Below are 57,908 nucleotides of genomic sequence, written 5' to 3' on the forward strand. Positions count from 1 at the left end.
CAAAATTTCTGACTCGATTGGAATTGATGTTGGGAGGTTAAAAGTGTCTTTTCAAGAAGGTAAAAATTAATTTTGTCATTTGGTAATTTTTTTTTTTTAAATCACTTCATCCTAGGGCAATGAATTTCTTCTTAATGATCAATTTTATATAACAAAATAGAAGAAATAAGAATAATAAAGTACATATATTATTATTTTTAATTACTAATTATATAAGTTAGCGATCAACATTACATTTGTTGTAGTCATTTATATTATCACATTACAGTTATTTAAAATTAAGATATACCAAACACATATAATGACTTTTTAAGCTCACATCAGTTTTAAAAATAAAATTATTAGATACGTAATTGATTCTCTTCGCATCTGATTATTTTTACAAAACAACTAACAATTATTTGAAAAACTTAACGCATTACCAAAAATAACCCTAGCTTGTTTGCATATGTTTTCGTTCTGAAGTTGGAACCTCCTCAAAGTTTTCAGGTATCTTCTCGCTTGAGATTTGAGATTGCAACAGGCCATGAGGCCTCTATGCTAGTCTGTTTATACAAGATAAAACACACCATCATCAAGATTCATAACTAATCCAAATGCATACATTCCATCCCTCCTGAATTCTACTTTTGTGTACATCTGAACAGAATGAGTAAATACATGTATGACGAGAGCAAGAATTGAATGGATGATGCGTTAATGAAACAAGTCAAAAATTGGAAAGGACAATAACCACCGTTCCGGTAACAAGAATGGTGAGGGAAAGCAGATTAGTGATGGAAAATTATTGTTTTACTTTCCTAGCAAATAGACATTTATCTTATTTTAATACAATTAGGACTAGAACATACTTTCCTCTAACTTAAAAAGGAAGCATGAAGCTTAGAGTATTATGGTAGAACGCTAACAAACTCTTTCCTTAATCTCTCTTGCTGTTGTTTGATTGAGAGAAATTGACTTGGCAACAATGAACCACCATAGGAGGACAACTAAGAGAATCTTAGAGGTCATAATCAATTCAAGTGATGATAAGCCAATTCTCACCAACTTTATTTCAGAGCAGACCATTTTTTTTTTCCTTTTTTAACCCCTTCAGGGACTAGAGTCACTAATTGTACATCTTTCCCTTCCACACATTCAAAAAAAAACAAATTATGTCTCTCTTACCTTTACAAATATACTACTAATCAACCAATTTCTTGATATATTACAACCGTGTTTTATGTCTCCCTACTCAGAAGACTACAAATTCTTGTTTTGCCAATCACAATCAAGATCAATTTCAGATTTTAATCCATGCATATATGCCAATGAACCACTTTTCAAGCTACGAAATCATGTAACAAATGGGAAGAACTGAACCTGGGTTGCCGGTTCCCATTATTAATACAATCATAATCTACTGTGTCGGTCCCTACAGAAGATGCTGCAGCATGATACATTTCGTCATCTCTCATGGCAACAAAGCTCTGATGGGTTGCACCAGCCATAGGAAGGCTACCACCTTCGCAGTTCTGTAACCCCAATGTGAGAGACACCCCACTTCCACTCCCAAACCTCCCCAACTCTGACATGTGGTGGTAAGCTGCAGCTGCTGCCATAAATCTGTCGTTGCCACCACTGGAAGGAACCATTGCATCAGGAAAGAGGTTACAGTCATCAACACCGGGCCTCTGCTCTTCCCTTAGCTTTAACAACCCATACTCAGTTTCAGCTTCTCCACTTGTCTCGTTCTGGAAACTGGCCCCTGCCATTTCTATATCAGGAATACGATTGGACTTAGACTCAGTCAATTGTCCAGTACTGCACCTCTCAGCAGCTGTTGAACTCCCACTTTGTTGCAAGTCTTCCTCTCTATCCTCTGAAGCCCTCAAATCACCTCTAGTTGCTTTGGCCGCATTCTCAGACGAAGAATTAGAGTCCATCTCTGCATCGGCGAATTCTTCTTTGTACATCTCTTCGACCATTGGCTTCCAGAGGCGGACTCTGGCATTTATAAACCAATTTGAAACCTGATCAAAGCAACAACAATCATGTTATGTGGAACATAAAAACAGATGCATGTACATTTTGTGATATTGTCTGACGATACGCATGGCACCATCTGCATCAATAATGATAAAAATACAAGGGGACTTCAGGGAATTATCATAACAATTTGCCATTACCTTCCTTAAATCCATGAGATGTTTTATCATAATTAGACAGATTTCAATGTAATTAACATAAAAAAACAACTAAACAAATATAACATAAAATGGCTTCACAATACTTGCCATGACACTGACTTCTCAACATTCTCCCAAGTAAATCCAGTATAATCTTTCTTAACACTATTCATTTGCTATACTGTGATTCTGAGATGATGGCCGACAAATACAAGATACAAATCAGAACTCTACCAATTGAAGAAAAGCATGATCAGCATTGCACTGAGACAACCTCATATCTGCCTAGCGAATCGATAATAAGGTGATTTAAGTAATTTTACCTGACTTCTAGTCAAGCCAGTCTGTCTTGCCAGCATAATTTTATCAGTATCCTTTGGGTAACTAGCAGACAAAAAAAAAAAAAATTAACAATCAATATAACAAGAAGAAAACAACAGGATCCTTTGATGGCACATAAATATTTTTGCAGGAATAAGCAAATCATCAGAAAAATAATAAAAACAAGAGGAAAAAAACAGTTTAAGGTCAGGGATTTACGGATGAAGGAAATGCTCAAATAGCCAGGCACGAAGAATTGAGACAGAGCTCTCAGGCAGCCCCCTTTGTGGCCTCCAGGCATGTTGTTGCATCATACCGAGGTGCTGAAGTGCCCGCTGTTGCCTGAGCTGCTGATCCACATATCTGAGGCGAGTTATTCCAACACCTTTACTGTTTTCAGAATTCTCTTGCTCTCCAAGGCTTTTGCGGGTTGCTCGAATTTGGCCGCAGATAGCATCACGCAAACACCTGAAGTGACGGGAGATGGTCTGCAGAGCTAATGCTGTGTATGGTTTAGCTGCCCCACATCCAGCTATCACATCAAATGATGACACTACTATTTGCATCTGATGATAATACTGTTTATACCTTCTATCAACCTGTGAGAACAGAGAATTTGTTAGGATCTAACAATTGCGATGTAATATATAACTAGACTAAGCATGCATTCATAATGCATAGTTTTGTGTGAAATATTTCAGAGGTAGACTCAAATAAAGTACAGAAAATGAATATTTCTGAATTTTGGAGTTCTGGTATCATTAATAACCTTAGGACAACTGAATGGTCTTGGCTCAAATGAGTAGTGATTTCTCCTCTCTCACTTGGACTAGTAATCAACAGAAAGTATACACAGACAAATTGGACTTTATGTTTCTTTCTTCTTCAAACAGGATGCTCATGAACACTTAGATCTGACTCCTTCAATTTAAGAGTTCAGTCATTTGAGATTGCAAAACAAATAAAAAGATTTTGCTTTTTTCTAAAATGACTTGGTTAACAAGTTTCTCCGTACAGAGAAAGACTTACACTAGCAACAAAAATCATCCATTTTGCATTCAAGGTGCCAGAAACTGGAAGAGAATAACTGGATATGATTGCCTCAGAAAGATGTTAGGAAAACTGTAATGATTTGACGTTACCTCATCTAACATGGATAAAAGCTTTGTCAACTTGTTCTGCAATTCTTGTCTTTCAGCATGTGAAAGCTCATTCGGTGAATTACTGGGAGATTCTTGAGTATTTGAAGTAACATCTTTTGATCCTCCATCACCATCCTTGGAATTGTTCATCCGTTGCTCATGCGTGCTTTGGCTTTTCTCACCATCAGGCTGCCTCAGAGCTTTCCGAACATTAACAACTTCGTCTAGCAATTGTTGGGCTGCCTTGAGGTATTTGGAACTAGGAATGGCTCTTGCAATGCTCGGCATTCCATATGGAGACAAATCCCCTTTACCATCCTGATTACCTCCAGAAGTACCGGCTGGTAGATAATCAGCATTTCTTGATTGTTCATCTGTAGAAGGTCCATTCCTGCCATTGTCAGCAGAAATTGATGAATTAGAACCCAAGAATGAAACAAAGCCTGCACTGGGATTCCGATAGGGGATGGAGGGCATTTGAATTCCTGGTGGAATTTGTGTCCCCAGGCTGAGAGATAATCCCTGACCCTGCAAGTTCTGTCCACCGTGAAGCATGCCGGTAGAACCACCCATTGGGTGCATAACTAACATCTCATTTCTACTGTCCCTCCATGCATTGAACTGATGCTCCACAATTCGAGTTCCACCAAGATTTGAGAACATTTCTTGTTGCTGCGGGGTTGAATGCGAAGCTTCCACAGACTGGATGTCAATGCAGTTATTTTGCTGCTGAGAACTTCCGGCCAATGCATCAGAGTATGACCCCGAATTCATATACATCATTACATTACCAGGAAGAACAGGTGCCTCTGGATAAGAACTAGGCAAAGATTCCCTTAAGTATATCATTGGCGTGCCTTCTCTTTGATTACTTGAACTAGTGAAATAAGTGGCCATATTTGTGTTATCACTAGAGCATCCTGCAACATTATGAAGATTAGATTATAAAATCATCTTCTCAGCTGAAAAATTGACAGTAGAAATCATTTCCAGTTATCAACAGCTTTGAGAATGTTCTAAAATCAAATTAACAATTTTTTTAGATCTGATTCTGAATAATAACTTCATGCCATGAACAAACCTTAATAGAACCATTGCAAAAATTTCAACATGAGGTAACTACTCCAATTTCATTGCAAATTACAAGCAGAAGGAGCAATTCACAGAAATAGATCACATAAGCCTGTATAACAAACAAAGCCAAAGATTCTACTAGTGGGATAAGGAGTTCCAATTTGCAACCGCAACAAATAGGCAATACTCATAAGCTCAATAACAAAAAATCAATCTCTGTATGCATGATAGCAAAATATCCATACATCATACATAAATTTCATAGGCTTTGAAAAGGAAAAAAAAAAACAGCATGCAAGCATCAAGCCAGAAGAAATCTTAAATTAGCTCTATAAAAAAACTTAAAATGGAAAAAAAAAATAACACTTTCAGCCATATGGACATACAAAATTAAGTTAACCTTCACCAAATAAAACGAAATTTCAACAGAAAACAAAAATTACAAAAATCCCAGAAAAGGTTCGAAATTTCCCCAAAAAATAAAAAAATAAAGAAGGTAACAAAGGTAAAGAGTGAACAAGACAAACCCACAAGCCGTAAACAATTTTCAAGAAAGAATATAGTTTACTTTCTTATGATCATCATCATCCAGGCAAAGAGAGAGTTGATAAAAAAATAAAAATCGATAGACTTCTTATATATGATAAGGAAAGATAATGAAGAAAAAGTCAATACAACAAGAATAAAAAAATACCTGGAAACAAGCAATAGTTGTGGGTGCTGTGGGGAACAGAAAAGCTTGAAGACACCACCAGATCCACTGTTAACAAAATCTTCAGAAAACAAAACACTTTCTGATCCCAAGAACCCAGAAGTACAACAACAACAACAACACAACGCTTCACTTTTCATGAAAATATTGCTCATAATACCGCAAGAAAAATAAACAAACCCAGAAGAGAAAAACAAAATAAAAACTAACAAATCTTCTTCTTCTTTTTTGCCCCAACCCTCTAAGGTAGTAACAGTTATATTTCAAGGAGCAATAAAAAATTTCACTTTTTGCTCTCCCTCTCTCTTTCTCTTACCAATCACTCTCTTTTCATCATTTCACCAATCCCCACGTGAAAGATTCAAGACACATACTCATGTACTTGTACATACATACATGAAGCAAAAGCAATTCTTGATTTCTTTTTCTTTTTCTTCTTCGTCCCTCTAAAAGTCTCTCAAAAAGAGAAATATAATGAACTCGTCTTTTTTCCTTTTAGGTTCTTGCTTCAAACCCAGTTGTAGCAACAGAAGTAGTTGGTGCTTGACCTGCTTTTGCTTTTAGCTTTAGCTTCTGCTTCTTCTGCTTCTGCTTGTTGCTGTTGCTGTTGTTGTTGTTGTTTGTTGTTTCATTGGCTGTTAAGGAGTGTCAATCTCTAACAACCAGTTGGTAGACCTAAAACCCCTTCGTTAAACCTCCTCTTCTTCTTCTTCTTCTACTTCAATGGCTGTCTCTCTCATAATCCTTGCGCTTAAGCATGGAAGGTCTGGTTTTTTTAGCTGCAATATCCACCTTTTATCTATTTTCTTTTGCTTTTTGTTAAGTTGTTTTATTTTCTAATTTCCAGTTTATTTATTTAAATTTATTTTTGTATTTTTAATATAAAAGGCGCACCATTAGGTGCCCATATCACTGCATTTGTCTTTTTGTTCTAACAAATATCCAACTTTTGCACATAGGCTCCTGTTTTTCTTTGTATTTATAATCATGTCCCTGTAGCTTTTGTTTTTGTATAATTATCCACTTTTAGGATACAGACCGTGGTCGGACCCAATATTTATACATTGAAAAGAAACACAAAAAGATGGAATGAGTTTTTCGTCAGATTACAGTATCGTATCCTAAAAGTGGATGTATAAATTATATAAAAACGAAAAACAAAAATAAAAAAGATAAAATGAGTTTTATTGAATGCTTCGAGATATAATTCTTATACGCTATTTTAATTGTCAATTTGAATTTCAAAAGAGTATTCCAAAGGATAGTCGAGTGTGTCCACTTTTATTTTTAGTAAAAGTAAGAGAAAGACAGAAATTGGGAACAGAATATTGTTCACACTAAATTTGAGGAGAATTAATTTAATTTCTATATTTATGTTTGGTTTATCATTAGTTACCTTTACCTTATAATTTGGACATTGTTAGATTTTCTTAATTTTTATTGATCTTCTTGACTATTTTTCAACGTCCAAACTGTGGCATACGATCCACCCATAATTGGTTGGAAAATGAGAGGAGAGGAGGGGAATAAAAAAAAAATGAGAAAAAAATAAGATTAATCTCAATTTTATTATTTAGTTTTTATATAGAATTCATGTTCTTTTCTTTTATTTCTTTCTTTTCCCCTCCTTTTTTGCTTCCCTCGTTTCCTTTCATTTCTTCATACCAAATACGTAAGAACGCCTTAATTGGACCTCTTTGAGCTTGGGGGGAAACAAGATGAGAGGCATGAACAAATTTAAAAATAAAAAATAAAAATTCGTTCTCTTTGTTTAAATTGGAAATTATATTCTAGAAACTTATTGTTATTTTAGGGAATTTTTTTTCCCAATACCCATCCTTTAACCACTTAATAGGTTCGACTTGATTTGGTCATACTCATTACCCACCTTAGATGCTTGAATTATATACTATGTAATAGATCTAATTGAAGTGAAGGTAGTCTTCTCCATTACCCATGAGTGAGGAGTAGACATCCCTCGAATATTTGTGAGGGTTAAAATCTGGGCAGAGCTCCATTAGCATTGATGTCAGTTGGTCCCAGTAATAGTCTGATTTGTAAATATCAGTAATAATCTCATGTATATGAGTTGTAATCTGAGCAATAGTCTCATGTAATCAAAAAAAAAAAAATTGAAGTGATTCAGAAGGGGTCTCCATAATTCCTTCACTCAATGTAATATTAGCATTTCTCATTAATTAGAGAATGAGGTTTAGAATTTCTTAGTTAGAAAATTAACGATGTCAGTAAAATTCATTTTTTTTCTCAATAAAACTAATTAATTTTACATGAAGAAAAAAAATTTCCTTTCACAAAATCGCAATATAGTGAAGGGCAAAAAAAAAAAAAAAGTTCCATAAGAAGTGTAAGATTCGAACCTATCGTTTGCCTAACCCACTAAAATACAATTCCAATACTTTTGTTTGTTTGTTTGTTTTTTCCTCCTCTTTTTGATTTTGAAATTTATGTACTTACAAATTACAATTTAAACGGCATGCCCTCAAGTGGCAAAATGAGCGAGGATTAAGATAGGAATGAATGGGAATATGGCATGGCCTTTTCAAAGTAGTATAACTTTTAGGCATGTTAAAAAGATTTAACAAAAAAATGTTCAAAAATATAACAAAAAGAAAGTTAGTTTCGTACAAAATGTATTTTTTTAAAAAAATCTTTGTAGCTTTAATTAGAATGAAAGGCTAAAACATCATGGTTTTCATGATCCATTTTAATTTATTTAAAATTTGAATATAAATTATGAGAAATGAATTTATTAGTGTAATTGTTGTCTAGTGACAGATAGTTATTTACTTATTTTTAAATTTGTACATTTTCGATGAATTTGAAGTTCAATATTCAAACGACACAAAAATAAGTGAAAAGGAAAAGACACTTACACTTCAACGTTTAGAAAAAATGATCACAGAGACCCTCAAAATTTTAATAAGAAATACCAAGACTCCATTTTGATTATAATATTCTTTGGCTCTATTAACTCAAAAATTAACTCCAATATTAATAAATAGAAAATATAATATTAAAATAAAGGTAACAATATATGCATTTTGAAATAATTTCAATATTTAAAAAAATTTAATACTTTATATCTTATGTTATTTAAATTAAATTTTATAATAAATAGAAACATAATATTAAAATAAATATATAAAAAATTAGATTATTTTCAATATTATATAAAATAATTTTAATATTATTAATACACTAGACATATTTAATTAATTGTAAAATCTATTTAACCTAAAAATTTATTTTAATTTTTATAATAAATTCAAATATATTACGAAAATAAACATATTAATTTACATTCCAAAAGTCATTATTTCTATTAGACAAATTAAACTATTTAAATTATATTTTTGTTTGATAAAAAATCTAAAATTAATTTTTTAGATATTATCTATAAAATATTATAATTAAAAGTACGTCTCGATGTCTCCTGTTAAAAATTTTGAGAATTTACATAAATATTTCCTTAAAGTTTAAGAGTGTATGTGTCCTTTTCATTATAAATAAATAAAATTGTATACATTTATTGAAAGCTATGGAAGAACAAAAGTTGTTGGCAGAGTCGTAATAGAAACAGCTATAATTATGGGGATTAAGTTCAATAATTACTTAATAAAAACAATCCAAACAGTAATTATATTACATGCATGCTTTATGGGGAAGCTGCAGCTTCAAAATGTGCTATTATTAGTAAGACACGAAGACGTTTGGACATTTTTACATCACAATCAACTTTTGGACTAATCAACTGGCATAATTTGATCTAAATTTTTAAAAATGAATAGTAACAATAATGTCCATTGATTTAAGTAACCCAAGCTCCATTTGATATAATTTTTTAAATAGAACTTATTGAAATAGAGTTCTTATTAATAAATCTTTTATAAGTATAGCTTATATTAAAAAAAATTAATTATTTGGTTGTTAATGTAAGATTTTATTAAACACCATAAAACTATTTTAATAGATAAGTTTTTGAGTTGATGATATAAAAAGAATGAAATAAGAATATAAAATGAATAATAGATATTTTAAACTATTAAACTTTAAAAAAGAAAAAAAGCTCTCCAACCTCTCAAATTTTAATTTTTTATTAGTAAAAGCTTAATATCTTATCTAAACTCCAAAAACTCTTAACAAAGATGAAAAATTTTGAACAGAACTTATAAGATCAAATAATTATTTATAATCATTAGATAAACCTTATAAAACAGATACTAACACTAAAACATATCGTTATATTAATAAATGTATAGAGCATTATTTATTTACTCTTCAGATGTGAATTTTTTTTATTTTTTTTATTGTAGTTAAACTATTTATACATGTTGATAAAATACTCTTTTATAAATTTAAAAAATGGCAAAGTGTCTTTTCTTCTAACTTTTTAATACATAAATAAAATCAAATTTAACATGGAAGCAAATTCTTCGAAATATTGAATCTAAATATTTGAAAAAAAAAGAAGTTTGAATCATTGAATAAATAAAATAAGAGTAATAAACACTGCTCTCATATTGCATGCATTTGTCCTTTTATGGAAGATCGTCCAAATAGGATGTACCCACATGCTTAGATTTTCATGGAAAGTCTCCAAAAAAATCCTCACAACTTTTCAATTTTTTGACTAACATGAAGCATCAATGCATCATCACCTTCTCTCTCTGATCATCATCGTATCAATGGGGTCATTTTCTCTCTGATAGTATAAGAAGTGGCAGAAAAGATCAATTGTTTGGCAATTGGACTAAAAGTACATAAAATATTATGCAAATTGAACGATCATGATTATGGGTCCTATGAATTATGAATTTGTATGACAATAGTAGGTTTTGCAAAAATTGGTTTTGTGGACCCCTTATCTCTGCAATTTATATTATAATGTATGATGAGAATATTTTTTAAGACAAAAAAAAAAAGAAAAATCAATGGAAGTAGATGACATAAACCATGACATGTATTTGGTTGTCTCCATCATATTGTTATTGGGTAGTGATTAAGAGTTTGTGGGTCCATTTTGAGGTCACTTTGTAAATATGTTTATAAAGATTAGTTGAGATTACAATGCAATAATGAAGATTAGTAACAGCAATTGCACATATTTTATCAAAAGAAAAGTATGCAATTCAATATTAGGTTGAATTCCAATTCATAATTAACTTAACTGGAGTATGATTTAGTTTCAAGTGGGTAAGCATGATCTTATCTAAAATCAATAAGATGATTTCAACTCCATCACATATTATGAAAGTTTAATTGATTTTAATCATATAAATTAAAGTCCATCAAAATCGATGATCAATTTATGTTGAATTGACCAACTTATAAGTTATAACAAAAGTCTCTTACAGTATTTATAACTGACCCTACTATTATTTAATATATTTGAAAAGAAGTACTAAAAGACTAATTCAATAAAATAACTTGAAGCATGACACACTACCATTTTTTTTAATGGTACCAAGTTGAACATTTTAGCAAAACTTTAATAAAACATAATTAATTAATAAGGTTAGTTGTTGAATTGTTGCCACACACAACTAAAAATTATAATACCAAATATTTGAAAAATATGGCAAAAGATTTATGAAATTTTGTTGCTCCAAACAAACAAAAATGATATAATATATATAACTCACATTGTTTAGCTTGCAAGATAAAGCAAAATGCAATAATTAATTAATGAGATCCGTTACCGACCCTCTATTAGCTGAAAATTGAAGGAACTGGGCAGACTAGTAATTAAGTAGAAGTGGAGGGGCAACAAGAGAAACGAGGAAGTAAAAGCTGCCTGGGATCGGAACTTTGACGTAGTAAGTAGGGGCTTGATGAATGGATACGATAGCAGGGTGAGAGGAGGACACGTGTCATTGGATTCCGTGAAAAGTGAAGATGAAATCTAAGGTAAATAATAATAAATTAAAAAGAAGAGATGTGATTGGCTGACAAGGCGTGATATCCCAAGATTCACTCTCATCCCTACGTATGATTTCGTAAGTGGGTTTCTGATTTCCTGACACAAAGCTTCGGCCTTAGTCTTCCGATGAGAAAATGAGCGAAACCCCTTCCCCCAACCTTTGTCTTTTAAATTAACAAAATGGATCGAATCCTAAAACCTTCCAAGTACAGATTTTAATAAAATATGAAAATATTAATAACTAATAACAAAGCATAAATTTTAACATATTAATAAATAAAAATATAATATCTAATACATTAAAATCTATAATTTTTTTATATATATTTCAGAATGATCTCATTACAAAGGATATAAAGTTTTTCAAGTGTAGATGTCTAAAAATCGATTCTGTATAGTTTGTTATTATATCATATGGCATTATAGTGTTTTTAGTCACTTAATTATTTGTGCCATATAGTATAATAGAGAATTCGCATGAAATCCTACGTCTGAGAATTTATATGTGTGTACATGTTTTTTTTTTTGGAGGATAATAAGTTTAAATTGTATATTTATATAAGTTTAAATAATAAGTTTAAGTTATATATTTATATACATATATCCTTAACTCATTATTCTCCCAAAAAATAATACATGTGTATAAACTTTTAATAAGGGATTCCTAACTGCATTAAATCAAGGATAAGTTAAAAAATAAAAAATACATATTTTAATATACTAAATGACAAAAAAATATTGTATTGCCATCTATATTTTTTAATCATTTAATTTATCCCCTACTTGATAATTTTCCTACACACACACAGACATTATTTTTGAATTTAAATTTTCAGAATTAACATGATGAAAACTTTGTTGCTTTTTCCATAATTTTTCATTTACGTTTTCAATTAATAATGATTATAAAACATTATTCACTTAATGAATAATTAATAGTACTCGAAATCCCAATATTAAATAACCACCAAGTGTAAAATGATATGATTAGCAAAAAAATTAATTCTGAAGAGGAATTGAATGTATTTTAAAATATTAAAGTGGTTTTGATTAGTTTGTTAAATAGCAAAAGGATTTTTACTCTTTTTCCTGCTTTTTAGGCTGCTTTATTTATTTATTTTTTCAAAAGATAAAGGTAAATTAAATCTTGTGCTCACTTATGTGATCGAGATTGTGACTCGGTCTTGCCAATATCAAATCGTAAAATCTTGTTATCTTTTTTTAATTTTTCTCCTCATATAATGGTGTCTAGATTGAATGGTATGGTATCACACGACACTGTGGTTGAATCATGTGAATGATCATTAAATATTTTATATTACCTTAATAAATTTGGTTATCTTTTAATTATTATATATATATACACAGTAAAACCTCTTTATAGTTACAATATTGAGACCGAATTAATTTTAAACGGGAAAATAAGGCTTGTCCTCTGTTGTTTGAAAATTTTGAGTAAAACCCACCTCATATTTTAGAATAGATCCTTTTGTAGTTATAATAGTATTAACTTTATATATCATTTACTACTCTACTCCTATTCTTGATGTAAGGTGGGTTTAATTTTTGTTCATCCAACAAACGTTATAAATTATTTGAAAGTTGACAATCATGTTGAGTATAATAAGTCAAAATAGGTTAAGATAAGAGATAAAAGGCATCCATAATTACCTGAACATTAATCAAGTTTTAATGTTAAATTACTTCTTCTTTATCAAGTTAGTTCAAGCTATGGGACCCTAATTGAGCTAGCCTGGGAAAAATGAACCCTAATTTATGACTATTTTATTTACAAAATCATAAGAAAAAAAGTGGGTATCCGTATCATCCTCCCTCCATCTCAAAAACCAACCTTATGACCCATTTCATTGAATTCGGTTGGAATTAAATTATCTTAATTATAACAAATTGATATTATTATTTTAATAATTATTTATATATATATAGTTCTTTATATAATTATATTTTTTTTCCTTTTTCTCATATAATTTACGATTAGCGTCTCAATTAAATAAACACAACATTATTGTTTATTTATTACTATTTTTATTTTGTATTCCAACTTCGAGCTCATTATTCATCTTGTTTTATGATCAACCTTCGTGGATTAAAGCTTAGTTGTTTAAATAAAAGCAAGGCAATTACTTGTCAACGAATTATGTTCCATGAAGCCTTTTTTATTTTTCATATTAAAATTCAAAAGGGTTGTAGTTAAAAATCTTTTGCTCCTTCCTAAATATTTGACCAAGCTCATTGTTGTTAAGAAGGTAAAAATAAAAAAGTTTTAGAGTTTCAAATAGGAAAATTGCATGTTGAATGAATGTACTAGATCAAAACAAATAATGTTATATTTATTTAATAATAAAGTATTTTTAATAATAAATCACATTATATATACTTTAATAAGGGTGTTTAAATTACCTTCTAAAGCACATGTAATCCTACCCTTAGATTTTTTTTAATCAAATAACTATGAATTAAATTTGTCTCAACTTCAAAATTATAAATGTAAATATTTACATACTTTAGGGTCGAAACTGAACTTAATACTAAATGTAATTATTATTTTTTCTTGAACAGAGCTTTAAAATTATAGATTAAATCACACCCGTAAAATAGCACACACCAAACGCGTTCTAAGAGAAAAGAGGAATCGATAAATATTATATAGTTTTCATAAGATGGCGTGCCGACGGCCAAACTTTGAATAATGGGCGCCTAAAGCCCTAAATCATATATATATATGATTATATATTTTTTATTGCAACTTATTATTATTTTTATTACAATTGTTTAATAATTCATCAATTATATAAAATTTTATATTATTTTAAGGGTACATTTGGTTGAGCCCTTTTTATACCAAACTTTAATTAATTAAATCTCGGCGGGCCACTAAGCCAAACCTGGGCCGGCACGTTGGAGTCTAATAATCCAAAATAATAATATACCTTCAATAATCAAAAGAATTAGATATATTTATTACAAAATTATATTATTTTCCCAAATCAACTAACTCATAAACAATTAAAAAATTTTTTGCATTGAAATGTTCCAGCTGTAATAATTTTGTATTCCAAATTTTAATTATTTATTTAATTGAGTCGGTAATGTTACTATTATTGTCATTTTGGTTAATTGCATTGAAAAATAGATTGTTCTTGTTTGACAAGTAATCACTTAAAGAAATTAAAATTGCAATCAGGGGACACGTGTCGATGATCAATGAAACGCGTAATGAATTTTATACAATGATGTGGGTCCCATGTTGCTTTTAAAAATCGGATCAACAAATTTCGATCATCCAAACTATCCAATGGTATGTGTGTGCTTAAATGGGGATCAGTTCCAATTCCATCACTTGGTGAGGTCAGCAGGGACAAATTTGGGGCCCACTTGTAATGACAGTGGGGCCCACATTGGACGCGAGGGGCCAAAGGGTCTATTCAGACTCTTCTTCGTCTTCGCCTCTTTGCTCTGTCCGCTTTATTTTTGTTTTGTTAGTTGGGATTTGTTCTGATGCGGTAATGCATGCAATTCGTCAAAAACACTTGGAGATTTTTATAATTTATTAACAGATTATTTTCCCTCATTTTTTTTATAAAAAATATGACTATGAATTCTTTCTTTATACAAAATTATTTTGAAAGCCAAATGAAAAAATGTCTTATAATTTTGGAATCCTGTTTAAAAGAGAATGCAAATATCGACATTTCATAATTAATACATATTTTTCACAGATTGTACTATAATCTATTAATAATGAAATTTAAAATTATCGAGACTCTTCGTAAAGAGCACCGACATAGTATAATTTAGACATCTAAACTTCAAGTAAGTAAAATTTACTTTCAAATAATTGAAGGAAAATATTTTCTCACCCATGCTCTAGGAAGGACTTGAACAATTGGTATCCTATTACTTTAAATATAAGATTTACAATATTTTGTACTATAAATTACGTAATTTATTATAAATTGTACATTTTATGTTACAAAATTTAAGCTTAGTGTAATTCTTAAAAAAAAAGAAAAAAAATTATGTCTACAGGACAACAAAACACTATAAAGGTTATTATGATGCGAATGGAGTGTGATCTTTGTTCTCTTTCACCTAACAACAAATTTGGGCAATTCCACTTTCACTGTGTAGGCTTTGCTTTAGCACTTAAATGGAGAAAAAACCAAAACTCCTGCTCATGCCAATGTATCCTAAGTTTGGTTTCTGTCTGCTCGCAGTTTCTGAAATTATTTTGACCATTTGGTGGTGACTTTGGGGCCACTCAAAATCTCTGTCATGATTATGCACTTTCAGTAATGGAGCTTCAAATTCATTGTATCATATTGCTAATAGTGAGATCCTCTTCACAAATCACGATGAGCTAAAATGTCCTAAGAAATAACCTTCCCCTCCATGGACCTAAAAGGCCGAAACTGCCCATTTCATCCCCCACTTAAAATAATAATAATAATAACAACAATGGCCTAATTGAGGTAATTGTTGTCCGTCGATGATCTAAAAGCGCATGCAAAGTTGCAAACGATTTATTTTATTTTTAACTTGCACAAGATTTATTGAAAGTTGCAGTTATATTTATGTGACATACACGGAAATTTTTTTTTTCTTATAAATATCTGCGTAAATATAAAATGACAGAATAAACAACTGACTCACATCACATTACACATTACATTATATGTCATGCGAATTAAAATACAAACATTATTAATTTGGCCACAAAGTGACATGCCCATGCAAGTTTCGTCCTCCTTTTATGGTAGATCGTTTTCAACATGTACCCAAAAAAATGAAAAAAAAAAACCCTAAACTTTGAAGGGATAAGTTCCCGATCCCCGTACTGTTAAGCCTTTAATTTCCTATGGACCACACAATAGACAAAAGAACCCAAATCGATGGGCATATTAAAAGCTGTAATCAAACCTAACAAGAAAACACCATTTCGATAAGAATGGAATCAATTACCCATTGTACTTCAAAAACACACTCAATGATCCTTTATCCCCGGGACATCCCCGTAAAGAGTTAAAACTTTGATTTGACACATAAAGTTTTCACCAATCAATGAGTTGCACAAATTATTGATTTCTTACGGAAATGGGACAGAATTTCTTCAGTAATTTGCTCAGCTTTCTGTAGTTGAATATAATGCTGCGCATCCCGAATTACGACTACTTCAAGATCAGGTACGAGAGTCTTAAATTCGTCGCCCTTGATGTAATTTTCAGTCCCAAATGATTTAAATCCCATATGCTTGTCACCTATTATGAACTTCGTAGGAACACAAATCTTGGCACCCTGCCATGGTGCTGTTAGCTCCCAGTTCCTGCATCAATCCATTGATGATAAATCATAAATTCATAAACCAAAATCAAAGCTATTGCTGTGTAACGCAATCAAATATTGTGACCTAATTATGTGACACACCAAATGCAATTCAAAATGATGTTGAGTTGTGACATCTTACTTGTCCATGGCACGGTAGTAGTTCAGTGCCCCGGTGAAACCTGTTGCATTGAATTTTTCTGCCCAGGATTGCAGATCTTCCAAGTTCACCCACTCAGGTAATGAAGATGGGGTGTGAAGAAAGTCGATGATTTCAACTCCAGCGGGAGCGGCAATAATATCAGGAGCATTTACGAGCAAAAGCTTCTTCAAAACTGTCAAAGAGTCATACTTGGAGAACGATTTTTCAGCAACTCCAGGCTCCTGTTGAGTACAAGAAGAAACCAGATGGTTTATTAAGTTGTGAAACAAAATCGTGAACAACTAGAATAAATTTGTTAATAGGTTACCTGAAATTGAGAAATGTAGAATCCTTCTCCATATAATTTGGAAAATATTTCAGTTGGTTTGAGTTCCGGGGAGCGTGGCATGTAAGCAACACCTAAGTTAACAAGAGCTTTTACCCTATCTGGCCTAAAGAGGCAGAGGTTCCAAGCAATTTGTGCACCCCAGTCGTGTCCCACTACAAATGCCTGTTCAACACAACAAAATCATTTTGCAGCTTTAGGAAGTACAAATCAATTGTATTAGCTGGGGAAATTTGAATCAACCGAGAAGCTCTTCTTTTGCATTTATGTGAATCAATATAGATTTTTTTTTTCTCAATCTCTCTTTAAAGGAAAAGAACATCCCAAATTGATCCCAAAACGAACGAGTTAATGTGAGCTTATCTATTTATTTGCACAATAAAATGATTGATTATACCTGATCATTTTAGAACCAACTTTTCATTTGATAATGTTAATGATCCCAACATTTGAAACTTAATTTCAATCGCAATGCTATTTGTCACTTATTTATTAGACGATGAGTTTTATAATTTGTAAAACTATTTTAACAGCCATCTAACGAGTGAATACTACATCGGTTGGGATTTAATCACGGACTTATATAAATTAAAATGCATCGTATATGTGTACGTCCTCATACGTAGAAGTGTGGATATTTTATGAATGTATATCATAATAAAAGTTATTAGAAACGTGAGTTCTTATCCAAGTCTAATGGAAAATAGATCATATGCCATTTTATTTTTTTTTTATCGCCTTCCTATCAATTAAAAAATTTATATGTCATGTAAAATCTGTGCACGAAAGCTACAACCGTTTACCTGTTCTTCTCCAAGCTCATCCAGAAGGCCAATCAAATCGCCAACGAGATGAAAAATTGTATATGATTCAGGATCCTGAGGAGAATCTGAGTCCCCGTAGCCTCGCATATCGGGCGCAACAACATGGTAACCATGCTCAGCCAAATGATTTATCTGGTACTTCCAGCAAGACCAAAGTTCAGGGAAGCCATGAATGAGCAGAACAAGGGGTCCTTGCCCTTTTTCTGCTATGTGCATCCATATTCCATTAGTGTGAACCCTCCTGTGATTTATGTCAATCATTATGATTTCTCTCTGATGAGTTTTTTTCTTTTGGTTTTCTTGCTATGTACTTGATACATGCGGTTTAATTTCAAAGATGGTGGGCGTGTTTATATTCGGTAGATATTTCTTGCAACCTTTTATTAAACTATATCAAATAAGTAATGATACAGCCACAAACTCTTGTATAAATTTATTTTGTACAAACTGATGTGGCATGATAAGATTGGTTGAATTAAATATCACTTAGCCCACATGATTTATTTTTATTAATTTATATTTTCATTCAACCAATGAATTAATGCCACGTCAGTTTGTACAAAATAAATTTGTACAAGAGTTTGCTGCTGTATCATTACTCATATCAAATATTATCAATTAGCCTATGTTGACTTTTCTTTGATTTTGCTTGAACTATCAATGGGAGTGAGAGCATTGGCCCATTCATGGGTCCTGGAGGGGTAAGTTTTTTTAGCCCACTTGCCTACCATCGGCCCAGGTCAGGTGGCCCACAAGCAATTTAAAAGAATATATACGGTGAGATAACGTAGTTTTTAAGAAGAATTATCACAAAACTTAATGAATGATAAATTATTTGGGATGTCTATTATTTCTCCTGTAAAAAATATTTTATTTTTTAATAATTTAATTTCTTGCTGTGTTACTTATTATTATTATGTTAGGTACTTAAGTAATTAATCCATATCACGGTCGCATGATACCAAATCAATAGTATTTCCTACTTCCTAGTGTTGCTACCGTTGTTGAACTATTAAACTTGACCATGACGAAGGCAAAAGAAGCGAAAATGGTACCAAGTAATTCTTATGAAGCAAAAGAAGTGCATAGGGGCGGACCTATGTACATGTCTCAAAAGAAAAAAAGAATATATATATATGACAAATAAAAAATAAAGGACTGAATTGAATTTTTATTCATTTCTCCGTGTCTATTACTTTGGGCAGTGATATTTCCCACTTCTTTTCTGTAAAACCACCTCATTGATTAAACCAACCCATTAATAATAATAATAATTTGAATATATTTTGTAAATTCATCCCATAAATACTAAAAATACCCCTTTCTATTAATAATTATAATATTTTCTTCTCTTTTTATTTTTTAGATTTTTTTATTTTAATTTAGAAAATAATTGTTTATTTAAATATATCAATCATCCAAACCTCCATATTTGTTTTTTTTTTTTCTCTATCTGTGAGAGAAGTAAATTTATTGAGAAGTACAAGCATATTCCCAACATTTCAAAAATTCGAAACAATTTGGCATCAATTTATCCTTTTGCAATTATCATTGTAACATCTCAAACATGTTAATTCCATTTAACAAAATACAAATATCAAAAATCCATTCTCAAGTCCAAGAAATAGATCCACTGGCTCATTTGCCTTCATTACATCTTCTCGCTCGTTTCCATTAGCATCTACTTGAGCCGGTTCTAAAATATTCATAGAGTTTGCAATTGGATCAAGAATACTTGAGATGTGAACACTCGCATATGACTAGTCTTGTCTTGCACGCATGGCACACCGAGCTTCTTCCTTGTGTTTATATCACCGGATCATGATCCTCTCCTGATCTGAGCATTCCTGATTTTTTACAAATCTTGTGCCATTTGTATTTTAATGTTGGTGGATGATTAGGATTTAACTACTTTTTCTTTTTAATTTATTAACTACCAATCATATTAATATAATTTGTTCAGATAAAAATCAGATTAAGAGAGAATCTTGATCCTTGTATCACCATCTGTGGCTAGAATTTGTAGAATTTGAGACAACAATTTTGATGTGTCAACTTCTATATAAAAAAAAAAGAGCAACTTATACATGCACATAATCTCCGACTAGATTTAAACCATGAAGCCCCTAAAACAATTTTCTAATTTGCATTATCTTCATGGGATCTTAACAAAGGTTGCATGGACTTGAGGGTCTTTCGGACTTCGGATCGAAGGATTTGTTTTTGTTGGAAAATGTTTTTTTTTTTTTTTTCCTTCAAGGTTGCTGCTATTGTTGCTCTCGCTCATCATGCCCAATTAGTGTACATATGTATTTAAACACGATTTTTTTTTAATGAAATAATATCAACTCTCACTTCTTCCCCCATCAATGCAATATTAAGTACTCTTTCTTTTCCAGATTCTCCCCTTGCACATTTCGTTTTCCTCTTGCAATGTTGACTTCTTTTTTTATTTGAACGGTTAGGAAAGACTTTAAGAACGTAAAACCCTTTGGGTTTATATGGTATAATAAATTTAACTTCTAAATTACAATAGATAATAATTTAAGTAATAACTATTTATCTACCTATTTAGTCATTTGTAATAATTTTTTGTTGAATGTCACCTGAGGATAATATTATAATTATACAAAATCTGACAAGTGGGATGGTTTTATTACTTTATACAAAAGAAAATGCTAAGGAGCGAGAGGAACGAGAGAATGACGAGAGAAACGGCATTCTCTCATGCCGTTTCGCTTATCGTTCCTCTCGCTACATAAAACATTAAAATAATAAAAGGATGAATAAAAAATGAATAAAGAAAGACTGCTTTATCGCTTCGTGCAGAGAGAAATCTTATCAATATCTCCAGCCCTCACTTTCCTCTCTCCCTCACGGCTTCCGGCGTGCCTCACCAGCTTCTCTTCCTCACGCTTCCGGCTTGCCTCACCAGCTTTTGTCTCCCTCACTCTTCCAAAAGCTCCCTCACGGTCCTTTCCTTAGAAAAAAATTGTTAAACTTCCAGAAGCTCCCTCACGGCTTCCAGCGTGCCTCACCAGCTTCTCTCTCCCTCACGCTTCCGGCTTGCCTCACCAGCTTATCTCTCCCTCACGCTTCCAGAAGCTCCCTCACGCTTCCGGCTTGCCTCACCAGCTTCTCTCTCCCTCACGCTTCCAGATCCCTCACGGTCCTTTCCCTAGCACTAGTAATCTTGATTATCTTTGCTTCGTACAAAAAGGGAAGGCTCTGCACTAGTAATTTTAGCAAGCCATACGGGATGTTTTTAAACAATAGTTGATACAAGCAACTCTGAAATTCATCAACTGAGCAAATTCAAGAGGAATGCAAAGTAATCTCAATTTGAAGAAGATTTCCACCATTACACTAGATGAAAATTAAAACCAAATTGTATCTTGTTCACATGGGTGGAGTTTAAGTGAGATTCAACAATAGTCACCCTCAGAGATTTACTCTCATGTACATAACACCTGGAACAAAAGTTCACAGAAAAACTGACAGAAGGAAAATGAATTACACATATAATTCTCCACCGAAAACTAACAATCACTTTAAAAGGTGAAAAAAGTGAGCTAGGTAAGCCAATAATGAGGTGCTCATCGGTAAAGGGAGACTGCTCAACAATGTGGTTGAAGATAATAAGTAAAGAGTAGGAGAGAGGAAAGTGAAAGCTAGATTTCACGCCAAAGTTGGATTTCACGACATTTTTTTATTCATTTCTTTTTATTTTTTTAATGTTTAATGAGTGAGAGGAACGAGAGGAGAAACGGCAGGAGAGAATGTCGTTTCTATCGTCCTTCTCTCATCCCTCTCGATACCTAGCAGCACTCTTATACAAAAGGCGGGGTAAATATCACCACCCTTTTTTTTTACTTTTGGCGCTTATTTTTACGTATTTTTGTTTTCGTACTAAGTTTATTGTTTATCTATAATGGCCCCCTCTTTGGCCCCTTCAGGTTTACAAATTTGGTGTTATACCCCACTTACATTATCAGTTTCTGTGTTTATGGTCCGCTGTCGATCAAAAAATCTCGTTTCAATCATTTTGTTTGTGCCTCAACAAGTCACATGGGCCGGGTTAGCTCCAGCCCACTCTAAATCCTTTCGCATCAGCTTGCCACAGCCCGTTTACACCTCTCGAATTAGTCAGCGGAGGTTTTGGAGATTTTAGGTTCAAATCAGAAGCAGCTTCACTTGCACTTTCTTGCTTGCCAAACAGAACGATGGGAAAAAATAAGAAAAATAGAGGAGGCGAAAAGAGTGAACACAGTCCTTCGACTGTGTTCGTCAACAACTTGCCTTACTCTTTCACTAACTCTCAGGTACTTTCTCTTCTTATTATAATCAATCTCCTTGCTTCTCTTATAATAACTCTCCCAAAAAGAAAAAAATTCAAAATCCCGTCAAGTATATATTATTTTTCGTTTAGTTAAACTCATTTTTCTATCCTTATAGCAGTGAAAATAGCATTGTTCTTTCAATTTGTTAACTTTTTTTTTTGTTTCAATTTTAACCTCGTTTTGGTTTGATGATGCTTAGCTTGAGGAAGCATTCAGTGATGTCGGGCCAATCAGGCGATGCTTTATGGTTACCAAGAAAGGTAAGCATAACAACAGCTTAAATTATGCACGTGTTTTTTCTAATCCAACTTATTCACTTATTGTAAATTTATCAGCTTAGTAGAGGTTCAATTTTGTAAGGCTTAAGTTGAAATACGTTAAGTATATTTCAGCGTCATTTTCTAATGAAGTAGTTGCTTTTACGTATTCCCGTGATTCTTTGCGAGCATTTTATGTTTATTAGGTTGTTTTCATTTTGGCAACTTGATTGTAGATTTACCTGATGCTAGCTTTTTAAAGATTGAATTAATTCAAAAGCATTGCTGAAGTTTTTTAATATCATTGTTATTATTATTAGAATTGCTGGGCAAAGTTGATTTGTTATACTTATACTTTTTAAGGGGGATCTTTCTAAGTTTGAATTAGCCCTGACCACTTGGTTTGGGGCAATGTAGTGATAATTTCTGAAGTGTGAAATATGGTTTTAGAAAATTTGGCTGTGTTATAATCTTTGTTTTGTGTTTACAGGGTCAAATGAACACCGTGGCTTTGGTTACGTTCAATTGTAAGTCGGTATTTTTTCTTTCTTAAATTAAGACATTTATTTCACTCTTCTCTTTGATGCTCTTTTTCTTTGCAGTTGAGCAGTTTATCACCATTCTTCCATAAAGAATGATATTTAGAGTTTTGAAATTACTCACTCACTTCATCGCTTAGCTGTGAACTTCATCTTTTCTGATTTACATGCTTAGTTTCATGAGCATGAAAGAAATGAACATATAGTGGAAATTGTCTAAATTTCTGTTGAGCACTTGATATTTGCATGAGATATTTCTTGAATTATGATTGGTAGTATTTAAAGTTTCTGATCACTTTTACTCTTGTGCAAAATGTGCATACTTGCTAATTTGAGGAACATGAAGTCATTTACTCTTTTAATCATCTGTTTTTGTGATTAATTGATATATCGTGAGGGGAAATTTTCAAGCCTAATCTACTTTGAGGTTGTCTCATGTATGTTATTTGTATCCATTTGCAGCGCTGTTATGGAAGACGCTAATCGTGCTGTTGAGATGAAAAATGGTACATCTGTTGGAGGTCGGAAAATTGGAGTTAAACATGCCATGCATCGTGCCTCCCTGGAGCAGCGCCGTTCGAAAGTAACTCAAGGTTATGAGCATGGACTTTTAGTATCTTATGTCTCGCTTCATCATATTTAATGAATGCATTCAAATTTTTGCTAAAATTTTATCCCTTTTTCGCCAATCAATTAGAGGTTCAGGCTGATGATATAGAGAAAACAATGGATAACAAGGATGATGTAATCTCTGGGGCAGAGAAGCATTCATCAAAGTTATTGGAATCAGGTTGGGATTCGTCTTTGTTTTATCAAAGTATGTTTGTTCATATTTCTTTTAGTTTTACTATTTTTATCTAATGTCTTGAACCAAATTTCAGGGAAAACTGTGAAACCCAGAAAAGCGGCAACACTTGGCATTGACCTTGCAGATAAGGAGGACTGTTCACAGAAGCAGAGGTTCTCAATATTCTGAACCACCTTTATTTTAAAGTCAAATAGCCTTGGAGTTGAAGCAAAAGAAAATACCATGTGTTTATAAACTTGTAGTTGTTTCATGAATTGTTTTCATCATAATCACCTTATATATACTATTTTGCATCACATAGCATGCAGAAAGCTATGTTGAATGTTTTCTTCTGTCTAAATTTTCCAAGAAGGTGTCTGATGTTGCTTGTTATATGAATATTTTTTTTTCCCCTCTTTCGAATTGGGTTCAGAATCTCAATGTAAATGGAACAACAGATTTGGGTTTTACCGCACTGAAAAGTCTTAAGGAATATCTGTTGCATTTTTCCTTTGATATTGATCACTTAAATATTGACTGGCTATTTATGGAAATTGAAAATAGCAGTTGAAATGCATAACCTCCTATGAAACACCTAAGTGATATATTTTCCTGAACTTCAATTCTTTAGTTAGAATTTTGTTCTCAACTGACAAAACAAATTGTGACCATGCTATGTGTTATTTGCCTTATATCATTGCTTGGTAATTTTTGAATTCAGTTATTTATAGCAGTCCCGCGGCTTTTTAACCTTTCTTTACGTTTCATGTTCCTGTTGTGCAGAGTTGCTAGAACTGTGATAATTGGTGGTCTTCTGAATGCTGATATGGCTGAAGAAGTTCACCGTCTTGCTGGAAGCATTGGCACTGTGTGTTCTGTAACTTATCCTCTTCCAAAAGAAGAACTTGAACAACATGGTAAGGCCTTTCCTTTTTCCCTTGATTCAATATCTTAGCTTAGTGCTTGAAACAGATTTTGCTTGTCTATGCCATGCAAAAGTTATTCCGATTTATGAATCCTGCAACCGCATAATGAAATTGAGATGATAATGCTTATGCCATTCACTTAGAAATCAGAAAATTGAAACATTAGATCAGTGAGATCTGAGAGCATATGCACTATCTTATTGATTTTGCATTCAAGATTTTGATGGTCGGATTTGCAACCAAATCAGGATGCAGTCTGCCTCAGTGGACTGTTTTCTAGAGGCCTGTTGATAGTTTCAGACTACTATCTTTGGAGGCAACATTCCTAGCTTTTTTTTGAAGTTTCCATGGCTTTATCTGTTTGAATCACTAACTTCCCTTTACTGCTTAACGCCTATAACTTAGTTGATGGATTGAAAATGCTCCCTATTTTCTATGGTGTCATAGAACACAACAAATTGTTTTTGGGATTTAATAGCAGCTGAAGTGCCATAGCACATCTACTGTCTTTGTCTTCTTCACAGGTATCTCTGGCATATGGATGTAGTATCTTAGTATATTTGCTGCATTGGTCCCCACCACATATTCTAATACTGTCATACTAGCTTGTTCATTTGGCCGTGATCTTTGTAGAGTTCGATCTTATTTGTATTTAAATAATTCCGCAAAAAGCCAAAAATACATAGTTGATGTTACAGACGTTTGGTGAAAACATCGTGCGGGTGGTTTCCAGTTTGAAGGATACTATAGCAAACTAAAATAGGTGTAATCCTCCTTTGATCAGTTTAGGATGATGCTTGTGCCCTTGTGATGTTTTTCCAGGCCTTGCACAAGAAGGATGCAAAATGGATGCTTCAGCTGTACTTTATACGACTGTTAAATCAGCTTGTGCTTCTGTTGCATTGTTACACCAAAAAGAGATAAAGGGGGGAACAGTTTGGGCACGTCAGCTTGGTGGAGAGGTAAAGGAACTTAATTATAGTTGGTGCAACTGTAATGCTGCTTTGATTGTCATAATGAATACATGCTTTATTTCACTGCCTAACCAATAGAGTGGCATTAGCTTGGTGAGGTTTACTGGATTTAAACAATTTTAATGATAGATTTGAAGGGAAATTTTATTATGTTTTAATTTTCTTCGTTATTTAGGGCTCCAAGACTCAGAAGTGGAAACTTATCATCAGAAATATTCCTTTCAAGGTTATCCTTTTCTAAAAGTATTTTTGTGTTCATTAAATTTCTTTATATGATATGCTCATCTTCCGAACTAGTTTCCGAAAATTACTGCAGGCCAAAGTGAATGAGATAAAAGACATGTTTTCACCAGTAGGGTTAGTCTGGAATGTATATATTCCTCATAATACGGATACAGGGTATTCTAACTCCTCCATAATTTCTTCATCTATCGATAAAATTTCATAACCTTTCACTTAGACTCTAATTTTTCTTTTTTCAGGTTATCCAAGGGATTTGCATTTGTCAAATTCACATGTAAACGGGATGCAGAAAGTGTATGGTTTCTGATCAATGTTTTCTCTATAACATTACTGCTATTGCAGTGTAAACATGCTTTGAATTATGTGTCTATTTCTTTTTCAGGCCATTCAGAAGTTCAATGGCCAAAAGTTTGGTAAAAGACCAATAGCTGTTGACTGGGCAGTTCCAAAGAACATTTACAGTAGTGGCGGAGCTGCTGCTGGTGCGTATGAAGATGGTGATTGTGGCCATTAATTAAATTTCACTTCTTCCAAGGATACATACAAGCTATTGTTTCTCTTTCTTTCTTGTTAGTATCAAAATCAACCATATTTTGTCATACATATGGTACTGTACAACAGTTGTAAGGTTTTTCTTTGTTCAAATTCTTGATTTATGTCAGTTTGTTTAGATATTCATAATCAAATGGGCTTATTTTTTGTTTAAACATACGTTCCCTAGCCCATCTCTCTCGTCATTGTGTGTGTGTCTCTTTCTACCCTCCTTTGAGTGCTATACCATTATTTAGTGTGTAGAGGTTCTGCCCTTCTGATCCTTTCATTTGCAGTTTATTTAGTATTTAATAAGTTGGCAAATGATATTTCTATAACTTAATAAACCATTTGTGCTTTCACAGGAGTGCAGAACAAAGGTGATGGGAACAGTGACAGTGGTAGTGATGATGATTTGGGCGATGATGATGCAGAGACTGCTTCAGATGACTCAAATTCATCAGAGAAAGAAGACTTGCCTTCTAATGCTGACTTTGATGAGGAAGTAGACATTGCAAGGAAAGTTCTAAATAAGCTCACTTCTACGACAGGCTCTCTTCCTTCTCTCAGTGATGATTCTGCACTGGTCAAGGGAAACAAGGAGCAGGATTCTGATAAAACAGTTAATGAATCTGCAAAGGTATCAGATGTTTCTAAACTAAACTCCAGCAAAAGCAAACCAAAAAGTCTTAAACAAACAGAGGGAGAAGATGAATTGCAGAATACAATTTTCATATGCAACCTTCCTTTTGATCTTGACAACGAAGAAGTGAAGCAGAGATTTTCTGCATTTGGGGAAGTGGTATCCTTTGTCCCAGTTCTTCATCAAGTCACCAAGTATGGGTTTGGTCTTCAATTTGATGAGTTTCTTTGTTTCCTGTTCTTTTATGTTTAAACTAAATGATCTCCCTGTGCTTACTGCAGGCGACCAAAAGGGACTGGTTTCCTCAAGTTCAAAACAGTAGAGGCAGCTACTGCTGCAGTTTCAGCGTCAAAAACTACTTCAGGTCTGGGAATTTTTCTGAAAGGAAGACAACTGACTGTTTTGAAGGCTTTGGATAAGAAATTGGCTCATGATAAGGAAATGGACAAGTCCAAAAATGAGACTAATGACCACCGAAATCTTTACCTGGCAAAGGTTAGTTTACTTGACCATTTTTCCTTGTTACCTGCTCCAATCCATGGCATTATGTACTATAAATGTTGTGATGTTTGACTTGTCTCCATTCACCAACATGAACTGATACTTTTTCCCTTTTTCCCCAAATTTGTAATAGGAAGGCTTAATCCTTGAAGGGACTCCAGCTGCTGAAGGTGTTTCAGATGATGATATGTCAAAACGCCAAATGTAAATCCTTTTCTGTAATCATATAGTTCATGATTTTCAAATGTTTTGTTTATTTATTTATTTTTAATATATATCTTTCTCTTTTATTCTCTAGCTCTATAATTTTGTTAATGTCTGAAAAATTCTGTTCGCTTGTTGCCGTATACTTTAATTCCTTCAGAAGAAAAATGTCACAAATTTGTTTATTATGTCAGTTTTGGTTTTTGCATTCTTGATGAATGATGGTGTCGAGAAGAAATTAATTAAACATATTTAATATTCCTGCTGATAAATGAGCAATTATTTTTGAAGCTTCAAATTCCCACACAACAGGCTTGTAATGTTTTTAGACTCATTGCAGGTTGCATGAGAAAAAGATGACGAAGCTTCAATCCCCGAATTTCCATGTTTCAAGGACAAGACTTGTTATATACAATTTACCCAAGTCAATGACCGAAAAAGGACTGAAAAAGCTCTGTATTGATGCTGTTGTCTCACGAGCCACAAAGCAAAAGCCTGTTATTAAACAGGTTTGCTATCTTTTTTCATTCTCACTTTACTGGCCTATATATAAGGTCACATTTTAAACTGCGATATTGCTCATCCAGATAAAATTCTTGCAAAGTTTGAAGAAGGGAAAAGTTGATACGAAGCATTACTCACGTGGAGTTGCTTTTGTTGAGTTCACAGAGCACCAACATGCGCTTGTAGCTCTAAGAGTTCTTAATAATAACCCAAGTAATGTGTTTTAACACCATTGTTTTGATGCTGCTGATGCTCAATGCAAGACTTAGTGTTTTATTACATTCAAATTTTAAAATCACCTTCCGGCTACTTGCAGAAACTTTTGGTCCCGAACACCGTCCAATTGTGGAGTTCGCTGTTGATAATGTTCAAACACTGAAGCAGAGAAACGCTAAGATACAAGCTCAGCAGCAGCAAAATGTCGAGTCAAACACAATGGATACCTATCCAAACAAACTGGAGAAGTCCAGAAAGCGGAAGCCTATTGGTGACAGTAGATCAGAGAAAGATTCAGGACATGGTGAGGACAGTGTAGTGAATGATGGGGTTCAAGAAGGAAAAATTAATAAAAAGCATAAAGCTAACAAGAAGCAGAAGCACAATCCTGCTAGTGACGAAGCAGAAGTCTCTTTAAGAGATAACGGTGAAGGGAAGACAAAAGGCCCAAAGAGAAACAGAAAGGATCGCCCGGACCGTCAGAAGCCTGATGTTGAAACTTCAACCAAAGGTAATGATGCACGTAAATCAAATTCTTCTGAACAAGCGCATTTTCGGTCACAAAAGAGGAAGCTGGGATACCAAACTGAAGGACTGGTGGGTGATAAATCAATGAAAAGAAAAAGGCCAAAAAAGAACAAAGACACAGCGGGTAGAGAAGCTGTAGACAAACTTGACGTGCTGATCGAAAAGTACAGAACCAAGTTCTCACAGCAGGGTTCTAACAAACCTGACGGTGGCAGGCAAGGTTCAAAACAACTCCGAAGATGGTTCCAGTCGTAAGCTTTTGTTACAAGTTTTAAGGCATGTCATCACAGTTTCTTCTATAGAGCTGATGAGGCAATCCTTTAAAATGTAGATCTACTTGCTACAAGTTTTGTGCAATTCTAGATTGAAAATTCTGGCTATCAAAAAAAGGAAAAAAAAAAAAGATTGAAAATTTTGTAGTCGTTGAATCCTACTGCCTTTCATAAGTTGAATTTTGCTATCAGTTGAGAAATTCATAGGACATTTGTAACTTATCAGATGTGGAATTAGGTCTCGTACAACTGTTTTTAGGTACACTGGTTTGTTTATCCATTCACCAGGTCTCTTCTAAATATTTGAAAGCAAACGCGGTCCCTTTTTGACCCAGATACATGAAGCAGAAATGCCCCGTTTTGCGACCCAGATTTTTCATTTTTTTGTTTGTTTCTTTAAAGTTTGATTGATACAAACTTAAAACTCTTTTCTGAAAATAAACCAATTTCTAAAACTAATTAAAAAGATAACTCAAAACGCAACAAATCCTTCCAGCTTCTAGTATTTAATTAGTTATACGGCAAGAAATGCTATAATTGACAGCTTGATCGTCAACTTATCACAAACGGGGGCAGGTGGTATTTGCTGAGTGTGACTTTGATGCTATCAGTTTGTTACAAAATTACGCAGTACTTATCCATTACGACAAATAAGTAAGAAGATCAACATCACTATTAAGACTTGTATTGTTGGATCTAAGCACAATTTTAGAATGCATATTTCTTTTTCATGGGCTGCAAATTTACGATAAGATAGATTTTTTTTTTTAATAATGTTATATAGGACTGTTACTGATATTACATCAGATATTACAATTAATATTTACAAACAGACTCTACAATTGAGACCTTCGTCGTGGCATGTACTCCTCTGAAGCGCTGCTCAAATTTTTTAAACCCTCTCAAATATTCGAGGGTTGTCCACTTCACTCACATTTTGCGAGAGATAGACTGACTCCACTCAATTATTTGATAATTGAGGGAGGATTGTAAATAACCTCCATAAATATTTTTATGGAGGCTCGAACCCTTGCACTCAACATTGTAAGTGCAAGAGCTCACCCACTGGACCAAAAGCCCATTGATACGATAAGATGATTAATATCACGAAAGTGGATGAACCCATGTTGTATTTTTACATTTTCTGCTTGTTTAATTGGATGAGCATGCATTTAATACGGAGGTTAATGAATTTATTTTTATTAAAAAAAAGGCACTGTTTTTTTAATATAACAAATAACAATAAAAGGCCACATTAGTTGAAAAGAGAGCACATAATATATACATGTATCATATAACTTAATAGATTGTGACTCGTACTATAGTTTTAATTTATTTCTTTTTTTATCATATAACTTATATAATACTTTCAAAAATTGTTTATGCATACCATAAAAAATAAAACTATCTATGATTTTATGCTTGTGAAGGTGTGGTTTATAATGAAAAAATTGAGTTAAGATAAATTATTTGGATCTTAGTTACAAATGTAATTGTCACATAAACTACGGTCATGAACGAAGGAGCTACGGCATTCAGAATGCCTTTTTTTTTTTTTTGGTGAATTGTACATGCATGTTGCAGATATATCGTTTCGTTGAATTTTTTTTAATACTTCAATTAATTCCTTTGTTCAATTCTTTTCACATTTCACATGCTGTGTAGATAATGATAGTTTCCTATCTTTTTCTCCGGCCAGCATCATACTCATTTTTAAAAGTTAAAAAATTAATTTTAGTATTTAGTAATTTTTTTTATAAAACTCAGAAAAAGGAATAATTTTTCAAAATTTAATTATTAGAATAAGTTTTATACTTACAATTTCGTACATATCCTGATATATATTATACAAATTCGAAATTATCTTTATTCAATTAAGAAATAATATTAAGATGATTATTATCATAATCATAGATTATATTGAGATAACAAAGTAAAAAAATACAATAGGTATCAATTATTTTATATACATGTCAAAAATATTATATACGCATAAATATATTAAATAAATTTTATTTAATGTTAACCCTATTTTGGTCATTTACATGCTTATAACATTTTAAAAGTGAGAATTGCTAAATACATACAATTGTTTTTAAAACTCGCAGTATTTTTAAAAATAAATTTTATCAAACATTTAGTTAATTTTTTATACAACTGATTATTTTTACAGCACAACTGACAACAACTCTATTAAAATCTTTAGGATTAATAAAATGGTCCTACATCCAATCACAATAAATTTCAATTACGCAAAACAATGACCACATAAAAAACCAGTACTTCTAATTCCTAGTTAGTTCAATTATTGAACAATAAAGGTCAAAAAGTTTGGGCATTTAATTTTTTCCCTCGATTAAACAGGATATGAAGCTTCCTATTCTCCAATTCAATCACCTTGATTGTTAAGTTGACTTTTGTTTGAAATTTGGTGCAGAATTGACAGCCCACATCGGTAGTTAAATTTTGATTTTATGGAAAAAATCGTCTTTCAAAACTCGGCATGTTTTGTAGAATGTGTTTACATATTCTCATGATTTATACTAACTGAGTTTATTTAAGTGAATTAGCCATGACTCATTAAATTATCATCACACAAATTAAATCTTTATCATCTGCAACGTAAAATTTATGACTTAAATTGATGGACATATAATTAGAATTTGTTACAAGAGTTAGTTGAATTCATGTGTCAAAACTAAGACCAAACTGAAATTTTTTAAAATTGCTTTGTAAATTATATATATATATCGTCAATGTTGCCATGCATTTTAAATCAACACCATCTCTTTTATCACGCATAAATTAAGGGTATATAGTTAAAAACAGAATGGCTACTGCTTTGCTGCAGTATAAAACCCACACTGCAACCTCTCTTCTTCTCACTTACGCTCACTTTCTTTTTCCACAACACTTCACATTGTCTGGTTACCTTAAAAAATGGCAGCTAGCTCCGGTTCCAAGTCAATTTTCATGTCCATTGTCCTGTCCCTATGTCTCCATTTGACACTCAGCAGTGTTACTTATGACAGCAAGGCTCTTATCATTAATGGGCAGAGAAGAATTCTCTTCTCTGGCTCCATTCACTATCCAAGAAGCTCACATGAGGTTAAAACTCAAACCATTTTCTCTCACTTTCCCTTTTAATATTTTCCGAGAAAATGTGCTTACAAACGAAACAATGTATGTGATTATGAACGCATAATGCAGATGTGGGAAGGCCTCATACAGAAAGCAAAAGATGGTGGGTTAGATGTTATTGACACTTACGTGTTTTGGAATGTCCACGAGCCTTCTCCTGGCAATGTACTTTTCTCTTTAAAGCTCAGTTTGTATACTTCCACTCTGTTTTTCCCCTAATATTTATTGCATACTCTTGTACTTTCTGCCATTTTTGTTACTCTTTTGTTGTCATATTCTTATGATATTTAGTCAATTTGTTTTGTGAATTTTAGTATAATTTTGAGGGGAGATACGATTTGGTTCGGTTCATCAAGTTGGTGCAGAAAGCCGGGTTGTATGTGCATCTTCGAATTGGACCATACATATGTGCAGAGTGGAATTTTGGGTGATGACTTTTTCTTTTTCATTACAAATAATGGTTTATCTTTGATACATTTATTTTCTTAAAATTCATCACTTATGTTCTTTCTTTCAGTGGGTTTCCTGTTTGGTTGAAGTTTGTCCAAGGCATCAGCTTTAGAACTGATAATAAGCCTTTCAAGGTTTGCATGTAACAAAGATAATTGATAAAAAAAAGAAAAGAAACGAATGTTTGTTTGTTTGTTTAGTATCTTACAGGCTTTGTTTTGTAGCATGCAATGCAAAATTTCACCCAAAAGATTGTCCAGATGATGAAGGATGAAAAGTTATTTAAGTCTCAAGGTGGACCAATAATCCTCTCTCAGGTAAATTTAAGGCTATTAAGGAAGCAATAGGCTAAAATACTGCTATATTTCATGTTCATTCTACATATATTTGATTGTTTCATATATTGTGTGTAGATTGAGAATGAATATGAACCCGAAAGAGAAGAATTTGGAAGTGCAGGTGAGGCTTATATGAAATGGGCAGCTGAGATGGCTGTTGAGTTAAATACTGAAGTCCCATGGGTTATGTGCAAAGAGGAAGATGCCCCAGATCCTGTGGTAAGCAGATTGTTTCACCAAGTTGTTTGATTTTTTATTTTTTGATCTTAGTCTTAATTTAGGTTTATAAATGATCAATGGGAAAATTTAATTCATCTTCTTCTAAATCATGGTGACAGATAAACACATGCAATGGCTTTTACTGTCACTCTTTCTCTCCAAACAAACCTTCTAAACCGAAAATGTGGACCGAGGCTTGGACTGGCTGGTAAATTTCATGCACATCATTTATCTATAATTTCATTTTTTCTTTTTTTGTGATTTTGAAGTAAAATTTACTCGCCCTTTGCATCTTTTTGTAGGTTCTCAGATTTTGGTGGCCAAAATTACCAAAGGCCAGTTGAAGATTTAGCATTTGCTGTTGCTCGATTCATCCAAAAGGGCGGCTCTTTTGTTAATTACTACATGGTCAGTCAAAATCAAATTTCTTATTGCATTTGATACTGAGTTATAGCAGTAAAATCGTAAAAAAGATGTACATTTGCATTTGCTGGGCATAAATACTTTGATTGTCAAAGCAGAAAGAGATAGCTCCCTTTATACTTTACTTGATTCCCCAGAAAGCAAAAGGAATGTATGTAATTGTGTGAACTTTGCATCTGATAATGGTTAAAGATGTACTGACAAATGTAAAACCAAATTTCCATTTCTTCCTTTCATTTTTTGTACGACTGCTACGAAAAAGAAAAAGAAAAACAATTATTCCTTTCAATCATTAACTTTCAGTAGACTTGCCACAAAGATGATTGGTGTCATATATTTTCATCACTAACTGTAGGATCAGCTTTTAACTTCCCATAAACTTCACAAGATGATTCCTGCTGTATAATGTAAATGTGAAGTTGTTTTACAGTATCATGGAGGAACAAACTTCGGAAGAACTGCCGGAGGCCCTTTCATTACTACAAGCTATGACTATGATGCTCCAATTGATGAATATGGTCAGAGCCTTTGAGCCCCTTTATTTTTTCAGTACTGCACAATTCTTATTCATAAATAAGTAAATTTCTTGGACTTGCTACTCATATCAGCACTTTGACAATATCGTAGGCTTGATCAGAGAACCAAAATATGGTCATTTAAAGGAGCTCCATAAGGCTATTAAATTATGTGAAAACGCTTTGCTCACTGCTAATTCCACTGTCACATCCTTGGGGAATTATGAAGAGGTTTGTCTCTTGTCCATACAAAAGTGTGTGCAACAAGCAACTTCAAATTAGAAAAAAGAGTTTGTTTTATAAGTAGCTTCACTGTGGATGTAATTGACGCATTATAAGCTATTTTCAGGCACATGTATTCTCTTCCGAATCTTGGCAGTGTGCAGCATTTTTATCAAACTACCATACAGAGTCAGCTGCGAGGGTGACCTTTAATAATAGGCAGTATAACCTACCACCTTGGTCTATCAGCATCCTTCCCGATTGCAAAAACATTATCTTCAACACCGCCAATGTAAGTACATTGAACAACTACCAACAATGAATGCTAAGAAAGCTCAAGTTATTAAAAAATTCCACATGCAATTTCTTATTAAACACGCACTAGGAAGAATAATTTGAAATTTCTTTGTTGCAGGTGAGAGGTCAAAGGTCCCATGTTCAAATGTTGCGCACAAATGTTACTTTTCACTCATGGGAGACATTCAATGAGGATGTATTTTCACTTGAAGATGATTCAACAATCACAACAGTTGGTCTCTTGGAGCAGTTGAATGTCACGAGAGATACCAGCGACTATCTGTGGTGCTCAACTAGGTAAAGATAGAGTTAATATGTTTCAATCAAAACATTGTTTACATGTTTTAAACAAAATGATGTTTCCAGTGTGAACATAAGTTCATCCGACTCATTTTTACATGGAGGTGAGCGTCCCACGCTCAGCGTGCAATCAAGAGGACATGCCCTGCATGTGTTTGTAAATGGACAGCTCACAGGTTTTCTTCCCATAGCAAATGCAACTGGATTATTCAGTGCTTTATTGCCTGTGTTCGGATGATGATACACAGTCTTGCTCTAATGATTAGGCTCTGCCTCTGGGACTCGAACATACAAAAGATTCACTTTTAGAGGAAATGTTAACCTTAATGCTGGAGTCAATACAATTTCACTTCTCAGTATAGCAGTTGGATTGCCGGTTAGTACCATGATCATCAGTTTAAATGAAGATACATTCTTATTATCTAAATGCAAATGCAGCCTATTTTTGTGCTGGCAGTGTTTTTTTAGGACCTAAGCTTTGGCTGTAGTCCCATTCAATCAGATACTTCTAACATTTTAAATTAATTAAACTCTGAAATATCTGCTGTTTGTTGTTCAAGAACAACGGTCCACATTTCGAGTCATATAAAACTGGAGTCCTCGGACCGGTTGTTTTACATGGAATAGATGAGGGAAAGAGGGACTTGTCCTGGCATAAATGGTCATACAAGGTTTGCAAATCTTCCATCTTTACTCATGATTTATCATTTATTCAATCATTCTTGTTCTTAGAAATGCTCCTTTTTTGTGCACAGATTGGTCTTCAAGGAGAAGCAATGGTAACTGGTTTAGGTTCTCAAAGTTCCAATCTAGTTGTGAGTTGGGTACCATCTTCCTTAGAGCACAAGAAACAGCAACCATTGACATGGTATAAGGTAGGGGACCAACCTAAGTTCCATCTTACAAGTTTTCCTATTATTAGTAAACACATCATTTGTGATATTAATGACATTTGTAAGTCACGCAATATATCTTGTTGCAAGGATAACATCGCATGTTACTAGAACTTGTTTTTCTAGCCAAGCATGACATCTTCTCTGATAATAAAACTCGAGATCTTGATGCACACTGATGATGTTGCAGGCCTATTTTGATGCACCAGAAGGAGATGAGCCCTTAGCAATGGACATGAGTAGCATGAACAAAGGCCAAGTATTAATCAATGGGCAAAATATTGGAAGATATTGGACTGCTATTGCCAATGGCGCATGCCGTAATTGCAACTACACTGGTACTTATAGACCTACAAATTGCGGATTTGATTGTGGCAAACCCTCTCAACAATGGTACAAAAATCTTAAAACAAAATTTTCAAATTTCAATTGAACATTTAATTGTGTGTTTGCTAACAGCTTCTCTAATGTTATATTCTCAGGTACCATGTTCCCAGATCTTGGTTGAAGCCAAGACAGAATCTATTGATAGTCTTTGAGGAAATTAGTGGGGATGCATCAAAGATTTCTTTGGTAAAACGTTTGGTGACAAGAAAATAATGTTAAGCCATTATTTCAAATGCAGCTTCTTGGTCAAAAACCTTAAATTAAGCAAAAGCAAACGAGGTTTTATGGTCTTTTCCCGGGGGGTAAAAAAAAATTTATCATGATGTGACAAGTGCTTCTCTTAACCGAAAAGGAACTTTTGTTGGACTCATTGCCCTTTTTCACAACTATTTATGGGCACCAAATTCTTTATTTTGAATTGTGAGGTTGAAATTATAGTTTATGTAAAATTATTTATGGCTAGTACTTTTCTGCAGCTAATGCCCATTTTAGGGTTATCCAATTGCAATTTCTTTTTACCTAAGTATTTCCTGCAAGGTAAGGTTGGAATATAAGGACCAAGAATGCATAGCCCACTGCTTTATATATATATTGGTAAAAACTACATGAAGTCGAAAACTGCCTAGTGAAAAAATTATTAAATTTTATAATAACCTGTTAAATCTATTAGGCTATGAGAAATTGAATCACAGGACTACAGTATGATAGCAAATTTTTATTGATTTTTTCTAATATTTTGATGGTACCGAGGGTACGGATAGGTACCTTCAAGTTACATAGTTGGATCGTTGAATTATTGTAATTTAAAACTCTTCTAAAATATAAAACTCGGTGAATGATTATATTTTGAGAAAATTATCAATCATATACTTTAAGTTTATCATGTTATATAAAATATTATAAAAATATTTTATTTTAAATTTTTTCTATCATAAGTTTACAATTTGTATTAACTATCTACTAAACTCTCATTTATAGTTAATGACATCACAAGGGTAATTAGACATTAAACATACTAAATATAAAATTAAATCATAGTTTAAAATATATAAATAAAAAATTATTTTTTAAACGAATATTCAATTAAATACACATACAAACTCTATTTTTTCTTATTTAAAAAAATTCTAATTACTCTTCCCAATTTATCTTTACAAACTTAAATAATCAAAATAGATCCAAAAAATTACTCTAAACCCTAATTCATAAACACCAATCAACCAAATCCTTAAATTCAATTTCATAACTAGAAAAGTAAATTTTTTATTTAATTATTTATGGTGGAAAGTAAAAAATACCATAGAATTCAAGGTTATAATAGTAATTTTATTTAAATTCTGTTAAATATTCTAATGTTATTACAAATGCTTTATTAGACTTTTGATAAAAATTATAAACTTGTGATGAAAATCAAACAAATTAAAAATTTTGAAGTACTTTTTTTTTTAATAATAGGGTGAACTTAATGTATATGGTTGATAATTTTTCTAAATGTTTTATGTTATGAGTTTTAAGAGCCAAATAATCAATTTACTATAATTCTGAACATTTTTTAGTGAAAACTAATGATTTAGTGGATTAACCATACGAATTATAAATTTACGGTGGAAACACAGATAACTTAAAAAGTTTCATACTAATTTTTTATGACGGTAATTTAAGAGAGGATGCTATTTCCGTTATAATTAATTAAAAAAATAGTTCAAAAAATAAAAGAAATGAAAGCGGGTAAATTGATTCAGAGTCTACATGAGTGAGAAAATTGGAGAACAAATTGGGACTTGGCAGCCGCAGGGAATAGATCCGACGGTCATTAGCGCTCCCGACCAAACTATAGCTCCAAAAGTCAGGGTTGGGCCCCATTGATTACGCTGACGTAATAAATGAGGTATCACAGAAATGACAGGATGCTTTATTCGCCCCTTGACGTGACGAAAACTACGTTCCTTTTTATCAAACAATAGTGTGCTTCCTTTAAAGTTAAACTTAAATTTTTTTAACATTAGTTTTTTAATCTAATATTAATTAATTTTTGGTTACGAAAAAAAAGTCAGAAAATACTTTAATTTCTTAATAAAAAATCTATATACATAATTTTGTATAAATAATATCATCATAGTATACCGTCATATAACATGTTATTTTTTTTCTTTTCAAATTGAGAATTTACTAACATCAAAAAGTAATAGAAAGATTGGAACAATAATTTTCGTTTATTTATTTTTTAAACTAAAATTTTATTTATTTGAACGAACAAACAATTTTTAAAAAAATCTCAAATAAACTAAGTTCAAATTATATCGGATTGTGGTTGTGGGCAGCTGCTAAGCTACTTTAATCTAAAAAAATAAAAAGAAAATGATACTATGATGTAACTTAATGGTGCTAGCAAGGACTTGTAATATCGACGCATACGTGGCAACGCCAGAAAGCAGCACGTGAGTTTTGTAAAAATAAATCTGGTCACATAGAAGTCCAGAAACAGAGTCGAACTCTCTCGTTCTGTTCCACAACTTTAATGGAAAAATTTCATCGGCTTCAGCTTAACTTTTCAATCCATTACAGCTACGTAGACGCTGACGTGGATTCTCGTCGATCCCTACTTTTCAATCGTCATAAATCCCCCTCAGCTGCTCTATAATTTCAATCCTACCCTCGGCGTCCACGTTTCAACCATTTTAGTTTCAGTTCTCACAGTCGATCAAGGCTGATTGGACATCCGCGCGGTTTTTAATCCTACAACGCGAAACAGCAAATCAATTGACCATTAAACAGCTAAGGACGCGTTTGGATGGGAATTTCTTGTTGGAAATATCAAATAAATTTATAATGTATTAATTAATGAGACGCATGTAAACTATAAGAAATATATATTCAAAATTATCTAAGCACATTTTTTTATTATTAAAATGTATTATTTTGGTTCCTTTTATTAAACTAAACTCCTTTCTGCTTTTAAAGGTTGATAGATTTTAATTTTAAATAATTAAAAAGTATATTTTAATTTTCTTTTTTCAAAGACTAAATTAATTTTTAATTTTTAATTCTCTTTCAAATACGTAGTGACCAATTAAATAAAATTATTTGAAAACTATTCGGCTAAACTCTAGAACCAAATATTTAAGAAAGTATGTATTCTATATTTTTTTAAACATTCAATGTATGACACATGGCAATACTATAAAATTATCATTTTTACAAAAAAAAAAAAAAAAACCTTTTTCAGGGTGGCCAAACAAAGCCTTAGAAGAAGATAAAAACAGGGAGTTAAATTTGTATCACAATCTGTGTAGTTTCTTTTGGTCATGACTTTTGTGTATTCTGGTTCAGTGGTGTAGTAGCTGTTCTCTTCAACCTCAATGGCCAAACCCAAAGCTCCAAGGCGGACTCTCGAGTCTTATACAGTCAAATCCATCAGCAAAACTATTAAACGTAAGTTAAACACACACACACTCAACTAAAATTAGAATTAATTTTAATTTTCATTTTATATAATTGAATTATTGGTTTACCGAAGACGTATTTTATTATTTTCAGCCGGCGACTGCGTTTTAATGCGTCCATCGGAACCTTCGAAGCCGTCCTACGTGGCGAAGATCGAGCGGATCGAATCCGACGCGCGTGGAGCCAACGTCAAGGTGCACGTCCGCTGGTACTACCGGCCGGAGGAGTCGATCGGCGGCCGCCGTCAGTTCCACGGCTCCAAGGAGGTGTTCCTCTCCGATCACCACGACATTCAGAGTGCCGACACAATCGAAGGCAAGTGTACGGTCCACAGTTTCAAGAGCTATACCAAACTTGACGCCGTCGGAAACGATGACTTCTTCTGTCGTTTCGAGTATAATTCCTCCTCTGGAGCTTTCAATCCTGATCGCGTCGCTGTGTACGTAGCCATTTTTTTTTGAATTTTTTATCTTTTAATTTGTTAATTCTGTGACGATTAGTTTCGTTGTGTTTATTTCTTTTTTGTGCAGCTAAAAGAAACTTATCATTTGTTAGAATATTCAATTGTGAAAGCTAGGAATACAATTGGAGTTTCAAGATACAAATTGAATAGAATTTAGTAGAAAACAGCCAATATTGTATTTTGAACTTTTTCCTGGGAATTTATCTGAAAAATGTTTTTACTTTATCATGAGAATTTTGTATTCTTCTTTTTTCGAGAACAAAGAGGTGTATCCGAGTTTGGTTACCTCAATTTTAAGTGTGCGGTTTTGGGTTAATTTTGTGTTAGTTACTGTAAGTTCTTCTTCTTCTTCTTCTTATTATTATTTCTCTTTTTGTTTGGCAGGTATTGCAAATGCGAAATGCCTTATAATCCTGACGATCTAATGGTTCAGTGTGAAGGATGCAGTGATTGGTAAGTTGTTGTGTTTTGTGAAGTTAACTAGCCCTCTTGCCCTTTTGCGTGTTCTTCATCCATTACGGTGTACACAAAATTTGATATTTTAAAACAATTTCTCTCGTGAATAATTGAAGGTTTTGATTATTACACAAATGGATTTCTGTTTTTCATGTTTTCTACCTTTCAACTTTCTGCTGCTTGATTTTGTATTTGTTAGAAACTTATTTTAGGATGCTGATGACTACTTGCCACACCAAAATCAGTTTTTTTTTTTTTTTTTTTTTTAAGTTGGTCTGGATATGTCGAGAAAGTCTAGGAATATTTTCCAAATTTTGCTTATTGTTCATTGTATTCTGTCTGGTTATATCCTGAAATGAAGGGTTCAGCAAATTGGAGGAGAGAGTTGGGCTTCAACTATTCACTTGTGAAGACCTCTAGGTTCTCATGTATTTTGTCATTAGCTTGTGTTTAAATAGAAGTACAAATAATCCTGGAACTTTAACTTCTTACTATGTTTGAAGTCTACTTTTTAACTCTTCTCTGTCTGTATTCATTTCTCAGACATTAGAACGAACTATCTGCAGAACGATTGCTCCCAAAAAGAAAAAAGAATAAAATAATTGTCATTTCTTTTATAAATGGTGTTGTTTAATAGTCTTAATAAGATGCAGTTTGCTTGATTATTAAATTTAATTAGCTGCTGTGTAAAAACTTTGCAGATGAAAATATACTGAAGCCTGCACATATCAATATGGCAGGTCATAAATGGAAAGTCCAACTGCAGTATCTATGGAGATTAGTGATTGTTTGGAAAGTGGAAAGGCCCTACAGATCAATTTGAAGCTATATATAAAACAATTGAACCCTTTCTTTAGTGTCTGTCATGATTGTTGCAACTTAGGAGCAAATCTGAAAAGTAGAAAGGATTTTAGCAATATGACCCTAGCGCCTGATGATGAACTGATTGATTCACCATACTCAGCTCTTTGACTTCATTTAGTAAGTGCAAAAGTTATATATGTAGGACTGTCTCTGGAGAACACCTCGTGGGATCTAGGTTTAGTGGACCAGAACTGAATAGTGAATACTAGCATGTATGTTTTTTGAGTTACTTTAGAAATACACACATAAGAATGAGCGGTTATATAGCCAACTCCTTCCATCTTCCTGTTCTTTTTCCTTCATATAGCCAACACCTCCCATCTTCCTGTTGTTCTTTTTCCTTCATAGAGCCAACACCTCCCATCTTCCTGTTTTTCTTTTTCCTTCACTTTCTCTGGTTTATTGTGTTTAATTAAGAAAACTCACATTAGGTATCCTATTCACACTTCTGCTTCTGCACCTTATTTAAATATGATTACTGAGAAAACCCAGATTTCACTATGTCGTTCATGAAGAAAGCTTCTGTTCTTAGTCTCCGACTGCAAAAGAAATTGCAGAATTAAGAAATTAGAGTAGGTATTTGTTCGTTAGATTGGGGCTTAATGTTGTTTTTTGGTATTTGCTTGAGCATGGCTGCAAAATTTAGCAATGGTCACAAGGCAGAAGGGTCATATATCTTACATGAAAGTGATTCGAATTTATGTCTATAGTATGTGGTGGTTGCTTTTACCGAATGGTATCAGACATCGGACACATCCAATTATAGAGCAGATATTTTTTATTAGACTTTAAACCGATACGGTCTTCAAGATGCTACTTGTGATTCAGGTTTCATCCTAATTGTATAAACATGACTGCTGAGGAAGCTAAAAGACTTGATCACTTCTTCTGTGAAAGTTGTTCAACTGAAGGTCAAAAGAAGTTGCAAAATTCTCAAGCGAATGGCAGGCACTCAGATGCAAAGGTATTCTAATAAATTGATTGTAGTACATGGCTATATGTGAACCCATGGCTATATGTGAACCTATGGTTTGTCTGTTTCATTCATGTTTATTTGTTTTTTGAGCTCCTATCAGAGTTGTTCATAAATGCTGACTAATTTATGTAAATATGGTGTCATTTAATAATGATAAATGTAAGGAATACAATGTCAAGCTCATTAAATGAACTACTGGATTCAGACAACACTTGTATTCTATGACAAGGTAAAGTAGTGTATTGCTAACATGCATGTTTGTTGATGGTGTTTCAGGTGGAAACAAAACGACGCCGCAGGTGAGGGTAGAGACCATAGCAAGCTGAAGTAGAAACTATGACAATCTGAAACATCTTTCCCTTCTTAAACTTTGTGTGGGCTTGCAGACATGGAGGCAAAAGATATCTATTTGCCTGACAAACACTAGTAAAGTAGTAATGGCGAGTCAGCGGGACGGGGGTAGGCAAACTGGTCTTAAAAACTTTGTTCTTGTATATTTGTACTACAGTAAACTTGGTTTTTACTTGGATTTATTTGGTCGTCTGTAATTATGTAAAAGTTTAGATCCTCCTCCGGTCTACCTGTCCTAGTTTCTTGTTTATATATATATATATATAACATAGGTTTGTGTATAATACAACTATTTTAACTTTATGAAAGAGAGCAATAGATAAGAGAGTAGCAATCGTGGCTTTGTATCTCTTTCGTTTTTAGCCTTATTATAAGAAGTTGGGGGTGGAGATGGTGAGTTTTTATGATTCTCCTATCCCTATTCCCTCGAATCCGAGTCTCTCGGGCGGAAAGCCCAGTATCCTAACCACCTAGACTGCAATGGAAAGCTAATAAGAAATTGACAACCACCGGAAAACTTGCTTGAGAATTGAACGTGAATGCAGATTCAGAGAATCCTGCTACAACCAACATACAAGATCATGTCTTGATCAATAGAGACGCTTCGTTCCTTAAATCAATCCGTGTGGAGTTTACACGTCTGTCTCAGTCTGTCGACAAATTACACATCATCATGCAAGCCTTTTATATTACATGACGTTTTGAGTACAAAATTCGATACAAACTACTCTAATTCAGTTTCCATAGCAGTTGGATACAATGATTCATGAAATACACCCATACAAATGGATCATCAAAAGAGGACGGGCAAAACAAAGTTAAAATCCTTTCCGCCTTTGTGAATGTATCTTAGAACTTTCTTTTTCACCATACCAAGATTTGTTCCTAACTTGTCTTCGCTCTCTTCCATACAATGACAATCCCATAAAGATCAGAAGATGCCAGCAAGTTCTCTCCATGGTTCCAAGCGACTGCAACAACTGGAAAACGGTGACCCTGCAATCACAAATTCAGGTCAATTTGACACCAGTTTAATCAATAAAAGCAGAAAACTGAAGAGCTAATGCACAAGTGAGACAGACCTGCAGCTTGTTCACGCACGAATGCTTTGGCTTTGCTAGATCATAGAAGTACACATTTGAATCCTCACTTCCAGCAACTTTATGTTACAAGCATGTAGCAATGTCAGCAAAGACAAAGACATTTATTTATTTGCTAAGCAAAAGATATATGATTCTATAAGTGATTTCCATTTGTAGAAAATTCTGTAACTCAACATCATTATATTGACATCTCTTCTCCCTACATTTGATTTTAATTTGTAGTTTCCACTGAAACTTACTCTTTCCAATAGCTTATTGTAAAACACACAAACACACACACATATATATTTATTATTATTATTATTATTATTTTAATTTTTGACACAATTTAAGACGAATTTTGAGCCATACTTGAAAAGACCATATCCTCCAACAAAATGTGGGGAAAATAGAAATGTTTATTGCATAAACAATAAGTTGCACACGAACCTATGTATTCTCCTTTTTCAAGGGAAAGCAAAGGGCAGAATGAAGCTCGAATGCTGTGCACTCTAGGAGCTAATTTAAGTGAGCAACGAAAAGTAAGATAACCTTGAATTTCCAGTGCTACACTGTAACATCAACATACCAACACCAGCCTACTGTCAGTGCTTTGAATTAAACTCAAAAACAGAAGGCATGTTCTTGCTTCCTAACCTGAAGAAAGACAAATTTCCATCTTGAGTACATGTCAGCAACACAGGACCCCCTGCCAACAGAGAGAAACTCCGATACTGCACAGTTGTGACTGGACATTTGCGCTTCCCGGTAGTTCGATGACGATGAGAACGGGATAATGCACCCGAGTGGGATTCCATACTTATTGAGTATATGCATCCCTAGATGTATTCCCCATTAAAAGAATGTCTAAATAGGACCATAAGAGTTCATAAACACTAAAGATATACAAGTAACACAAGATATACCTGTGCATCCCCGCAGAAAAGGAGCTGACCAGTGTGATCATGATCCATAGAAGTAACTTCACTGTCAACAACCAATTTTTTAATAATTCTCCCAGTGCTGAAATTGAATACCTGGTGTAGACATAATTATAATTTACCATTTGGATGATGGAATTAGTAGACATAACAAAAGCAGGTGAGTCTAGAATCCTCAGGAATCATTTTAACTGGCCAAGTACAAACAAGAACTCGGAAATTTTAGCTTCAAACAACACCAGCATGAAAAGTAGCAAAACTCAGCAAAAAGTAGCAAAACCCAGCAGGAGGGAGACACAAAAGGTAAGTTCTAATATGCTGCTGAGAAGATTTTTTATTGACAAAGAAGGTCTATTTCATTTCTGATTACTACACATGGCACAGACTTTTCTCCTATTCAACCAATAGTCAACACACATTTTATGATTGAAGGATTAAACATTCATTTTCTTATATATGTGAGATAATATAATATCAACACCGTTGTCTTTATCTGTTTCATAACCATATTAGTAGGAACTTCCTGGGTATTTTCAGGTGTTACTTCTCTAGGGCATCACATACAACATAAATTATTATCGACATTTAGCAATGAAAGCCTAATTAATCCATTCAGTTTAACCATAAGACACAGAACTTTGGAAGGAAACTGATTTCCTTGTACAATATCTATTAGCACCACACCCAGTTGATTTATGTCTATCCAAGTGAGTCACAGCAGATCCGTATATCACAGTTCGTGATCAAGAACCCATAATTAAACAAAGTGTTTTAGCTAAATTTTGCAACAAATCAAGCTAGCAGAATACAGCAATATCAACAAAACCAACATGGAGAAACTATGTATACAATTCTGAGAATAAAATAATTTTTCTTTCTCAAAATGCAGCAAGCAAAGGTAAGCAATGATTACAGTGATCTCTTTGTTTGCATTGCCCACTGAAAGGAAATTGTTATTTACCTGCATAGAGAAAGGTTAAAAAAAATAGAAATTTCAGAGCTAATAAGGTTTTAAAAAATCCAAACAAAGGTAGTTAACATTTGATTTGCCTATGCAGCGTGTTCACACACACACACACACACAGAGACGGAGAGACAGAGAGAGAAAAATTAAAATCTAATGCATCTCAATCCAATAATGGATATTGAAAATGAAATTTGCTATATTTTCAGAGTGAGATACAAGTTCAAGATGATTAAATTGATAACAAAATTGGGAAAGAAAAAGAAAAAGGAAAAAGAATTGGTGCTCTAGGATTTCTAATGTGGGGTTACTACAGGCAATTTGGTTCAGATGAACCAACACTTGGTTGGTCGCAAGCAAGATCATTCTTGAAAATGAGAAACTATTAACTTAGGTAACATTTATCATACAAATGGATTGGAATGATTTGAATAGAATAAACAACAATCAGTGTAAGACTGTACTTACAGGGTGAAAACGAATACACAGTTGAGAAGAGACTCCATATATTACTCGAATGCAATCTCCTTTTGTTAACTCCCATACTCGCACAGTTTTATCCATGGATGACGATGCAATGTATTGATTGTTTGACGAGAAGTCAAAGTCTGAAAAGATGTTAGCTACTCAGAAAAATTGAGCTCCGGTAAATATAAAACATGGACTCAATTTAAAATTGGTATATTTAACACCAGTGATGGCCAGACTCATATTATATATAAATTACGGGTGGGTTGAACATTCATCTTTCTATCCCCTAAGCAAAAATATTAAGTTGAGCAACTTATAGAAATATTTTCCTAAAATACCATTCAATGCATGGAAATTATGCAATGAAAATTTAAATACAAAAAAAGAAGTCACTGAAAGTAGGTTGTTGCATGACTACCCCAAAGAAAAGGTCTTTAGAGAGAATAATGATGCATCCAGACTTCTTAGGACCTAGTTTCAATATTTTATAGCTTTTCTTCACTGAACAATAGTTCTAAATGTAAACTTTGCTGACAGGCATTGAGAGAGATCCACACACAGAAAGTTAAACTTCATATCTGTCCCATATCAATCTCAGTGGTGGCCACCCGCAATATTTATTTCCAGTCTACAGAAAAAGAAATGGGAGTAGTCTGGGCAGAATATTCTAAGGTGCTCTTCCTCTGGTAGGCATATCTCTTGTAGTAGACAATTCCAATCAAAGCAAATAGACAATATAAAAACTAAATCCACAATGCTCTGCTGCTCACTATAAGAAGACAATTGATAGACCAGGTATCCACAGTCAAATCTAAACAAACTATTTCTACTTAAGGAACAAACAGTTATGCTTAAGCTTAGTCAGTCTCACACACCACTCATTTCATTAAATATTACAGAGGGTGTCAGATGGCAGTCACACTTTAGATGACAGAAACAGAAGACAAGTCATGCCTGCAAAACTTTTCACTTTAAGATATAAGAAAGACTATAGAAACAATACCAGTTAATCCAACCTGTGACATCTTTTGAATGCCCATTTAACAGCTTGATCACTTTAGGTGGGTCAGAGACGGTGCAAATGGTCAAGGTTCCATCAGATGCCCCATATGCAAGTAGATCAGAACTCATGTGCCCAAACTTCAAAATGGTAACTGCATGTTTAATCAATTAGGTTCCTTCTTTTTGGAAGATTAAACCTTGTGCTCAAATTAAATGAAAGACAAGAAAGGTTTAAGGAAGAACAAGTACCAGCTGCTTTGCACTGATCAAAGATGCAATGCATGCCAACAAAAGAATAAGCAGGTTCAGGCCCTTGACGACGTGGCTGATCACTATCACTTGCAGTCGAACTGAAACTTGTTCTATGACTTGAGGCTAAATTTCCACTTCTCAGATCCTGTAGAAAAAGGAAACATGAAACTTGCTATGGTTACAAATAAATAAAATGAAATTGGACAGTTTCTTTGCTATCAGCATGCAAAATTCTAGACATTTTGTAATCCATTAATCTTAAGTGAAACTAAGCTGAACAGTTTGTCTGCTATTGGCAAGCAACTATTGCAGGTACTTTGTAATCCATTTTACAACCGACGTGCAACATCAAAATGAGATAATTTCTCAGTGTCTGGATATACAGGCAGCAAGACACCATTAAAAGAACCAATATTCAGAATATGTCTTTGGCAATCATCCAATAAACATTTTCTTCCAGATTATAAAGAGCTCGAGAAAGTTTTAATGTAGACTACTGTAAGAAGCCATCAGCAGCACATATCACCGATTCATATTCAATCTTCCAAACATCTGGTAATTTGGTATGTAGATGTTTGAGTGCAGTTAATCATTCTGCTCAATACATACTAAAGAAATAGCAATTTGAACATGCATATAAAAATATTGTACGCATGCATGGAAGATTTATGACAAGGGAAGCGACCTAGAGTAAAACCAAGAGTGGTTAATGTAACATACACAAAATCTCGCTTTCTTTTAAAATTTTTTTCACAAATTTCATTAAAATTGCACAAAAAATTATAGAAAGAGGCTGTGGTTAAACTGACTTCAAATATGTGATTATATTGAGAAGGAAGGGAGTTCATTCAGTAAAGGGTAGGTTTTCTCCTTATGCAGCACAAATTACTCAATACTTAAATAAATGTCTTAATACTGAATGTAGATTCCACAAACTTGTTCCTAGTTTCCAACAGCACTATCAGACGCAAGATGAGGTAAAAATAAACATTTTAAGGGAATAAGAAAAGTAATTCATCATATAAGTTGTACATACCCTGCTAGAACTCCAGCTGTCCACCTCATACAAAAGGGAGAGTGGACTTGAAGATGGAAGCCATCGCCCACTGATGCATCAACCAGTAAATTACCCTGATGTCAGAATTATGTGGAAACATAAATTTAAAACAGAACCCATAAATCACAAATTTGCATGGTCATTAAATCTCCTTTGCAGCTTAGAATACAAGGCAATAAAAAATAAATCAAAAGTATACGGTCCCCTTGGCAAAAGCAAACGCCAAAATAGGAAGAAAGAGCCCTCTACCCTCACATCTTGTGACCTGTAAAGTTAATACAGAGAGAAGCTCTCTCAATTCTTCCATAAATTTTCATTTGGGTATTATTAAATAGTTCATGTTAAAATATACAAAATCTTCCAATTCCTAACACATTCACAAATGTGGACCAGCTAAGCCTGAACAAAAACAAAAATCAAGAAATAAGCAAGACAGTGACATTCCAATTTGTGTTTCAAACAAATAAGTTCAAATATGCATGGAAAAGATAATTATTCAAATTCAAAAAGAAATTTGTTCGCATTACTATTGTTCAATCTCAGTATCAACTTATCACCTTCCAAGACATTACAACATTCGACCTGATTCCCACTGTAGTTATGATCTCCAGTTAGGATTCAAAGCTTTTCCAGGGTTAGCCAGAGAGATCATGATAAAAAAAATACAGTGCTCATACTCATCAAGTAAAATTTCAGCAACCTGTTTCCAGGAGTACTCTGGTAGCTTGGTGTTTGCGATTCCCAATTTCTTGGCCTGCGAATGTAATTACGATAGGCCACATACCCCTTCCCATTGCATCTCCAATCCTTTAACACAGAACAATGTGGGAAGCAATTGCTTAATCATCAAATAAAATTAATATACAGATCAGAATTGAATGTAGATTCACCAACCGGAAAAGGACACGCGTTGAACTTAAACACTCATAATCATTTAAAACTTAATGAAAACGCGATAATTTATATTACGCTGAATTTAAATATCCCACGCGACAAAAAGGAGAAAAAAAAAGAAGAAGTTACCAGTCGGCGACGGACACCGGACTCGGCTTTGCGAAAGAGAAGGAGGCGTCGAACGCCGATGTAATCGGGATCGGAATCAGCTGTCGCCGGTTGAAGCATGCAACTGAACAGTTCTGGATCTATTACATTCTCTTTGTTTTCTTTATTTTTATTGTCTTTATGATTATTATTGTTATCGCTAATGTTGTCGTTATTAGCTTCTATCGGTGATGTTGATGTTGAGCTACTTAGCTGCTCCGCCATTCTACCGGACACGCTGTGTTACATCATCAGCGGCCGTTCGTACGGAGAAAGATTTGGCAAGCGTGTTGATCAGAATCAGGGGTTCTGGTTGATGTGATCAGTGGAAGTTTAACTGAATGTGTTTGTTTTCTTAAAATTGTGTTGAATCAAACCGATCGATCAATGAATGAATCCAAATATTCGAAGGCAGTTTGTGCTCCGTGCTTGGGCACTTTGAAACGAAAATGCCAACTCAGTAACTACGAGAAGCGGTTTTTACATTTTCTTTCGTTAAAAACGACGGCGTTGCATTCCTAAGTTGACTCCAAATAGAATAATAATATTTTCATTTTCGATGTACTTTTATATAATTTTGCAAACTTTGGATCACTGCAAAAAAAATTAAGGGTTTCATTAGATTTTACTTTGAGAAATTGGTTTCGAGACTGGATTTTTCTTCTCTTAAATTCAAAACTCCCTCTCTTGGATATGATTTCCCAAGTTCAAATTTCTAACCTGATTAAGGGTGCGTTTGGGATTGAGGTGCTGTAGCTTTTAAGCTACAGCTGCTGTGAAAAAAAAGCTGTAATTATGAAACAAAAGTTAATAATATATAGTAAATATAAATTTTAAATAATAATTTTGATAAAATTATTAAAGATATAATAAATTTTATATTATACAAGTGAAAAATCATATCAACATAGCTTAAAAGTTACAGCAGTTAGTGTTTACTAAACACTTTAGTGCTGTAGCTTTTAAGCTACAGTTGCTCAACCTCAATCCCAAACGCACCCTAAGGATATGATTTCTCAAGTTTAAATCTCTAACCTAATTGAGGATTAAAGAATAAGATCCTCACTGAGGGAATATAATCTAAATTTTTTTAAAGGAATTGATACGAGTTCTATTAAGTTTTTAAAGATTTGTTGTCATGTGTCTTTTAACAATAGTTATATATAAAATTTAATTTTTTTTTATTTATTAACTATTAATCAATACTTCAATTATTTACTTAGTGTATGTTCAGATTAAAAGAAAATAATAATCCTTCAACTATAGAATGGTTGACCTTTATTGCCACTTTAATTATAAGATCATACTATCTTTCAATTATGGGATAGTTGACCTTTACTGTAACTTTAATTATAAGAACATACTATCCTTCAATTATGGGATGGTTGACCTTTACTGTAACATCATATTATCAGTAGATAGGCAAACATTTGACCTGTATGAATCATATAGTTTTGCTTTATCGATAGGCAAGAACAACGTATACAAATAGCATTACATTAAAGATTGAAATTATCAATGACTCGGGATTTTGTATTTATTCCAGGATCAAGTTGTGTATATCTCATGAATCTGCTGTTGTAGAATCATCAATTGGACTCCAAAATCTGTTCAAAAACCACATGGAATCAGCTTCCACGGCATACCCATCTTGATTGCGGTTCCAACCGTAGTAAGCGTGAGTTCGGTTCTTGATCTCAAAAATGGCATGGCCAAAACTGGCCTCACGATAAGCTGAGTATGCTGGCTGTGGCTCCGTCATGCTGCATCGACGAGAAATATTAGTATCCGACTACAAACCCAAAAAATAAAATCCCCTTTATGTGAAAGAAGATTTGATTATATGTACAATGATCTTACTTGGTTGCTAAGCCCTCATGATTGCCTCCATCACCAATGGTTATGTACACGGGTGCAGATAGATCCTTAACAGGACTGCAAAGACCATTTACAACATTGTATGCAATGTTGGAAACACGTTCCTGCAATTTCAATATGCAAGTTGTTTTGAGTAAGAGCAGAAAAGAGAAATACTTTTCATATTTCCATAAGCAGAGATGACTATCATTTTGAAAAACAAAAGAAGACAGAAAATTGCATGCTTGCACATTCTAAGAGTGCTAAAGCTATCATAACTATACAAGGAGATTTGAAGAAACTAAAAATCAGTTTAGAACTTAATATCATTGAAGGAATACTTACAGATCGTTCATAGGCATGGACATGGCCTGCAAAGACCACATCAACTTTGTACTTCACAAACCATGGTTCGTACATTACTCTCATGGTTTCTCCTTCCATGTAATGATAGTTGTAGCTATTATACCAGGGGGCATGCATGAGAACAATCAACCATGGTGTCTGACTTCTGTTGACTTTTGGTAGCTCCTCTTCCAACCATCTATTCTGAGGAGTGTATTTTCCTAAAGAAACAGAAAAATTTAGTCAGTAGCGGAAGCTTGGAAGAAGTATAAGAGGCAGTTGCCAGAATTCGAGTTATCATTGAAATTACTAAATACCAAAACAACGCTACACGGAGATCCAGAAAACTACAAAGAGATATGTCCCTATGAAGTGTGGACACAACGTTCCTTTATCAAAAATTTCAGTTGGAAAAACACAATGTGTTCCCTTAGAGTGAATCAGGTACATTGACCCAAAGCAAGGAGCACAAAAATCACAAAGCAGCTAGAAGTTAGTCTTCGTTTAGCAGTTTTTGGATCACCAAAAATGCTCTCAGAAATCAGAACTGCTAGTTAAACATAAATTTTTGTTGCATACATGCATCATGCACAATTGTGAAGTTTGAAATTTTTGTTAATAACTGTAGGTAATAACACATCCTTACCATATGCTGAGTATGAAGACAAGACTATGATGTAAGCTGAAGCTCTCTTTATCGAATACCAAAAGGGAGCAGTACTTCCTGATGCTCTGTAAGGAACATGATAACGGTGGGAATAAGGCTTGAAAGGTACGGTTTCACCCTGCAACAAAGATACAACTCTTCTGTCTTACCATGTTCTGAGGGTTACAAATCTCAACAATAGCAAAAGCAGTAACGGTTATAGCATACTTTTTCCAAGTTCTAATTTTATTTCATTTTCCAGCTCCAATCTAAAGAATAATTGGCAGGCCTAGCTCATGAGACATAGAGACCCCTTAGGCCCTAGGGAAGCCGAAGATGTGAGCCATTCTCATAAGCAGGCAGTGAAGCAGTAACGATTAGCTACCAATGGAAGATTTAACAGATTAGGAATCTAGCTGCAATAGTTTTTCAGATTGAAGACAACACTGCATGATTGAAAATAAATTGTCCGAGAAGTATACTACATAGCAATTCTTCTGCAAAACAGAAATCATAGAACTGCTGATTCATGTTAGGAAATGGAAAATTGATAAATGTATACTTTCCAAGGATATCTTAAGACATGCTTACGATTTCTGGGTAAAAGTCAATTTCGTGATTTCCGGCTGTCCATATCCAAGGTTGATAAGCGACACTTCTTTCAACGAACCTTCCCCATGTATCCCACCTATTATTATCGTGACAAGGATAGATGTCAGCATAAGATAAGTCGCCAACAAATAACAGAGTCTGCCCTTTTCGTGGATTCCTCTCGTAATGAGTAAGTGTCACATTTGAATCATAACTCTGACCAAGATCCCCTGCAAACCAAGCCCCAACAGTTACTTAGACATACACGCATACATATAGATATAACAAGCACCAAAGGACAGATTTCGTTGAGCTCCTATAAGATTTTGTCAAAATCACTACTAAAAACCAAAACAAAGTAACAATTCCAAATTGGAATTACCAATGAGACCAAATGAATATGGGACATCAGGGCCAACTTCAGGAGGAGTCACAAACCAGAATTGTCTTTCGGTGTGTCCAATCCCAACCACATAGTAATATTTAGTATTGAACTACCAAGAATTCAAACAAAGAATAAAATCAACATAATACTCCAAATGAAAGTTCTTCAATTACAAATAAATTTACAATACAAAATATTCACCTCCAAATGTCTGATAGTGCAGTGATGAATGTAACCAGAAGTGTAATTATAGTATTTATAAGTATAAATTTTGCCCTCAGCCTGTTCCTTCTGCTTGTTATTTTCACTCCAATAAACCACTGTATTAGTGCCTGGCTCATCCACTGTAACCCACGACACTATCACTGCCTTCCCCACAAGATCCCCTTGAGTTATATGAACCTAAAAAAAATATTAAAATTATCTTTGAAAAAAACCATACCCTTTATTTAACTTAGGAAAACAAACAAACTTACGAAGATCAGAGACAATAAAATGAAAAGGATCAAAGAAAAGGAACCTGTTGAGGAGCATTATAGCCAGGAGGGACTTGAAAGACATCAGCATCAAGGGGCAAATCAATGGCCTTTTCAACTTTCCTGATAAAACTGCTGGTTTTGCCTCCATTAACAAGCAAAGCTGCATTCAAAACCAAACACAAAACGGCAACAACAAGAGGAGAAGAGAAACCAAGCGAACCCATTTGAGTATTCTCTGTAAACAACTCAACACATTGTTGTCGTCTTATCATATATATATATATAGAAATTTACCGTTTTAACATAAAATTATGAGGAATATTCAGAGGGAAATACGAATGATACACGACAACGTCAAGGTCAACTTTTATTTTTATTTATTTTTGAATGCCAATAAGATTCTTTTTGGCTGAGCCTGAACTTGAACCGTATGTCATTGCTTCAGGAGAAAACTAAAGAATTAGCGCATAGAGTGGAGAAGAAATATCAAAGCACGTGAATAGGAAGTGACTGATGAGAGTTGACTTGGACTTGGGAGTAACAGAAAAGTTGTAAACAATTATTAACACGGGTAATTTTTATCCCACCCCCAAAGGTTTCGATATTTGACATCGCGACACCAAATGAATGAATGATTTTCCGCGTACCACCGCGTAACCATTCTGTCCAAATCAGCCGTTAAATTAAACGATTTTGCTTTTACATTTGTTCAAGTGACCGATATGTCCCTAATTTGAATTGCATCGATTGCAAATATACTGAAATATCCTTGCAACTAAACAAATTTTTCATTACAAATATAATTTTTTTAAAACTAATATAAAAAATAAAATCTAAAGCCAATTGAACAACTTCCCGCACTTTACAGTAAACAACAACCAAATAATGGGCAATAAATTGTTAATAAAGAAAGAATTATAGATGAGTGCTGCTATTTATCCCAAGTTAAATCTCGAGCATTACAATTAATGATATTATTTTAATTAATTTTAATTTTTTTAGATAAAGTTTAACTTTTGCATTTTACCTTTTCCTTTTTCTTCCCAACTACAAACTCCTTTGTCTTCCTTCTGGCCTACACAATTTAGTTCTATAAAATTAAAAGTAACCAGGCCACACGATTCAAGCGTGTTCGTTTGTTGTGATGCATATATATAATAAATAAAAGGCAACTCAAGTGCAGAAATATCATATTAGTCATGGCTATCGCGTGATGGCTGAGAATGGTGGCAGTAGTTGTCGTTATGCGATTGCTTAATTTCTGGAGCATGGAGTTATGGGAGTTGTGCTCTATGGTTGAAGTTGTGGCTGCCATTTTATAAGTGGTTATGGCTGTCGCATGATAGCTCTACTTGGTGACGGTGGCTGGAGAGAATTGTGGTTGTAAACATGACAATCTAAAAGATAAATAACATTTTCTTTTTTTTATTTTTATTTTGATTCAATAACATTTTTTTATTCTGAAAATAACAATTTCATCACAACCTAGGTGGTGGTGGTGGGATGGCTGGGGGTGGTGGCTGCAGAGAGTTGTGGTTGCAAACATTACAATTTAAAAGATAAATAACTTTTTTTTTTCATTTTGCTTAGGTAAAATGGTGCATTTTAAAGTGTCGGAATTTAACTCCTGATTTGACTCGGTGCAAATAACATTTTCCATTATAAAGACATCTATCGAGATGAAATTGAGTTCAATTCTATTTTAAGTCATTAGCAAAAAATAATCCAATGCCTCTACAACTTCATCTAAGAGGAAGGGAGAAGAAACTAAAGATAAATATTAAAAGAATAAAATTTATTTTCAGAATATTTGAATCGATTAATTAAATGGACAGTTATACCCTTTGTGCCGTTAAGTTAACAGCAAAATTCCACAATTGGGGTGCGCGGTGGTACGCGAGAAAACGTTTGCGGGCGCCGTGTCAAATGTCAAGACACTTGGTGGGGGAACCAAAAATTTCCCTTATTCATATGGAAGTCAAAGATTTAGATGGAAAAGTAGCAAACGCCAAAGCGCTTCTTTTTTTGACAATTAAGAGGGTTAAATCCGACATTTTGTAATCTTGGATTTGTTTCTGTACCCACGCTCCCATTCTAGATTTTAAGACAAACATTTTAGGGAGCGCCTAAGTTACGATCAGTGTATCTTACGTTTTTTGTTTTATTTTTCTTGGCAAATTTCATTTGAGTCCCTTAATGTTTCTTTATTTTTTATAATTGAGAAAGTATTTATCTCCTTTCATCTCTTCTACACCTATTTTTTATCCTTTTTAGAGTTGTATTTATTTCTTTTAATAACAACAGATGATTATCAAACTCATATAGATCTATGAATTCAGAATATATTTTTGGTACTAAATTTATTAAACCTATTCTTTCTTGCTCTAATAAATCTATTTTTTGATTTATTAAATTTATATATGTATTTACTATGTTTTCCCATCTTAAATGCATACGTTCTGTACTATTTATTAATTCCTGTATTGTATTAACAGCTTGGTTCATAATGTTTCAGTTTTATACCAATATATTAAAAATTGTATAAATTTATCAATAAATTTCATTTTATTTTCTATCAATATTTCTCCTCCTGTTGTATCTATATTTCTTTCTCTAAGTTCCTCAGTTAATTCAAGTTCTATATTTCTTATATTATTTTTATCAGTTTTTAAAGCTTTTACCAAATTCTTTATTTCTTCTTTATTATATACCTTTAATGTATATAAACTATTAACTATTGACTGTATAGGGTCCATAATTATGGTTCTTATGTCTCTGATACCATTTTGTTCGTGTGAACTTAAAAGTAAACAGAAAAACTAAAGTAAACAGTAAACAGAAAAAACAAATGAAAAACAGAATGAAATAAAACGAAATAAAATATAATAGAATAAAAATTACAGAAAACTAAAATGTAAATACTTTAAAAAATATAAAAATATAAAACAATAAACAATATTGCTGAACTTTTTAACTATTTTTATAAGGTATACATATCGTATCTTCTATTATCATTCCTTACATATAAGGTAATAACTTGTTCTCCTTCTATTACCCTAGGTATATTATTAAGAAGACTAGGAAAATAAAAATCATAGTAATTATTATTAGTTTCTAAAATATATGCAGGATTATTAGTCATATCATAAAATAATTCAATCTGTATAAAGTATATATTATTATTTATTATACGAAAATAATATCTGATTTCCCTCTGAGTATCTATGTTTACAAAATATTCTGATTACAGGTACGTGGCTTGTTATCCCAAAGTGCAGAGGATACTAACGCCCAATAGGGATCGTCTATCCAATTTACGTCATGGGTTGCTTGCCGATATACCTTACAATAAGTATATTTGTTTTATTTTAAATTCTTATATTTCAAATTCTTCGTTATCTGAATTTTCTACGTAATTTATGTATGATGGTCCGACTTCTCGATTTTCGTGTTCTATATATGCTAAGGCTATGTCAATTCCTTGCTCTATTGTTAACATAATTATATTATGCTTTAAATTATCTATTTCGATATGGTTTATAATTTTTCTTTTTATTTCTTTTGGTAAATTAAGAGTA

The 57,908-nt window shown here is 33.3% G+C and overlaps 7 protein-coding genes across 13 annotated transcripts; 3 read left to right on the plus strand and 4 right to left on the minus strand.

Moving 5' to 3' along the window:
- Window positions 1-208: 208 nt before the first annotated feature.
- Window positions 209-6,263, minus strand: LOC102623771 (BEL1-like homeodomain protein 6). Of its 2 annotated transcripts, XM_006487287.4 has the most exons (6): window positions 5,400-6,263; window positions 3,632-4,551; window positions 2,709-3,088; window positions 2,492-2,552; window positions 1,363-2,012; window positions 209-545 (listed from the first exon to the last, which is right to left on the minus strand). In XM_006487287.4, exons 2-6 carry the CDS (start codon window positions 4,526-4,528, stop codon window positions 536-538), a joined length of 1,998 nt encoding a protein of 665 aa, XP_006487350.2. In that variant the 5' UTR covers window positions 4,529-4,551; window positions 5,400-6,263; the 3' UTR covers window positions 209-535. The 2 variants fall into 2 exon arrangements, with proteins under 2 accessions (XP_006487350.2, XP_006487349.2); XM_006487286.4 differs by lacking the exon at window positions 209-545 and having other exon boundaries at window positions 1,027-2,012; window positions 5,400-6,262.
- A 10,037-nt stretch (window positions 6,264-16,300) lies between these two features.
- On the minus strand, window positions 16,301-18,349 carry LOC102623480 (uncharacterized). Its single transcript, XM_006487285.3, has 4 exons — window positions 17,993-18,349; window positions 17,172-17,354; window positions 16,844-17,085; window positions 16,301-16,702 (listed from the first exon to the last, which is right to left on the minus strand). Exons 1-4 carry the CDS (start codon window positions 18,272-18,274, stop codon window positions 16,438-16,440), a joined length of 972 nt encoding a protein of 323 aa, XP_006487348.2. The 5' UTR covers window positions 18,275-18,349; the 3' UTR covers window positions 16,301-16,437.
- Window positions 18,350-22,167: 3,818 nt separating this feature from the next.
- LOC102622608 (uncharacterized) lies at window positions 22,168-29,740 on the plus strand. Of its 3 annotated transcripts, none has more exons than XM_006487281.4 (18): window positions 22,168-22,335; window positions 22,553-22,613; window positions 23,101-23,137; window positions 23,612-23,742; window positions 23,847-23,939; window positions 24,031-24,109; window positions 24,720-24,853; window positions 25,685-25,824; window positions 26,012-26,062; window positions 26,153-26,235; window positions 26,319-26,373; window positions 26,462-26,576; window positions 26,976-27,447; window positions 27,535-27,748; window positions 27,888-27,958; window positions 28,299-28,467; window positions 28,546-28,675; window positions 28,779-29,740. In XM_006487281.4, the coding sequence occupies exons 1-18, from the start codon at window positions 22,237-22,239 to the stop codon at window positions 29,459-29,461; spliced, it is 2,817 nt and encodes a 938-aa protein (XP_006487344.2). In that variant the 5' UTR covers window positions 22,168-22,236; the 3' UTR covers window positions 29,462-29,740. The 3 variants fall into 3 exon arrangements, with proteins under 3 accessions (XP_006487344.2, XP_006487346.2, XP_006487347.2); XM_006487283.4 differs by having other exon boundaries at window positions 26,462-26,561; XM_006487284.4 differs by lacking the exons at window positions 22,168-22,335; window positions 22,553-22,613; window positions 23,101-23,137 and having other exon boundaries at window positions 23,855-23,939.
- A 2,559-nt stretch (window positions 29,741-32,299) lies between these two features.
- Window positions 32,300-37,125, plus strand: LOC102622308 (beta-galactosidase 3-like). The gene is made up of 18 exons (XM_006487280.4): window positions 32,300-32,586; window positions 32,689-32,784; window positions 32,934-33,046; window positions 33,137-33,203; window positions 33,294-33,386; window positions 33,483-33,626; window positions 33,746-33,834; window positions 33,929-34,034; window positions 34,480-34,567; window positions 34,677-34,795; window positions 34,914-35,078; window positions 35,202-35,380; window positions 35,450-35,559; window positions 35,650-35,759; window positions 35,944-36,054; window positions 36,139-36,258; window positions 36,467-36,669; window positions 36,759-37,125. The coding sequence occupies exons 1-18, from the start codon at window positions 32,419-32,421 to the stop codon at window positions 36,874-36,876; spliced, it is 2,199 nt and encodes a 732-aa protein (XP_006487343.2). The 5' UTR covers window positions 32,300-32,418; the 3' UTR covers window positions 36,877-37,125.
- Window positions 37,126-39,897: 2,772 nt separating this feature from the next.
- On the plus strand, window positions 39,898-43,566 carry LOC102622005 (chromatin remodeling protein SHL). 2 transcript variants are annotated; one of them, XM_006487279.4, is made up of 5 exons: window positions 39,898-40,095; window positions 40,201-40,546; window positions 40,955-41,023; window positions 42,719-42,854; window positions 43,143-43,566. In XM_006487279.4, the coding sequence occupies exons 1-5, from the start codon at window positions 40,023-40,025 to the stop codon at window positions 43,167-43,169; spliced, it is 651 nt and encodes a 216-aa protein (XP_006487342.1). In that variant the 5' UTR covers window positions 39,898-40,022; the 3' UTR covers window positions 43,170-43,566. The 2 variants fall into 2 exon arrangements, with proteins under 2 accessions (XP_006487342.1, XP_024957621.1); XM_025101853.2 differs by lacking the exons at window positions 42,719-42,854; window positions 43,143-43,566 and adding an exon at window positions 41,388-41,647 and having other exon boundaries at window positions 39,930-40,095.
- Window positions 43,567-43,801: 235 nt separating this feature from the next.
- Window positions 43,802-50,495, minus strand: LOC102621717 (uncharacterized). Of its 3 annotated transcripts, XM_006487278.4 has the most exons (12): window positions 50,010-50,492; window positions 49,687-49,793; window positions 48,966-49,035; window positions 47,927-48,074; window positions 47,692-47,829; window positions 46,673-46,812; window positions 46,154-46,201; window positions 45,226-45,336; window positions 44,957-45,138; window positions 44,750-44,871; window positions 44,300-44,376; window positions 43,802-44,213 (listed from the first exon to the last, which is right to left on the minus strand). In XM_006487278.4, exons 1-12 carry the CDS (start codon window positions 50,250-50,252, stop codon window positions 44,103-44,105), a joined length of 1,497 nt encoding a protein of 498 aa, XP_006487341.2. In that variant the 5' UTR covers window positions 50,253-50,492; the 3' UTR covers window positions 43,802-44,102. The 3 variants fall into 3 exon arrangements, 2 of the variants coding, with proteins under 2 accessions (XP_006487341.2, XP_024957617.2); XM_025101849.2 differs by lacking the exon at window positions 46,154-46,201 and having other exon boundaries at window positions 50,010-50,493; XR_003066746.2 differs by lacking the exon at window positions 44,750-44,871 and having other exon boundaries at window positions 44,141-44,213; window positions 50,010-50,495.
- Window positions 50,496-51,456: 961 nt separating this feature from the next.
- Window positions 51,457-54,831, minus strand: LOC102621426 (purple acid phosphatase 2-like). The gene is made up of 8 exons (XM_006487277.4): window positions 54,372-54,831; window positions 54,053-54,253; window positions 53,849-53,960; window positions 53,467-53,696; window positions 52,876-53,014; window positions 52,230-52,450; window positions 51,888-52,009; window positions 51,457-51,790 (listed from the first exon to the last, which is right to left on the minus strand). The coding sequence occupies exons 1-8, from the start codon at window positions 54,600-54,602 to the stop codon at window positions 51,592-51,594; spliced, it is 1,455 nt and encodes a 484-aa protein (XP_006487340.2). The 5' UTR covers window positions 54,603-54,831; the 3' UTR covers window positions 51,457-51,591.
- Between the last annotated feature and the right edge of the window lie 3,077 nt (window positions 54,832-57,908).

Source organism: Citrus sinensis, chromosome 8, assembly GCF_022201045.2.
Source record: "Citrus sinensis cultivar Valencia sweet orange chromosome 8, DVS_A1.0, whole genome shotgun sequence".
In the NCBI taxonomy this organism is placed as follows: Eukaryota; Viridiplantae; Streptophyta; class Magnoliopsida; order Sapindales; family Rutaceae; genus Citrus; species Citrus sinensis.

Bases quoted from the DNA above. Each gene is read 5' to 3' on its own strand.
- LOC102622608 (XM_006487281.4), top strand. From the start codon at position 22,237: ATGGGAAAAAATAAGAAAAATAGAGGAGGCGAAAAGAGTGAACACAGT. The intron at 23,138-23,611 runs GTAAGTCGGTAT...ATCCATTTGCAG, and splicing joins GGCTTTGGTTACGTTCAATT to CGCTGTTATGGAAGACGCTA. The intron at 24,110-24,719 runs GTTCTCAATATT...CCTGTTGTGCAG, and splicing joins GACTGTTCACAGAAGCAGAG to AGTTGCTAGAACTGTGATAA.
- LOC102623771 (XM_006487286.4), bottom strand. From the start codon at position 4,528: ATGGCCACTTATTTCACTAGTTCAAGTAATCAAAGAGAAGGCACGCCA. The intron at 3,089-3,631 runs GTAACGTCAAAT...CTGTTCTCACAG, and splicing joins TTTTATCCATGTTAGATGAG to GTTGATAGAAGGTATAAACA. The intron at 2,553-2,708 runs GTAAATCCCTGA...TTTGTCTGCTAG, and splicing joins TTTGAGCATTTCCTTCATCC to TTACCCAAAGGATACTGATA.
- LOC102623480 (XM_006487285.3), bottom strand. From the start codon at position 18,274: ATGATTGACATAAATCACAGGAGGGTTCACACTAATGGAATATGGATG. The intron at 17,355-17,992 runs GTAAACGGTTGT...TGTGTTGAACAG, and splicing joins ATGAGCTTGGAGAAGAACAG to GCATTTGTAGTGGGACACGA. The intron at 16,703-16,843 runs GTAAGATGTCAC...GGATTGATGCAG, and splicing joins TACTACCGTGCCATGGACAA to GAACTGGGAGCTAACAGCAC.
- LOC102622308 (XM_006487280.4), top strand. From the start codon at position 32,419: ATGGCAGCTAGCTCCGGTTCCAAGTCAATTTTCATGTCCATTGTCCTG. The intron at 33,627-33,745 runs GTAAGCAGATTG...TCATGGTGACAG, and splicing joins AAGATGCCCCAGATCCTGTG to ATAAACACATGCAATGGCTT. The intron at 34,568-34,676 runs GTCAGAGCCTTT...ACAATATCGTAG, and splicing joins TGCTCCAATTGATGAATATG to GCTTGATCAGAGAACCAAAA.
- LOC102622005 (XM_006487279.4), top strand. From the start codon at position 40,023: ATGGCCAAACCCAAAGCTCCAAGGCGGACTCTCGAGTCTTATACAGTC. The intron at 40,096-40,200 runs GTAAGTTAAACA...TATTATTTTCAG, and splicing joins CATCAGCAAAACTATTAAAC to CCGGCGACTGCGTTTTAATG. The intron at 40,547-40,954 runs GTACGTAGCCAT...TTTGTTTGGCAG, and splicing joins AATCCTGATCGCGTCGCTGT to GTATTGCAAATGCGAAATGC.
- LOC102621426 (XM_006487277.4), bottom strand. From the start codon at position 54,602: ATGATAAGACGACAACAATGTGTTGAGTTGTTTACAGAGAATACTCAA. The intron at 52,451-52,875 runs GTAAGGATGTGT...CTGTTTCTTTAG, and splicing joins GTCTTCATACTCAGCATATG to GAAAATACACTCCTCAGAAT. The intron at 52,010-52,229 runs GTAAGTATTCCT...TTGAAATTGCAG, and splicing joins TCCATGCCTATGAACGATCT to GAACGTGTTTCCAACATTGC.
- LOC102621717 (XM_006487278.4), bottom strand. From the start codon at position 50,252: ATGGCGGAGCAGCTAAGTAGCTCAACATCAACATCACCGATAGAAGCT. The intron at 49,794-50,009 runs GTAACTTCTTCT...TCTGTGTTAAAG, and splicing joins CCGGTGTCCGTCGCCGACTG to GATTGGAGATGCAATGGGAA. The intron at 45,337-46,153 runs GTAATCATTGCT...TGTCTACACCAG, and splicing joins ATGCAAACAAAGAGATCACT to GTATTCAATTTCAGCACTGG.